Below are 72,089 nucleotides of genomic sequence, written 5' to 3'. Positions count from 1 at the left end.
TTGCGAATGAACCGAAAGGTCGAAGATATGAGCGAAACTGCGAATGAGTCAAAGGCTCCAAGGATTGACCTGGTAGCGAATGAACCAAAAGGTCGAGGATATGAGCGAGACTGCGAATGAGTCAAAGGCTCAATGAAATGGTGAGACAAACTTTCAATGGGATAATGAGACAGACTCTCGGTGGTACATGAAACAGATTCTCAAAAGATTGACCTGGTTGCGAATGAACTGAAAGGTCGAAGATATGAGCTTGACTGCGAATGAGTCAAAGGCTTAGAGGATCGACTCGGTTGCGAATGAACCGAAAAGTCGAAGATCTGAGCTGGACTGCGAATGAGTCAAAGGTTCAGAGGATCGACCTGGTTGCGAATGAACCGAAAAGTCGAGGATACCTTGATCAAGCAGAAGTCTATATGAGACAGTACAGGAATCAAAGGTATGCCGGGCCTGTGAAAAGGCTTTCACCAAAATAACAGTTAGAGGGACATGTGGAAAGGCTGTTCTCTAAACAAATTGCTAGGAGATACAAACAATAATTTTGCTTCTAGATGCGAAAATTTTGATCGATTCCACTGAGAGATTGATTGTCTCTTGCCGAGAACCATTGCGAGTGCGAGTTCCTTGCTAGGACTGGACTCGGATAACTTGCTGGGTTTTGGGTATTAACCTTTTTTTTTTTTCAAGAGAATTGTATTCTGCTGGGGTTGAAGACTGTGGGAGCAAATTCTAGACTCCGCTGGGGAAACTGATTTTCTTGGGAAGTTGACTCTTCAGGAGAGTGGACTCGTCTGAGGAGTTTAGAAGTTTGGTTCGAGATATACTCGTACATCTCTTATCTCAACTTACTGAAGACATTTGCACTGATTACCTTTTATGTGCTTGATATCTTTTATGACGCAAGTCATAAAAGATGCCCCTAGTGTGTCGTGATTCCATGACAAGAGTCTTAAGGAAACGGAACCAGGATAGGTAAGGGAAAATTGAATTTGTATGGTTTTTTTCTTTGAAATAGGAAGAACAATCTCTATAATGACTGGGTCTGAGAATTCCTTCTGCCACTGCTCACTGTTTGAAGCCTTGATGTCTCTGGCAGGTCTGAACAAGATGTCTCTTGCCTCTCTTTGATTCCTAAACCAGGATATTCTTTGAATTTTCTTCGCATTTTGGAAGGTGTACTCTCGCTCTTCCAGTGCCAGACAACTTTAGATCTTGAGAACTTTACACCATGAGAGAAAAATTGATAAGAATGAGGAATAGACTTCGAATGACTCGATCAAAGAAAATTTATACGATTCAAGGGACGACTCACTTTTGATTCACCCTTAGATCCAATGTATTATTTTTTTAGGGTAAGGCTAGCCACTCTCAGAGTAATTTCGAAAACCATGTCAAGAGGCATTAATTTCCTCCATCGGTATTTCCGTCATGGTTATTACCCCTCTTCGGATTGCTCAGTTTTAATGCCCCTAGTTTAGAAGGGTATCAAAGTAAGTCTCGCTGACACTACTCAGATTCTGGGATCCTGCCCTGTTTGAAGACTGCTTCTCCAACTCTTTGATTCTCTTTCTTTCAAGGAAGTCAAACTGATGTCTTCCAGGTTTTCAGTCTTGCAGACCGCTTGTCTTGATTCTTGCTTTGAGTTCTCCATAATCGAGGAACTCCTTCCATGTCTTATCAGCTCACTTTTTAGAAGTCTTGCTGCCGACTAGATTGTCTTCTTGAGTTTTTAATCTAGCAAACCGCTACCATTTCTTTGTATAAGCTAACTCTTTGACTTAGCAAATACATGAATCTCTTTTCTCTAGGCCGCCCTTTCAGGTTTTCAACCTAGTGGGTCTTCAGACTCTCATTCTTTTCTTTTCTTTCTGTTTTTGTTCTATTTGCCTTTAACCTTTGCTTGTTTCACCAGAAGGACTTTCCAGGTAAGCTTGGGTTCAAAAAGGTTGGATATCTAAAGTTCTAAGAATTTGGACCGAATCTGGTCTTGCCAGACTACCTACGTACCCCAAAAATGGAGGATCAGGTCCGCGTAGTTCGCTTTGGGGTTTAACAAAGAATGGTTTAGCTTTTTAGCTTCAAAATTTTGAAAGGGGGATGATTTAGCTTTTATCCCCAAGGTTTGACCGAACCTGAGTTGATCAGGTTGCCTACGTACCCCCAAAGTGTTGGGGATCAGGTCATGACGTAGTTCAGGTTGCTTATCTTTTATGACGAAAGTCATAAAAGATGCCCCTGGTTTATAATGTGTTTGAAAGAATTGTTTGGTTTTAACAGCTCAAAGGGCTCACAAAAGGATTTTTTTTTTAAACGTTGGGATTTTGGCTATAAAGGTTCAAACGTCCAAGGATGGCCTCCTGGTGCTTTGATGTACAAGCTTTTGAATGTTTAAGGTTCAACGGCTTTGAATATTTTTGTCGAGGAGTCTGGCGGTACTCTTGGGCAAGACTTCAACCACGATGCTCCATTTGAATTTGTGCGCTTCTCAAATATCTTGAATTTATGCTCAAGATTATACAGCTCTCGATAGTCTCCAAATGTTGGAGACAATTCTGATATTCAATCTATCTCATAGACTCCATCACTTGGGTCTTTGATTTTTCTAAAGAGTTGTCTTAGAAACACATTCCTTCTACTCTTTTTTTTTTGCTTTTAGACATTAACAATGTCCTTACTCTTGAATTATTCCACATCGGAACCTCATTGAAAACATGGAACTCAAGTGCACTTTTCAGGCTCGAATTGATGACTTCATTTTCTGAAAGTCTTCGCTAAATTTCTCATCAGCTCGACTGGATGTCTGATGTTTCACTCTCTTGAATTTTGCTTTACAACTGATATCTAAAGCCGATGGAGTCTTGCTTTGCACAAGGCGTTCACCCGGTTTATCCTTATAGGATCAAGCACGATTACCTCAAACCCCTATAAACAGGTTTATCAATTCCTCGCTTTCCTCGGGAGATAAAGTTTTTCCAATCCATCTTTCCCGAGTTTCGGATTTCGATACCACTATCAACAGCTTTGATTTCTTCTTTGAGTGGCTATGCTCGACGCTCTTCCTCTCGTTTGATCATGTTTCAGATCTCGAGGGGAATTTCTTCTGCATTCTCATCCGAGAAGGGTGTCTTTAGTTATTTTAAACATTAGATCAAGAGTGAATCATAAGAATACTGATAACATTGAAATCAAACTTTATTGAATTGAAAACTTTCAAGTACATCAATAGTTCTCAACACGTCTCAGTGGGCTATATATCAGACTTGACAGAAAATAAAACACTGACTCTAAATGAGAAAGACTGACAAACATGACACCTTTTTTTTTTTTTTTTTTTTTGACATTGACACTATCACTCACCAACTTTCAACACAAGAGTTGGTATACACTTGATAGAAGTCAAATCTTGAAACATGATACTTGGAACACCTCACTTGAAACAATGACACTTGGACATGGACAAGGACTAGGCACTGAAGTTCACAAGTAGCATGCCTTCCTCCATGATGTTGTCGGCTAGTGGTTTCGGTTCTGGTATAGGAATCTCGGAAGAGGCGGTCCCATGTAGTTCTGTCTACCTTGCCCAAACTGCCCTTGAAAACCAGCTGGTGGCATCATGCCCTCTGCCCTGACATTCTTTGGAGGCTCAAATTCTGACATCTTTCCTTTTCCTTTCGATTCATTTCCCTGCTCTGAGGTGGCATAAGCAAATGTGGTGGGACATTTGAAGGGTTGAATGGGTCTAACCGGTGCATAATTCGCGAAAGCATAGAGTTCAGGAAGAATGGATGAATCTCCATCTATCTCGTCCTGAATTTTATGTTTCAATGCCATGCACTTTTCTGTTGTATGACCAATACCTCCGTGGTACTCGCAATACTGATCTCTTCTCCAGTGTTTGGGGACCGGGTTAGGAAGAAGCTTCGGATCTAAAAGTGTCAAACGACCTTCACTGACCCATTTCTTCATGATAACTTCCTGAGAACATGGCAGCTGAGCGTATTCCCTCCTCAGTCTCTGACCCATCCTTTCTTCCACTTCTATTATTGGCTTCTTAAAGGGTTGACGATAGGGTCCAACATTCTTAACTTCACTGGGAACAATGACAGGCTTGGTCCCACTATGCAAATCAACATATCTGTCAAGAATTAAACTCTGAACTGATGCTTCTTCTGTCATAGTACCCATATCGGCAAACTGCTTAGGAGCTGAATCATATCCGGTGGACAGATATCGTATTTGAGTTTTCATCTCCCTCACTTCTTCAGTTAACATGGCCATCTGACCAAAAAGCTTAACCATCCAGTTTTCCATTCTGATGAGGGCCAACCTTTCAAATGATTCCTCCATTGGTCGAGAGTTTGATGAAACAAGTGGTGTTTCTGAGATAGGACGAATAAGGGATGCAGGATCCAATAATGGTTCATCCGTAGAGATAGCTCCTACCATCGGTAAAGGACCAACTGATCTTTGCACTGGTTTTCTGGTAGCACCGGGTTCTCCAACAACTACCTTACCATCTTTGATAAGTTTTAGGATCTTATGTTTCAAGGCTTGGCAACTGTTGGATGAATGTCCATGAACTCTATGATATTCACAGAAGTCTTGTTCATAAAAGTTGCTAGGAAGAGGATTTGGAGGAGGAGAAGGTTCAGGAAGTTCAATTTTACCCACTTCGACCAATTCTCTCAAAGCTTTTTCAAGATTCTTCGGCAATGGAGGAATTTCTTTATTTGGCTTCTGAATAGGCTTGTTTCTTTTCTGAGCCACCTTCTTGAAAGGTTGACGAGAGGTCTCCACATTGCTGACCTCTTTAGCTGCTACCATAGTCCTCTTTCCGTCTCTAACATCAGTTGAGGTCCTTGTCTTTAGTCCTTTGGCCAGTGCATCCTCTACTTGGGTTCCTGTCTTTATGAGATGATTGAAATCGAGAAAGTATTGGATAGCCATATGATGGTAGTACTGTGTAGACAGATTCTTAACCACAATCTTGATCTGGTCTTCATCGGACAATCTGTGGGTCATCTGAGCTGCTTTCCTTCTCCATCTTCGGATGAAGGAAGTGAAGGTTTCATTATGTCCCTGTTTCAACATTTTCAGATCCCTTTTGGTTATGTCTATTCCTTCTTCCATGGAAAACTGTTCCACGAACTTGTTGGCAATGTCTTCCAAAGTTCTGATCTCATCAGACTTTAGACTCAAAAACCATTTCTTTGCAGTTCCGACTAGAGATCGAGGGAATACAAGGGCAATCTGCTCTGGAGAAAGTCCATGCTGTTGCAAAATAGGAATTACAGACTTCAAATGGCTTGTGGGACACCCTGTTCCATCATACTTATCAAGATCAGGTACTGTGAACTTAGGAGGAAGAACAACACCTGGGGCTATCATGAAGTCAGACATGTTCAACTTCTTAGTGCCTTGGAACTTCATGCTTTCCATTTCTAGGGTTAGCTTATCCAACCTGTCTACAATCCCTTTGTTTTTATCAGCTCTCTCCAGATGAGGGTGACAATTCTCCTCTACATACTGCTCATCCTCGAAGTCATCCTCAACAGCGAACACTGTTGGTCTGCTCATCATAGGAGGTGGAGGAGGTATGACTGAAGGATGCTGGGGTGCATGCTCCTTAGAAGTAGAACTCTTATCATTTTTTAGACGGGCTATTTCTTCATTAATGGTGCCCAACTGCGCCAGAATAGCCTTCATAACCTCATTGGTGTCAAGGGTATTATTTCCATTCTCCGCCATGGGTTCAAGTATAGGTAGAATGGGAATACTACAAATGAGTGAAGCCAACAAGGTCAGACTCCTGCCATGGAATGGGCAAACACTATAGTTCAGCATAGGGTAATCGAATGAAAATGCCATATGTAAGCTAAGACAAAAGATGATACGAATATATCCTCCCATGGATAAAATCCGGCAGCATAACATCTATGCAAGGAGATGTGGTAAGATAAGCACATAGAGTTTGTCAACAAGTCTAAAGGATAACGACCAAACCCAAGGTATTTGCAGAAAATTCGGCAGCATAACAGCTATATAGAGAGGGTCTAAAGCTGCTAATCACAAAGGGTATGCCAAATAGGTTAAGATAAAGTAAGGCTCTCAGCAAGAACACACACTCGAATGAATGTCAGCAGGACAAACTCGCAATCAAACAAGTGGAACATAATCAGATCAGAATCAATCATAGGAGAAGGATACAATAGGCAACACTGAATTTTTCATCCATGATCAAAGATGATCAGTAGATCAGAAAGAAGACCACGGCAAGTGGCAGAAGTAGGTCATAGACCAGGTCTAAATCTTGAAGATGGATTGATAGAATTGATCGAATTAGATAAGGAAACCTCACTGAATAAGAAGGCCTTAATCTAATAATCAATAGATAGATATATATATATATATACATATATATCCTAACCAGGGGCACCAACCCTAGTCTAATCTAGAGGAGTCAAGGAAGTCTTGACTCAAGACAGACATGTGAGTGTACTAGGACTGCGTCTGTAGCCACATAAGGTGAACTACAATAATCTATGGATAGGACATGGCTCCTAAATCTAGGCTCCAACATGTGTAAGCAACACATGTTCATCCTTATATGAATGCAATATATATATAAGCACATGCAGATCCTAATTGGGTTTTACTAAATCAACAAATATATCCATATACATAATATATGTAAAATGAAAGTAGAGCTCCGGACTCAATATATCAGGTACTATGCATATGATCCATACTTTAAGTATATAACACAAGTACACCGAGTGTTATATACAGTATGCTTCATTGCTCACCGGCTGCTGTAAACACAAGTACACCGAGTGTTTACGACTGCAGCACTGGCGCATAGCTTGGTAACAGATACAACAGCACCATCTGGATAGTGATATCCCATGAGGCACGCATTATATCTATCCCATGGAGCTAATAATAAGAAAATCAATAAAAGAAAAAAAATAAAATCAAAATGATGTATGCTGTGCAGTGTGTGAATCCCTTGTTTTAAACACCTATCTGGTGCCCCTGGATTCTAAACGATTAAATTCCCATTTATAATGATTTTAGCCCAAAATTCTTCAAAATTAATAACAAATGGCATTTTAACAGAGTTAGGCAATATCTCAAAAGAAATCCCCAGCAGAGTCGCCAGCCTGTGGACCCCGATCCGAGAGAGGCGGCGGTGGGGGACGTGCCCCCACGCGCTAAGATCTCTATGGATCATCCACGTGAATGGAGAGCTCTACCAAGGAACTCTCGAAAGAATGTGCCTCTCACAGCTTGAGTGGCGTTAAAAGGTGAGATACCTCTCGATTCGGGGACTAGCCCAGATTCGAGGCGTACCTTAAACAAAGAAGAGTCGCCATCCAAGGAAAAGGCAAATGGGCCATGGATCCCATACTATGCTCTGTTGCAACGGATAACCAGAGATGTAAAAACAAGGTTCGTGCCTGGTTACGAATTCGGAAGGTCTAAAGAGCACCTCATCCGCCCAAGTGCAAGCACCTGGTCTCTTATGCCATTTATTTATTAATTTTGAAGAGTTTTAGGCGAAAGTCAAATGAAATGGGAATGAATATCTCCGAGAAGACGTCTATCTAATCATGCATGTCTCGGAGATGAATAATAAGCACACACAAAAGAAATGAAAGAGGTGTCACCTAGGAGTAGCTAGATTCTGAGTGACAAGCCTAAAAAGCTAAGTTATGAGTGTCATACCTAATTGGTGCCTGAGTCCTGGTGTGCAAACGCATGCATACTACAGCTAAAGGTATAAGATCTGTACATGAAAGTAAGAAAACACAGCAAAACACACAACACAATTCAATTCTATACATGACTGGACAAAATGAGTCCTAACTCTAACGTGACCTGACTCGGACCAAGATGGCCGTCCATCCTAGCTGCTCTACGTATCCCGGCCTCGGGAAGAATCGGAGTCAACGTAGTTCGATGCCCTATTCTAAACTACTATGCCTAACCATCTAGAACTGCTATCCTAGACTCGATTCCACTAGACTCGACTGATTTTTAAAGCTTTTTTGTACAATTGCTCAAGTTCAAGTGAATTGTGATTTTTAGGACTCTCTATGTGCCCTAACTAATGCAGGTTGTTTAGCCTTAAGCTAATGCAGGTGGGCCCTACATCCTATGTGTATCTAGGCTGTGCAACCTAAAGAAGACCAGGGCTGACTATATGCTTCATAGTCTAGCCATCGGTTCGACTAAATGTCTAACCGATCGACTTGAGGCCTCCTAACTCTACGGACACTCACACGACAGGACACACCACATCAACAAATCAGGACAGACGCCTAACTCTAAAAATACCCCAAACAGCTAAGACAGACTCCTAACTCTAGGAGAAAGATCTTTTTGAAAAGGTTTTGAATATTTTTTTATATTTTTTTGAATGTTTGAAATGTTTATTTTTGAAAGTTTGGCTGGACTTAGGATGTGAATCCCAAGCTGCACTACGTACCCTATTGAAAGGGATCAAGCCAACGTAGTTCGGAACTGATTTTCCTAACTACACTTAAATGACTCAAGATTTTTGTGATTTTTGGTTTTTCAGATATTTTTGATGTTTTTGACTCAACAGGACATAATCCTATCATCATAAGGGGAGGACTGACTCCTGACATCCCGCAAAGGTTGGACAGCATCCTATGCTTTGCGGGGGAAAAGAACAGAATCATAGCTCTGCAATGGTTGGACAGCATCCTATACCTTGCAAGGAACTGGATAAAAATCATATGACTAGAGGAGAGGTTGGAAAGAATCCTAACCCCTATGATGATAGGACAGACTCCTGAAAGACTGAAGGACTGACTCCTATGCTAAAGACTGACTAAAAAACAAATGACTCAAAGAGAGGTGCCAATGAGACATAGCATGTCTCCTAGAGAAGAGGAAATAAGAAGGGTATGGCGATACATAGCATGTCTCTTAAGGATGGACTTACTAATCAGACAAAGCTTGTCTCTAAAGGATACAACTTTCTCTGCCTGAGACATAGCCTGTCTCCTTGAGAGGGCTCTAGAGAACTCTTTCATTGCTCTTGCAATGAGAGAGGGAAACCTAATGTCTAGGGGATACACACATAAAAGACTAGTCCAGTCTTTTGAATAGAAGAGGGGAGTGCTACTTGGACTGAGCAAGTCTCCTAAGGATGGGCTTGGGCTAGCACCTTCATCGCCCTTGCAATGAAAGGGACTTTATGTTTAAGAGATGCACATCTAAAAGACTTGGGCAAGTCTTTTAAATAAGAGAGAGGAGTGCTACTTGGACTAAGCCAGTCTCCTAATAATGGGCTTGGGCTACTTACGGGTTCATCGCCCTCGGCAATGCACTTCATCCTCAACAGCTCGGCGTACAAATTCGGATACCTAATTGTAATTTCTGCCTACAAATGACAGCTCTTCTTCAACCTCCAATTGTAATGAATCTACCTTCGAAAGCAACGCCCGAATTTCGCATACGCAGCCTCAACCTCCACTGCAACAGTTTGCTTAGTCTCATTAGCCAAGGTCAGCTGCCTTCGCAGCAGTTCCATTAGCTGATCATGACTTTCAGTCAAAGCCATCTCCAATCCTGCTTTCACATCTTCAATCTTCTGTAGTTTCTCCTCCAACTCTACTGTTTTCTGACACATGGCTTCGAGCTCGGCTTTGATGGACTTTTGCCACTATCACGTTGGTCTGCAACAGCAATGGGCTTTTCATTCTTGAACTGATCAGACTCTGCGATTAGAGTAGATGCCCATGAATCCGAGCAGCTCGGCTCACACTCGTTCAACTCCGCACTGCCCATCTTGTGAATATCACTGTCAAGAGCAAACAACCGATCCCCACTATCGGATTGGCTAGCAGTAAGCGATTCCACCTATACAGATGAGGCAACAATGATCGAGCTTGTGATCATTAGCCAATGATACCTTCCGAGCTGAAACTCGTAGCCTACGGCACTCGGCTTCAAGCTTAGCTGCTTTCTTTATACTCTCCAGATGCTGTTTGCTAGCTGTTTCCGCAGCTTGTGTACTTAGCTCCCTATCCAAAGCCCTAATCTTGAGCTCCTCAGCTTGAACAAGAAACTCAAGCTTGAGAGAAGAATTCTCTCTCTCTAGAGCTTCGAGCTTCAGCCGGAGATCATGAACAACAGAAGAAGCGGCTTCAGCCTTTGCGGCTTCCAGCAGGCTATGGAGCTCAAGCTGGCACTCGAACTCAAACTTATCAAATTCCCATTCACAAGTCTTCTTGATGACAGCATTATGGATTTTCTACTCTTGCTCCTCTCTTGCTTGCCGGATTTCCCTCACACATTCCTTGAGAGCACCGTCCAGGTGACCAACTCGGTTTTCGAGGACCGAATTCTTCTGAGTTGCAGTTTCGAGCTGCTGCTTTAAAGTCTCCACTTCAGTTTCCGCCATTTCCCAGTCTGAAACAGCTTCTTCTGCAACTTTGGCATGTTGCTGCACCAAATCTTCTTTGGCTCTCTTGGGATTGAGTATGATTCAGAGATGCCCTTGATGTATCCTCCAAAATCAGATCATGGAGTTTCAGGTTCTAAATTATCTGCTTGCTCATTTTCCTTCTTCTTTTCTAAACAAGGCAGGAAGAAATCGAACCTCACTGCTGAACTCCTTCTCGGTCTTACTTGTAGCACTCAATTCTAGCTTAAGGCCTCAGAAGATGCACCCAATAAATCAAACCACTAGTTATAAGATGGAACATACCTGTTGAAAGAATCCAATGGACGAATGGGCTGTTACATGATGGAAAGTGACCACCTATTGTTTACCCACACATAGCTTATACGGCTGCTGTAAAGTATTCAAATAGTTTCATCTCACCTATAGCTTTATCACGTAACAGGTGAACAAGTAAAGTTTATACAACAACTAAAACATGGTAAAGCCAAAAGCAAGTTCAATAAGCCTAAACTGAAATGACACCCTTCTCATGCTACGTATGCAGCCAAAAGCAAGTTCAATAAGCCAATCTAATTATAGTTACACAAGACCAAGTGATCCACAAACTGTAATATGACTCTCAACACATTTTGAGTAGAATCTAAATTTACTGCTCCCATTTCCATGCTTAAACTAAAAGAGTAATCCATCAACCCTACAAGAAAACTCTCCTCCATTCTCCCTTCATAGAGACCACATTTAAGTTTATAATAACTATCAAAAGTTAATGAATTAATATAGAAAGGTCTGAACTTCCCTCTGTTCTAAATTTTTAAGAATCAAATCAATAAAAAGAAATTCTGTTGCTACAAGTAATGCTATTGAAGCAAAGATCTCTGTAAGAATCACTAAAATTCTAACCAAATTATTTCAAATTTATACAGACCGAAATTCGAACCAAATTATTTCAAATTTGCGAAGATTTCTGAAGAAATTGCCACAGCATTAGTTAGATTCACACAAGATCTATATTATATAAGCATTGAACCATCTGGAAGCTAAAGAAAGGGCATAAATCTGAAGCAAGGGCATAGATCTGAAGCAACAACCTAGCAATACAATTAAAATAAAATAAAATAAATGTTAAACATACTCACCTGAATCATCAATCACTTGAATCTTACTTTGTGCTAGCCGGAGCTTGATCAAAGTTTGGCCGGAACATGACCGGAGCAAACCGGAGAAGAAAAGGAATAAGAGCTAGGGTTTCGGTGGAAGAATACCTCAGATCTACGGTATAACAGCAAGCCCTAGGGTTATAGGTACGTAGAAGAGAGGGATAACAAATTGAAATTGACCGGCCGGAGCTCCGATTACTTCGCCGGAGAAGGTGATCGGAAGAAAGGGAAAATGAACCTTAGCTTTCTTTCTTTATCTCTTTTTCTCTTTTTCCTCTGAAGTCAGATCGGAGAAGAAGATGCCGGACGGAGATTTGCCGGAGTTAGGCCGGAATCCGGTTGGATCTTGGCCGAGAAGGAAAAGGGAGAGGGTTAGGGGATTTAGGGAAAATCTCTCTTGCTCTCTCTCTCTGTTAGGATGACGAATCGGAGCTCGACCGGAGCTTGAGCGGAGAAGAATCGGAAAAAAAAAAAACGATCGGAGGAGATGGATTGCAGATCCCCTTTCTTCCCTCTCTGGATTTTTCTCTTTTTTTTAAAGAAGGTTTAAATGCTATTTATTAAGGATTTTCAAAATCGATATTGGCACCCCATTGATGGGCGCACACAAAAAAAAATTAATGATAAAGCGCGCGGTTTTGCGCGTCCTATTCTAACATGGCTCAGCCCTCTCTAGGATAAGTTCACCATGACACCAACTCGATTCGTTCGCTAGGCAAACGCGCTCAGAATTCGACGAAATTTTACAGGGACCTTGGTGGGACCCTAACCTACCTTGGGACGAAATTTGGGACCCTAGTTGATTGATTTGGTTGGGTTTTGCATAAAATTGGAAGGTTAAGGGCACGGTCAAAATGGGGTGTCTACAGTTCCGTGGTAGAAAATGTGGTTCCCTAGTGGTTCTGAGGCATAAAATGTGGTTCGGTAGTGGTTCGAGGGTATAAAATATGGTTCCCTAGGGGTTCCGAGGTATAAAATGTGGTTCCATAGTGGTTCCGTGGTATAAAATGTGGTTCCGTAGTGGTTCCGGGGTATGAAATGTGGTTCTGTAGTGGTTCTGGGGTAGAAAATGTGGTTCCCTAATGTTTCCGGCGTATAAAATGTGGTTTCGTAATGGTTCCAGGGTATAAAATATGGTTCCCTAGTAGTTCCGGGGTATAAAATGTGGTTCCGTAGTGGTTCCGGAGTATAGAATGTGGTTCCGTAGTGGTTCCGATGTATAAAATGTGGTTCCCTAGTGGTCCCGGGGTATAAAATGTGGTTCCCTAGTGGTTCCGGGGTAAAAAATGTGGTTCCCTAGTGGTCCTGGAGTAGAAAATGTGGTTCCCTAGTGGTTCTGGAGTAGAAAATGTGGTTCCTTAGTGGTTCCGAGCTATAAAATGTGTTTTCCTAGTGGTTCCGGGGTAGAAAATGTGGTTCCCTAGTGGTTCCGAGGCATAAAATGTGGTTCGGTAGTGGTTCGAGGGTATAAAATGTGGTTCCCTAGTGGTTCCGAGGTATAAAATGTGGTTCCATAGTGGTTCCAAGGTATAAAATGTGGTTCCGTAATGGTTATGGGGTATAAAATGTGGTTCCGTAGTGGTTCTGAGGTATAAAATGTGGTTCCCTAGTGGTTCCGACGTATAAAATGTGGTTCTTTAGTGGTTCTGGGGTAGAAAATGTGGTTTCCTAGTGGTTCCGAGGTAAAAATGTGGTTCCCTAGTGGTTCCGAGGTATAAAATTGGTTCCCTAGTGGTTCCGGGGTAGAAAATGTGGTTCTCACGCAGGGCCCGTACGAGCTGGGTCGACCCGCGTGTCACCCGGATTTTTGCCGTATTTTTTAAGATGTTTTTGGGAAATGTTATCCGCACTACCATATTTTGATGAGGACACTCCTCACTTTATTAAAAGTACAGTATGGCCCGCACCATAGGATGATCCAAACCGTCAATTAGATGGGCCACAGCCTAAATAGGTTGTGCCCCAAAAAGCATTTCCATAGGTTTATCCTAACCCTCTGATTAGAATGTTAGAGGGTTGGTCCTAACCCTCTATAGATCGGAGGGTTAGGATCAACCTATGGAAATGATTTTTGGGACATAACCAATTTAGGCTGTGGCCCATCTAATTGACGCTTTGGATCATCCTATGGGGGCCATACCGTACTTTTAATTAAATGAGGAGTGCCCTCATAAAAATACAGTAGTGTGGATAACATTTTCCTTTTTTTGTATGGGAATTTGGTAGCCACCATTGCCGAGGCAACTTCTCGGCTTGTGGCCCATCCTTTGATGCAAAAATTGGCAGAAGTGATATGGGTGCAAAGGTGGCTAGCAAAAGCATAATTGCAAAAAATAGTAATCATTACTTCCAAAAAATAGTAATCATTACGGACTTGTGGCTGAAGTGCTAAGTTTTAAATGAAAAATTATGAAAAAATAGAAGCAAAGTATTAAAATTACGAAAAAAATACCAAAATAATGCACTAACATATGACAATTACCGAACTACAAAGTTTGACTGTCTTCCGCCGGAAGTCCGGACAAACCTTCGGACTTCTGAATGGAACCAATATTTTGGTTATGTATATTGGCTTCCATTCGGAAGTCCGAAGTTTTGTTCGGACTTCCGACGGAAGCCAGTAGAATAGGGATAATTCCAAAGATTTTTATTTTCAAATTGAGTAAAAATTCGAAGGATAATAGGGATATACATTGTGATCTTAGTGTCATGCAGGCAACCATAAATTGAAGCTTGATTTTGATGTTTTAGAATAAAAAAATGCAAAGAAAATGGATTTATCTTGAAAATGGGGAAAACAACAAAATTCAGTTTTAAGCTCAAAATTCATTTTCTTTGCATTTTGTAACACTCCTTCGATAAGTTTATCATGAATAAACCCTCATGATTACCAAACCCTGTTGTAAATGACAACCTTCAAAACCCTTCCATGGAGTTTTCCACGTTATAAAAGTCTTGAGGAAGAAGAAGGTGGTAGGTGAGAAGGTAATAAGTGCATAGGGATAAGTGCAAAAAGGTGGAGAGAAAAAAGAGGTAGGAGGGGTATATTTGTCCTAAAAGCCTTATTCTCTCAGTTGACAATACTTTTTTTATAAATTTCAAATCACTACCCTTTATGCACAATTTAGCATAAACTTTGCATTTTTTTAATCATTTGCCCTAGATATAATGCCAATGCCACATCGTCGATCCATGTGAATGAATCTCATTCGGTCTCTTTCTCTTCTCCGTCATGTTTTCCTTTTGTGCTTGTTTCCTTCCCTCCACTTTTGCATTGAAGAGGGCAGAGGAAACGCTTGTTATGGGCCCACTATATCATCTTCCTCTTTTTTTCTTTTCAAAATGACAGAAATATCCTTTGCTTTCTTGTATTGCATGATTTTATCCTTAGAACTTAGCCATTTTGTTGCGAGGGCAGTGATAAATCCACCCCCATATATCTTAAGTCACACCCATATAGGGCAGTGCTTAGAGACAGAGGAGAGAGAGATATGGGGGTTCGATTTAATATATTAGGGGTCGATTTATCACTGCCCTCTTGTTGGAATAGTTTTTGTTTTTTTAAATGGGTAAGCTGCGGTTAGGCAAGACCCCAACCAGATGTATTAGATTAATAAAAAATAAACATGAAGCTTGAAAAGCCAACTCCAAGAAGACAGAGCAATACAGAAACTCCCACATGTAGGGGGAGTAGAAGGAGCAAGAATTAAAACAAACTAACAAAGCTTAAATAACAAAAAGGGGAGTCAATCCAAAACACTGAAGCCAAAGCAAGCAATTCCCTACGAGGAAAGGCAGATTAACTCCCTGCGGCATCCAAAACCCCAAAATTTGCTTTAGGGGATAGTTTGGAGAGGGATGGCAGAATGCATGTTGGAGAAGGACGAAGGAGAAGTACCAGAGACTTTCCTTTTTTCTTTTTAACTGTTTGCCAAGAATCATCATCATCCATACTAGGAGTGGAAACATTTTCAAGGGCAGCGAAGCGATTAGCATTAAACTGGATTTGAAAAGGACTGCTGGGGCCACCACGATCCAATTTTGAGTCAGGGTAAGTATTTATGAAATTTTATATGTTTTGTGCACTTAAAGTCCAAAGTCCATTATTTTTCAAAAAGTATTTGGGGTCCACTTCATAGGATGATCCAGACTGTTCATTGGTTGGGTCACAACGTAAACAGGTTGCACCCTGTAAATTGTCTCCATAGGATGATCCTAACCATCCGATCTACAATGGGATTGCCCGTTATAGAAACCTTTATTGCTATGGAGATTATTTACGCAGTGCATCCTATTTAGGTTGTGGTATAACAAATGATCAGTTTGGGTTATCCTATGAAGTGGGACCCCACATACTTCACGCGCACACAACATATAAAATCTTGGTTAAATCACTAACATTCTTGGGCCATGCTATGTATGGGTGTAAAATAGTGGGTCTTACCCATAAGAACATGAGTTATGCCCCACAGCAAAGGTGTAAATTGTGGGCTCTCACTTAGGGGAGGTGGGTCCCACCTATCAAAACATGAAGTGTAAAATGGTGGTTGCCAACATGCTATAATAGCCATTCTCTGCCACCTTTGGACCCGCCCCTGGGAGAGAAAAGAGAAGAAGCTGACCAGCCATCTTTTTTGACTCGTTTTTTACTTCTCGCCCTTTTTTCCGTCAGCAAGAGAGTAGCAGATCCTCCTATATTTCCAGGTTTTAGAAACCTCAGGATGCATACAGCTGACCAGGATAGCATACAGCAGCTTGATCATGAACCCTCTTTTACACTGTTTTCAAACTAAAAACTTGGATTCTAAAATCCGCGTATCCAAACAGCCCCTTAGTGATTGAAACATGGAAATCTCTTTGCAATCAGAGACTGATAATCATAATCTTTCTATTGAAATTTCTAGGTGCGATAGTGTGTTCACAATGCCAAGGTAACGGAGTAAATTCTGTTGACCACTTTAATGGCCAGTTTAAAGCGGGTGGATTATGTTGGCTTTGCAGGTATATCCATCAACCATTTAAAGATGTGTGTATGTTATCTTTTCTCTTTATTACAAGTTTACAAAACTAAAACGGCCTTTGACTCCAATCCTAAGGTAGATAGCAACTAAAAACGCAAAGCTTGCGTATGTAAGTTGCTTGTACCAGTGCTAATTAACTCCTTAGATGCGTCCATTGCATTGCAAAGTTGACAGGTCACTCATTACTTATCACTGCCAAAGTTGTTTATGGCTCTACTTATCATTGCCGAACCACTAGCGAATCAATGAAGACTATTATTTTCTTTGTTAAAATACTTTTTTTTTTTGAAAAGCGACATATTTCATTAGTAATAGATTAGCAGTCGGGACCAGTAGTCCCAGCATGCTATTACACTTAATCAGGAATCCTAGGCATACCTAGGGCAATATAGGGTACATATGCTGAGAGAAGTTTACATTAACCACAATGCTTGAATTCTTCGAGTACATCTTACAGAGAGGTAATTACTTTCATTTCATCCTGTTGGGCTCCAGCCTTCACCAAAATATCTGCCACCTCATTCGCCGATCATCTTCGATGTTCAATTCTCGTGGATAGGACTCGCATTAGGTCCAGTATTTCAACCACTTGGTCCTGTAGCTTCTAGGATCCCTTCGAGGAACCAGATGCCCAACCCACTGCATTCGTAGAATCCCCTTCAATAATCAATGGACTTTGATTATTCACAAGTGCTCACCACTGTAGACACCCCATTTTGACCGTACCCTAAACCTTCCGTGTTTGAGCAAAAACCCAACCAAATCTAGGGCCTCAAATTTCACCCTAGGCTAGTTTAGGGTCCTAACTAGGTCCCCATAAAATTTCGTTAAAGTCCGAGCGCGTTTGCCTATTGAACAAGATGGGAGAGTGTCCGTAGTGTAAACCGCAGGAGGGGGATGAATCACCTCAAAATGGGCTGTCCATGGAAGATATAAAAGGGCAGATTATATGTCATTTTTTTTGGAACCCCTGTTCTTGCTCGGACTACCTTAAGAGCAAAATTGACTATGAAATGCATTAGAGGGGGTTGTCCTAAGTCAAAGAGGGGGGAGCATTAATATATCATTTCCCTTTAGTTACAAGGGATCGAAGTAGAGAAAAAAAAAAGAAAAGGAAAAAAAATTCGCAGAGAGAACAGAGAAAATCTGAAACCCTAGTTCCGTCCGAACCTTCTTCTCCGCTCAAGCTCCGGTCGAGCTCCGGCGAGCACCGATCTGAGAAATCGATAGAAAAGACAGAGTAAAATAGCAGATCTGAGAGAGAGAGAGAGAGAGAGAGAGAGAGAGAGAGAGAGAGAGAGAGAGAGAGATTTTGGGGTTCCGATGGAGTTTCTTCCTTTGTCCGAACATCGTCTCCATCATGTTAGTCGGAGCTCCGGTTAATTTCCGACGAAATCCCCTTCTCAGATGTTATGTTTCATAGTCTTCATTCCTTTCTTTTTTTCTTTTTTTTTTCTCTTTTGATTTCAAGTTTAAAACCCAAACATTTTGTTTCTTCTCCGATCGGGATCTGAGAGATTTCCGATCAATCAGGTCAATTTTTCCGACCGGATTTGCACTCCGATTATGTTTCTCCTTGCTGTTACCTCCATTTCTATCATCTTTTTCCCCATTTTTCTTCTCAAACCCTAACTCCCCGGCTGGTCATCCTTTCCGATATTCTCCGGCTAGGTCTACCGGAGCTCCGATCGATCTCCGGTTGAGCTTTTCTTCCTTCATTCACCAGCCTTTGATGCCGTTACTCCTTTCTTCCAAAATTTTAGACTCAAGCTCCCTTTAAAACCCTACATTTTTCATCATTTAAACCTTAACTCCCTTCTTCAATCGATTCCCACTCATTTTCCAGCTAAATTTCAGCTGAGTTCTGGAAAAAACCTAGACCTTGTTAAATCTCAGAGCTTTGGAGTTTCATCACTTTTAATCTGGAAAGAGGAGACCAAAAGATCAGATTTCTTCTTTAATTCAGGTAACATTCTTTCTCTCCTTTGTGTTAATTTAAGAGATTGTATTTTTTTTCCCACTTGAGTTGATTTTTGTAGTGGCTTCGGTTTGATTTATATTATAGAAATATTTTCATTTTTTTGTGAAATTGTGTTGTGGCTGAGATGTTTGGCTTTAGATTTGTTTAAAAATGTTACAAGTAGTTAAAGCAATGATGTGCAATTAAACGATTTCAATTTTTCGTGCTTGATGGATTGAGAATGACTAGTTTTGAAGCAGGTTTTTAGTTCATGATGAATGTGCTTAGGAACTCATTAAAGATGTTTATATTCTCATGCGTTATCGAATATTTTAGCTGGGAACAGGAGACCAAGCAAATCTGTGTGGATCCAATTTAATTCCAAAATCTCTTGATCCAGCCATGTCGAAAATTTGAAAAATTCTTGCTGTTTGGAAGCTATGAATGTTACAAGTATTTTGTTTTTAAGAAAAAATAAAAAAAATGACATGGAACCTCATATGTAGTGTTAAAATCTCAGAAACTCTTGTTTCAGCCCCTGTTTCTTGAATGAGTTAATGAGGTTTTTATATAGTCCTTGTTTTAGCTTCTGTTTCGATACCTATTTTGGATCAGCCCATGTCTCTTTATATGGCAATCTGTCCACACACTTTTGATATTGGCAGCCCATGTACCCTCATGATATTTACAGGCCCTGTTGTGTGAATTGTTTCTCATGAATATTCGTATGGTTTTTCATTCTGCTCAGTACAAATATTGTTCATAGTATTGAGGCTGTTGTGCTTCGTCTCCAAGAATGATATTGTGATAATTAGGGTATTAAATTTGTGTGAAAGAATATTTTTCTATGAGATGTGTATATACAAATGTGTACGTGTCTGTATATGTCCATGTATGTATATATGTGCCCTTCTCCCTTCAATGCAAGGGCGATGAAGGCGTTAGCCCAAGCCCATTCTTTTAGAGAGACTTACCTAGCCATGGTAGTACTCTTTTCATTCTCTTTCCTTATATAGAGAGTTTCTGGTCTTTTAGATATCATTCTTAGTTATTTGTCTTTCCTTGCATATCATATGCGACTGATTGGAGAGGACTGATTGTCATTTAAGCTTAAGAAAAAAGATTTTGCTGTAAAGTCACCGTCAGGTGTTGGCATCCATATCCTATCATCCTCACTAAATTGGGTACAGTACTTCGACTGCAGTAGTGAGAGAAGTCTCTGAAGATCAAGTTGTTAAAATACATATTATATATACTTTAATATAGAATTGGTATTGACATCCTAGATTTAGTCATTTGCACCATGCTAGTTGTCTTATTTGATTTGATTTTACTTTTTTACAAATTGGGCAAGCTAGCTTTATATTAGTGAGTAAGCATGGTTGAATTCAAAGCAAAAGGTGGCAGATTCGTCCCTTACTGTGGTTGGCTATATATTTTAGATTTCTGTTGTAAATTTCACCCATTGAGTCATTCGAGGCTTTGACTCGATTTGCTGTCAAGTCAGCTTGGCCAAGCTTTGGATTGCTTCAAAACCATATTCTCTCTTACTCTTTAAGGTCATTCAATTTCCTCAGGTTTCCCTTTTAAGATTTTGAATTTCCGTGGTTATTATTTAAATCCATCTTGTATGGTGCGTATCATCACATCTTTTCTCTCCATTATCTATTATGGTTCATAATTTAGGCTCTGTTCGTTTTAGATTGTTGCAACCGATTGTAGGCCCAAACCGTCGGAGTCCAACAATCACTTTGGCCCCACAATCGGTTGCAACAATCTAAAATGAACAGGGCCTTAGTGTTTTAATGCTGATTATTTTTGTCATCCGTGAATTTAGTATCTTATACCGTTTTACTTCCATTTCTAGACCAGCTAGTGCCTGATGTTCCCATGTATTGAGGTATTTTTTTTCTGACGAAATATTGTGGTATTTTTTATTTCAATTTTTCTGACAGGGGTAAAAGGGAGATCTTATGTGGGAACTGCAATGGTGCAGGCTTCATGGGAGGTTTTATGAGCACTGCTGATGCTTAGTCGGATTTCCCATCTGTTCATCAGTCTTCACGATCTAACAAGAGAGAAGACAGGGTTTAAATTGGTTTCAAGGTATGATTACTTTAGGTGTTTGTAAATGTATCTATAGACATTGCTTTTGACTTCAAGAATAATATATTTTTTTACTTCAAGATTAGATGCTACATCTTATTTCTTGAAATGATACAGTTCTAAAAAGCAACAAAGGAGGTTTTTTTTTTTTTGTGTGAGTTTTCATGATAGTTAAAGGTATCGACCAATGTACTATGCATTAATACCAATAGCTTGCCAACACAGTAACCTTTCTCTATAATCTCAAGGTCTGGGAATGCTTTTTTTGTTTGAATGGCAAATGAGAATTCTTATATACATAATCTGATTGCAGTGTAGCATAAAAGCCCTTCCATACATACCATGGTTTTCAAGTGATACAAGTACAGGACTGAAATAATTTTACTGTAACTCACAATAAATCTCAGGATTGATTGATTTCTTTTTTCTGCAAAAATTTTCCAACTTAATTCTTTGAAATCCAAACATTTCCGTAGTTCACAAATCTCAAGAAAGACAGAGACTGTAAGAGATAACTCTTAAACCGGGGAATCTTTAGGACAGGTTGGGAACATTGGTAATACTGAAAGAACACAGACCCAAGAAATGTTCAGAACACCACAAGAGTAGTGAAAGAAACTCAGTTTCAATATATAGATCTACTATCTGGTCAAGATTAGGGTTTAAGGAATTGAACATGATGTTTATCTATATATGCAGTGTAGACAACCATATAAATAAAAGAATCCAGCAAAAATAAAGTTCGGTCCGGCAAAATATCCTTCTATTGATGTCTTCACATCTCCACACAGAAGAGGGACTTAGGATTTCAACTTCAGACTTGTACTCATTGCTTAGGATTTCACCTTCGGACTCTGGTTTTCCTCATCCTCTCCTTCATCTAGCTCCCCATCATTTCCGATTTTTCGGCCTTAACTAGATGCAGTGGCGCTCTTTGTGCATTCATTGAAACAGTGGCGAGGTTGATCATGGCGGTGGCACATTATTTTGATTGAGTGATGTGACTTGAAACAACTACATTAGCCTTTGATTTTCCCCTGATTAGAGTTTGGCTGGTGACTAGGTTTAGATGTTGTGATACCCGGCCTCACCATAAGAAATTGTATTCCTCAGTAGGTGTCTTTATTAAAACTAGGCATACAATTCTAAAGCTTGAATGGGGGTGCCGGTATCAAAATTTAACTCAAGTATTATTAGGACTTTGAGGTGTGTCGTTATCAAAAGAGACTTTATTAGTATTTGGAATTTTTGTGGAAGGTTTCTAAATTTTAGGATTTAGATTGACTTCTCTGTGTTTGACGACAAAGCTATTTTGGAAGCCACCCTATTTTGGACGTTTGAAATTTGGTAAGGAGTCCCATTAAATATGGGAACGTATATTTTATTAGTAAAGTAAATTAGTAATATTTGGAATTCTAATTGGAGATTGAAAGAGATTCTCCATGCCCTAACCTTTAGGGAGGGTGTACGGTGAATTATCCTTGGGATACTTGGGCGTGAAATACATCACTAATATTTAGGATCCTATGGCCTTTGAACCTAATTTGTAGGAAAGAAATCAATCTTAGTTGGGGTTTTCTCTTTGGGTTGGACGTTTCCTTTTCCTTTAGGAGAGCTCGAAGTTTACTTAGTTGGAAGGTTTTCCCTATTGCTGTGTTCTTTTAAGTTTCCTTCCCCCTCTTTTCTGCGGAAAGTCCGCTTTGTTTCCGTGGAAAACCGTAAAAAGCGTGTTCTTTTAGTTTCTGCGGAAACTTTTTTTTTCCTACCTCATACATCGGAAACTCCCTCTTTCCGAGACTTTCACCCGACGATCGAAGCTCTCTCTCTCTCTTTTCTCGCTCAGACTCTCTCTCAAGACCTCCATTTTCGACGACTCTCTCTCTCTCCCTCGCAAGACCTCCATTGTCGACGACTATCACCTTCCGGTAATGTTCTAAATTTGAAGCGAATTCGGGTTTTATCTATTTAATTTTGAGTTTTTTTTTGTGGGATTTGATGAAACCTAGGTTTTTTTTTGGTTCGCCTATGGTTTGATTTTTGTTTAGAAGATTAATTATCTAGAATACTTTCGGATTGATATTTTTGTCAAATCCGTTTATTTCTAGGGTTTTTATTGTTTTTCTTGTTCTTATATTTTGTTAGGGTTTGTAATTTGGTGAATTTGCTGATTTAGTGTGTGGATTTGAGGAATTTGAGAGAGAAATTGTAGTTTGAGTGTTTAGATGGGTTTTGTGTGGGATTTTTGTATCTGAATTGGTGGATTTCAGCGAAAAATTGCAGTTTGTAAAGGGTTTGTGTTGTTTGATAATTTTGAATTCGGTTGGGAATTGAAGGATTATGATGTTTAATAGCGTATGAAGCATATGAACTGTTGATTTTAGGGATTTGGTCTATTTGTGGTTCTTGAGGGTTGGGGAATTGATGGGAATGGAAGGAAATTCAGTGGTTTTATGTTGAATTGTATGCGATTGGTAGGACTTATTTGAGTTGAGGATTGTTGTATGGTTTATCTGTCTGTGAATTCCTGTGGATGTTTGATACTGAAGCTATGTTATTTCATGACTTTTGAGGTTTGAAGATTATAAGCGGATTGACAATTTGATTGATTCAGTCAGCAAATCATTGTGCTTTTTTGGGATTTATTCTGTTGACATCAAACAATCGGGTCTCTGTCACTATTTTGGCAGGTTTTTTTTATTGGGACCAGCTTGGAATAACAGGATTCTGGAAAGGATCTAATCCTTCAAAGGGCTCTTTGGGTTTTCGGTTTTTGTTTTGAAGGGATTGAATTTATGTTTTTGAAGGGGATATGATATGTCTGTAGGCGTACAGGGACTGATTTATCGCATCCATTTACTGTATTAGAAGGTGGGTATAGTAAGGAAAATGGGTCTTCCATGGATGATGAAAATTCTGAGGCTTTGGGAAGTTTGAAGCAGAAAAATGGGAAACCTCGACGGCACCTCTCAGTTATTCGGCATTGCATGAGAAGCGTTCGTTTGGTTGCTGAAAGTGAATTGGTGAGTCGTTGATATTTTCCCTTGTGTAGAGTTTCATACCTTTTTTCATATTAGTTGTCATGTAATTGAACTGTTTTATTTGAAAATCTTGATATGCCACAACATTTTCTTTTCTGTTGGGGATTAAAAGCATGATTATGTTCTCCATTTTCTGAAATATACTGCGACTAACATTTTTGCCCCACATCTACCTGTAGGAATTGGTTATTGGTGGTATTGGTGCAAAATCACCATCAGATGGACAGTCTGGTTCTGGATTTTTACCGGTATTTCGTTCGGGTAGCTGTTCTGAGAGAGGACCAAAACAGTACGTGGAGGATGAACACATCTGTATAGATAATCTACTTGAACATCTTGGTGAATCTATGGATTTTCCATCTCCAGGGGCTTTCTATGGGGTGAGTGAGTTAGTTGTTGCTACTGAACTTGTGTAATTTAATCATCTTATAAAATTATGAGTACATGGTCTTTTTTCATTGTTTGGGTATATCTTTTTTTTAATCACCGTTGGTAATTATTTCTTTTCTAGTGAATGGGTTACCATGTCTTGTACTTTCAGTTTCTTTTCGATATTTGTCAACCGAGATAATGGGTGCCTCTCACATTCCATTATTCATGAAATTTATAGAGCTTATGAAAGGTGAAGTCCTCGGTCAGGTTGAAATTTGCTTGAGGATCGTATTAAATATATTTATTACCAAGATATGGTGAGGTAGTTCGCACATAGTATAAAGATAGACTTGTGGACATGGTTTATGTTGGTGATAAATATATGCAACACCTAATATTTAGTAGTTTATGCTGGCAGGTATATGGTGAGGTTCCCCACCTGTGTGGAGAAGGTCATTAAGAGTGCATTTGTGAAAGTGGATCATGCATTTGCTGATGCCCGCTCTCTAGACAATTCCTCTGGCACCACAGCACTGATTGCCCTTATTTTTGGAAGGTATGAGCCAGGATTTTATTATGAAATCTACCCATCTATTGTTAATTATAGCTGCTTAAAGTGGATATGATAATCATGATTGTTTCTTGTTGGTATTGTTTTATTTTGGGACAGTTGTACTTTAATCAATGTAAGCTGCCTTATTTTTTAAGGCCATGGATGCATGGATATTCACCATGATTCTTGGCAGAATGGATTGCTAAAACCTATACAGTCTTTACTACTATTTTTGACAACATTTTGCTTTAAGGAAGCGGGGTCGTTCTGGTTATGGTGGAAAACCAAGCATTTGCTTGAGAAGAAAGTAGTAATAGACCTATTATTTGTGATGAAGGCAGAGATTAACTTGTCTGCTTATTATCCATGATCTTCTGTGTCATGACTTTTGGGTAATTTCTCCTGATGTTCAGATTGTGGATCATGGGTAGGAACATCCTCTTGGCTTCTTTGCTAGTGAAATCCACGAGTGGAAGGACTGCTGCGATTTACGGGTACTATTTTTCCATATTTCAGCCCTTTTTAGCCATGTTTTAGCCTTTAGAACCCCTTTCTAAGCACCCATAGATAACTATACTAGCCTAGTTTAAGCCTCTTATCATTTTTCTAGTAATATTTGGGCCCTAGATGTTGATTTCCTTTGTGGACAGCAATATAACGACCAATAAAGTTGAATAGTTGAGCCTCAAGTCTTCTTCTTTTCGTGATATTTATGCTATTATATGCTTCCATGCTTAGTGTAGATTATTTTCCCACTCACGAGTTTTCTTTAAAGCTTACTGTTGAATCTTTAAGAGGCCATTAATCATCTTTTATTATTTTTTCATTGATTTTGGGTTTGTGTATGATTACACGAATGTGAATTTGGTTCCCATGAGCTCCTAAAAGTTCCTGTAGAAAGTTGCAGCCTCCGGGTTTACACCACTTTTCAATACAGTCCATAACAAATTCCTCTCCCGAGCCCGAACTGGTCCGTAGACCACACCGTAAGCATCCATGAAGAATTTGATACCTGATGGAGAAACTGAGTTGTAATTGTGTGATCCCCTCTTTACAGTTTTGTCATTGACAAGATACTCTCCTTCCATATAACTATGATTCCCCCTGCAGTTCCCCTAGCATCTTTGGCCGTCCAACTGTCTGTCTCTTCTCCCCAAGATTCCATTAATCAACGATTTTGATACTCCCGTTATTTTAGATTCGATAACGGCAATGACATCAGGATGTCTTAAGACATAAATGCTTGTCTGCCATTTGTTTTTGATCCGATCTCAGCCCCCTAACATTCCAAAAGATTAACTTCATTGATAAACACCACATAATTGCTCCATGTCCTTCCTCCTCATCGCAACTATTTCAGCTCCCTATACCCTCTGGTTTTTCCATTAGAAGCATATGGATTTGGTTGATCCCTTTCAACGATCTCCTTTAGCATGAAATGGGTACTGGAAATATCTTCTTCATACTGAATGCCCCGGAGCCCATAATCATCATGGCCACAAATTCATTCGCCATATTATTATCATTAGAACTTTCCCCTTTGTCTCCACAGTTTAAACAGGAAGTAATCTTATCACGAAGGTCTCTATCCAACGTATTAGAAGAAAACTCCATATTGAGAGGTATACAACCATTATCATTCATTACTTCATTCGTTTCAGCTGGAACAACTCCCTCGCTGTGCGAAACAAAATGTTTTGTGTGAATCACCGTGTTGCTCTACAATGCCAGATTGGATTTGGCTATGGTGACACCACGGATTCCGCCACCAGACAATCCTTCTGTTCCAAACTTAACCAATTTTCTCCATTTCAACTCCAGGTAGCCTTGAGCGATCTTGTCTCTTTCAATAAAATTTTCATTACGAACACCACCATTTTCGAAAGAAAGCTGCCACTTCCAACGCTTCACGAATGATTTTCTCCAGGTAGTTACGGTGAGACGGTGCCCAACCATTCCAGCACGATTTCCGGACGACCGATCCCGCTTCCGAAGAGTGACGGTGTTGCCCACCGAAGCAATGAATTTTCTTCTCTTGTTTTGATTATTGAATATTGTTTTCTCCTTTTTACGCGATGGCCATCTGTCACGCTTCATGTTCGGCGGTGACACCAAGTCCTTTGGATAGTTATCGACTGTTCGCATCCTCTGAGAATGCTCTAAAGGCTACATCGGGTTATGGATAACTCTAATAAAAGAGAAATAGCCAAATTATTTGGTTGAATTGTTCGAGAATGCCAAGTTGGGTCAATGCAGAGTTATAACCTTTTTGATGATTTTAAATAAACAAATCTGCTGAGAGAAATTATCACCTTTTCATTTCCTCAGCAGAGTCGCCAGCCTGTGGGTGCCAATTTTTTCCCTCCCGCGTAGGACTACAGGGGATCACCACATCGGGTTCTCAAGGGAGTGTATATTTGATCTGCGTTACTTGTGGACTCGGGATCGAAATCCTAACTTCACAAAAATGAGAAACTCAGAGTCACCACCTAGGTTAGGGTCTAGGACCCGTGCCTGTTCTTCCAATGAAATGAGTAGTGATACTCGAATTTCGTTGGAAGAACAGTAACCGAAGGGGTTCTTTTGCACTGGGCCTTGAACTTTATATTTTGCTTTGTTTGCTTAAGGCATGGTCCTTACAGATATCTTGGTAAGGGTTATGGTTACAATCGGGGAAGGTGTTAGGCACCCCTCTTGCCCGGACGAATCCGGTCTCTTAACTTAGATTGGCATTTTTTGAAGAATTTAAACCAGGATAACTTATCTTTTTATCCTTTACTTAAGTTATGCTAAATTTCAGGAGGCAAATAAAAGTGAATTTACAAGAAGACCGAAAATAAGCAGTAGTTATCCTGATCGATGTTGTAAGTTGTATACGGATCTCTGCAAATCTCGCAACTAACTCGCAATCAGGTTAACTTAAAACTAACGGAAAAAGACAGTGCATAACGTAAAAGAAAGACAAAGGGATTTATATCATAAGTTCTGAGGGTCAATTCAGACTGGAGATCTTATGGTGTCACCACCTCATACCTTACTTTGTAAAGGAAAGTACATAAAGCTTGTTAAATAAATGTAATTTTACTGAAAGCTGAGGCAGACTTGGGCAGCGTAACTGCGCTTGTTGAGAAGAGGCGGGCTCCGATGTTGCAGAGTAATCGGCGGCTTAACGGCGCCGTGTTGACTAAGGAACTTTGGGTTTGCCATGATTTTGGCAGAACGACGCTATTTAGATAATAGGGCCTTCGAGTTCTCCGAAATTCGGCAGCGCAACGACACTGTGTTGGCAAAGGGGCTTTAGGTTTGCCGAGATTTCGGCAGAACAACGATGCTATTATTGAGAAATAGCTCGTGTTTCTGCGAAATCCGGCAGAACAACGACGTTGTTTGAAGGATGTCGCTCCGAACCTTCAGAATTTCGGCAGAATGCCAACGTCCGGTGTGAGCTACCTAGAGTTACTCTACAAGCAGACTAGGGTTTTTGGCTATAAAAAGGGGGTATGTGGGGCGTTGTAGACACCCCATTTTGACCGAACCCTAATAAGCGTCGTTAGGGTAGAAACCTTATTAAACTAGTGTTTTAATGTCCCAAATTTGTTCCTAGAATAGGTTAAGGTCTCATTTAGGTCCCCGTAAATTTTCGTCCGAATCCGTCTCGGTTCGCCTAGCAAGCGGACGATGTTTGTAGAGTAGTGTAGTGTAGGAATAAGGGTGGCGATTCAGCCAGAAGCGGGGGTGTGCAGGAATTTAGAAAACCAGTTCAAATTTTCTGTAATGGGTTGTCCAGGCAGAAGCAGGGGTATGCGGATTGGTGTGTAGCATAATTAGGGGGTGTATTATCCTGAAGCAGGGCAATTTCGTAATTTGCAAAGATGCTTTTCTTCCCCTCCAAGTCACCATTAAGGCCTAAGCTAGGTTAGTGAGAGCTTTAGGACTAGAATTAGCGAGAGGGGAATCCTATGTAGATTAGGCTTCCTTTGATCCCAGCCCTAAAACAAAAGCTGATTTGAAGGGCTAGGATCAAGGGGAGGGAGATATTTTCCATAAAATTTTCCCCCTCCGCCATTGCCCGAGGCCCCCCCCTGTAAGTTAGGAGATGTACAAAATGCATTGATGGGGGCTGTCCAAAGGAGAGGAAGGGGGCAGAATATATCATCTTTTTCTGGACCATTTCTTTCCTGGGCCCCCCTGTTGAGAAAGGAGTAGTCATAAATATGCATAGAGGGTGGTTGTCCTGGGGAAAGGGGGTCGAATTTATTATTACCCTCACCTAACGAATTAGGGCTACAGGAGGATTTTCTTTTTTTCGTTGGAAGCAGAGAACAAAAAAAAGAAAAACTAGCGAGAGAGGGAAAACGCAGAGAGAAAAAGAGAGAGAGAGGAGGAAGAAGAAGAGGGAGGAAACCACCTCCATACCCATTTCCCTAAAAATCCAAACCCATCTTCCCCATCCCCTTGATCCACCACCATCAAATCCATTCTCCTTCCTTTTCTTCTTTTATTCCCAAAACCCCACCATTATCCCCTCCATCTTCTTCTCCGGCCCCATTTTCCGCCGGAATCCGGCAAGCTCTCTTCCATTTTTTCGCACCCGCATCTCTCCATCAACCACCCATACCAGCCAAGCCACCATCCCCATCTTCAACCCTCTATCTGTGGAGATCCACCTCAAAACCCATTTCTTTCTTCTTGCGGAGAGAAGCAAAAGGGGTTTTTCCCATTTTTGTTAGAAAACAGAAAGAAGGAGAAATCGAGAGAGAGGAAGAGGAGGAGCCGCCATCCACCGCCTTCAATCTCAGCCATCCATTTCCACCTTCACCCTCTTTAAAACCACCACCATCTTCTTCCTCTTCATTTATTTTTTTTCCCTACAAACCCACCTCCATTTTTTATTTTAATCTCCTCTGCTACGACCCCACCCCATCTCCGGCCGGAATCCGGCCATCCACCATGGAATCCGGCCAAAAACCCCAATAAATCCGATCACCACCATCTTCTTTCTTTTACAACCACCAACTAAACCCATTCCTCATCCCATTAAACCCATTTCTATTCCCATTTGTATTTCAATCTATACTTCAATCGGCCTCTTCATTACCTGTCGGGTAAGCTTATTGCCTTTTAATTCAAATAGAAATCAAGGTTATTTTGCTAATTAGTGGGTTTAAAAATACTTCTGTTAGTTTCCATTCTTAAATATGCTAGTTTAGAGATTTGGATTGCTCCTATATTTCCCATTTTCTAACTAGACTAGCTTATGTGTTTGAATTGCCCCTATTGTTTTCATTTGCAAATCCTGCTAATTTGAGATTCCGAACCGTTCTTGTTGCTTATTGTTTTGGTATTTCGTTATAAATGGTTGATTCCTATTTTTCTGTCTATCCCTCTTGGGTGCCAAAGGTGTGTCCAAAGCAGGAAGTATACAGGGGATTGTGGTTTTGGTATGATGTTTGGATGATGTCAGGACTTGCAATTCATGTTTAAAGAATCGAACAGGGAGGGAAATTAGGTCCCTTAATTCGGTTTCAGTTCAGTGCCTAACACAAGCCATTATCCCTAAAAGGAAGCCTTAGAGCCTTTTCTTTCCTCAGTTGTTTGCGCCCTGAGATTGTACAAGTCTTCTTTCGTTCGCTGGTCTGGTTAACTCTTGCCTAAATATGGCTTAGTTCCCTATGTTTAGTTTTGTGGATTCTTTCGGAGCCTTTACAAACCACATATCTGTCGGTGGCGATGCATTTATGAAGGTATGGTGGTAGGGGTGTCCTCTCGAAATTTGGTATTTGAATGTGATCTAGTGAGGTTTTTTTTTGTTTCAGCTCTGATGTTCGAGCTAGAGTGAAGGGCGATGAAGGCGCTAGCCCAAGCCTACCCTTAGAGGACTTGCTCAGTCCAAGTTAGCGTTCCCCTCATTTGTATAGTAGACTTGCTTAGTCTTTTAGATGCCTCTTAGATATTAGTAGCCTCATTCATTGATAGGGCGATGAAGGCGATAGCCCAAGCCCATCTTTAGGGGACTCGCTCAATCCAAATAGCGCTCCCCTCTTTTGTTTAGTAGGCCTACCCAACCTTTTGGATTTCTTTTAACCATTTTTTTTAAAAGAACCCTTCTCTGGGCAATGATAAGGTTACTTGGAGCCCGTCTTTGTGTTTTGTGGCTCACCGTTTTTTGCACTTGAATCTGCACAAGTTGATGCCCCATGTTATGCACCAAAATTTATAAAAATCAGAAATATCATTGCATGCATTTGTATAATTTGTTGAAAAGTTAAGATTCTTCTTTTATGTTAAGTTTTAAGTTAGGTTCTGAAGATGAATGGACTGTTCAGGTGAGACTATTTTGAAAGCTTATCATACTTATTTTTTATTTAAATAAATTGTTTAATTGAAGAAGGAAATCAGATGACTACTCTATTCGATGTTATCGACATGAGTAATGTTTGATTTCAAGGCGGTTTGTAGAAATATTATGTGTATGAAATCAGATGATTACTTTGGCATCATCTGATTTCGTTGGAGTCCCCGTATTGGGGTTTGTGGTTGGCTTTGAAGTGTTTAATATCATTTTTTTATTTCATTAGGCTACCCAGCGGCTGGTCTGGGCTAATTAATTTTATTTTAAATAATTGTTTAATTGAAGAAGGAAATAAGATGATTTGCACTATTCGATGTCCTTGACACGAATATCGTCTGATTTCAAGGCGGTTTGTAGAAATATTATACGTGTAGGAAATCAGATGATTACTTTGGCATCATCTGATTTCATTGGAGTCCCCGTATTGGGGTTTGTGGTTGGCTTTGAGGTGTTTGATATTGTTTTTACTTCATTAGGCTACCTAGCGGCTGGTCTGGGCTAATTAATGTTGTTTATCATGCTATGATTGCTATTATTACAGGTTGTGTACTCTTTAGTTATAAGTCTTTCTTTGCTTAGTACTTGATTTGTTTATATAAGAATTGAATGGAAATTTGAGATTGCCTAGTAGCTCTTTTCTGCTCTCTTGGTGGACTAACGCAGTCTTCTAGACTTCTTTCGATACTAGAACCTGTACTAGGAGGCATATTCTGTCTCATTAGGAAATCCTCCTTTGGAGGCAAGCCTCATTTTTTTAGCTTAACCCATAGGAGGCATGCCTTGCCTCATTTAGAGAGCCTTTGAATCATTCGTTTGTGTGGTGATGTTATCGGGGGAGTCTTTGACTCATTTGATCTTTATTGATGTTATTAGGGAGTCATCTGTCTTGGCTTTGTAAGTAATTAGCCTTTAGAAGGCCTGCTTGGCCTCATTTGTAGAATCCTCTCTGAGGTTGTACCTCAATTTGTACCTCTGTTATTTAGAGACCAATTTGGTCAATTAGTTGTCTTAGCCTTGCTTACCCCTTGCAAGGGCAATGATAAGGTTACTTGGAGCCCATCTTTGTGTGTTTGGGAGACCCGCCCGGTCTCATTCTCTCGCTAGTTCTCCTCTTTGTGCGTCGTTTGGTTTTTGGGAGAACACCCTACTCGGCTTGGCTTCATACTCCTACCCTTATGGGGTACTGGGCGCACATTTGTTGCACCCTAGGGCTAAGTAGCTGTCCGGCCCGGCTGGGTGTTTTACCTCTGCCAAATGTGCAAATTCTTGTTCCTTTTCTTTTAGGGAGTCTCTGACTCATTTATACTTTAGTTAGTGTTAGTGGAGTCTTTGACTCATGTTCCTTTTCTTTTAGGGAGTCTCTGACTCATTTATCCTTTAGTTGGTGTTAGTGGAGTCTTTGACTCGTGTTTCTTTTTCTTTTAGAGAGTCTTTGACTCATCTATCCTTTAGTTGGTGTTAGTGGAGTCTTTGACTCGTGTTTCCTTCTCTTTTAGAGAGTCTTTGACTCATCTATCCTTTAGTTGGTATTAGTGGAGTCTTTGACTCATCTATCCTTTAGTTGGTTACGCCGTAAAAGGCGGGTGCTCTGTAAGAACATGCTTTCGATGCCGAAAAGGTAGGTGCTGTGTAAAAACTGGCTTTCCGGTTTGTAAACAAAAACGGCTTTCAGAAATCATTTTCTTCTGAAAACGCCCTAAAGAGAGATTGAGGAAAACTGAACTGGTGCTCTAGGACTCGTCATAAGGTTCTTTCTCGCGGCACCTATCATTAGTACTGGCTTGACAAAATTGGGTGTCTACATCATCCTCTGAATTTCATCCTATACGTTACAGCCTCCCTGCACGCCCACGGTCCAGTTGAGTGCTTTCACATACATCCTTTGCATTTTAGCCTCGTCGCGCGGCCATGGCCCGACTGAGTGCTTTACACGCATCCCCTATGTTACAGCCTTCTTGAGTGCCCATGGCCCGATTGAGCGCTTTGCACATATCCTGCAGCCTTCCTGCGTGCCAATGGCCCGGTTGAGCACTTTGCACACATCCTCTACGTTACAGCCTCCCCACGTGCTCATGGCTCAGCTGAGTGCTTTACAAGTATCTTCCGCTACAGCCACCCCGCATACCCATGTAGCATCGGATACTATTTTGCTTTCGGATACAAGGTCGCTTCGGATACTATGTCGCCTTCGGGTACAAAGTTGCCTCGTATACAATGTTGCCTCGGATATAAAGTCGCCCCGGATACAATGTTGCCCTTCGACTACAATGTCGCTTCGGATACTATGTTTCCTCCGGATATAATGTCGCCTCGGATACTATTTTACTTTCGGATACAAGGTCGCTTCAGATACAATGTCGCCTCGGATACAATGTTGTCTCGGATATAAAGTTGCCTTCTGCTACAATGTCACTACGGATATTATGTTGCCTTCGGATATAATGTCGCATCAGATACTATTTTGTTTTTGGATACAATGTCGCTTCGGATACTATGTCGCCTCAGATACAATGTTGCCTCGGATATAAAGTCGCCTCAGATACAATGTCGCCTCGGATACTATGTCGCCTTCGGCTACAATGTCGCTTCGGATACTATGTTGCCTTCGTATATAATGTTGCCTCGGATACAATGTAGCCTCGGATACTATTTTGCTATTGTAGCATCGGATACTATTTTGCTTTCGGATACAAGGTCGCTTCGGATACTACGTCGCCTTCAGATCCAATGTAGCCTTGGATACAATGTTGCCTTTGATATAAAGTAGCCTCGGATACAATGTAGCCTCGGATACTATGTTGCCTTCGGCTATAATGTCGCTTCGGATACTATGTTGCCTTCGGATATAATGTCGCCTCGGAAACAATGTAGCATCGGATACTATTTTGCTTTAGGATACAAGATCGCTTTGGATACTATTTCGCCTTCAGATACAATGTTGCCTCGGATACTATGTCGCCTTCGGCTACAATGTCGCTTCGGATACTATGTTGCCTTCGTATATAATGTTGCCTCGGATACAATGTAGCCTCGGATACTATTTTGCTATTGTATCCTCGGATACTATTTTGCTTTCGGATACAAGGTCGCTTCGGATACTACGTCGCCTTCAGATCCAATGTAGCCTTGGATACAATGTTGCCTTTGATATAAAGTAGCCTCGGATACAATGTAGCCTCAGATACTATGTTGCCTTCGGCTATAATGTCGCTTCGGATACTATGTTGCCTTCGGATATAATGTCGCCTCGGAAACAATGTAGCATCGGATACTATTTTGCTTTAGGATACAAGATCGCTTTGGATACTATTCCGCCTTCGGATACATTGTCCCCTCGAATGCAATGTTGCCTCGGATATAAAGTCGCCTCGGATACAATGTTGCCCTTCGACTACAATGTCGCTTCAAATATAATGTCGCCTCGGATACAATGTAGCCTCGGATACAATGTAGCCTCGGATACTATTTTGCTTTCGGACCCAAGGTCGCTTCGGATACAATGTCGCCTTTGGATACAATGTCGCCTCGGATACTATGTTGCCTTTGGCTACAATGTCGCTTCGGATACTATAATGCCTTCGGATATAATGTCGCTTAGGATTCAATGTTGCCTTCAGATATAATGTTGCCTTCGGATATAAAGTCGCCTTCGGATACAATGTTGCCTCGGATACATTGTAGCCTCGGATACTATGTTACCCTCGGCTACAATGTCACTTCGGATACTATGTTGCCTTCTGATATAATGTCGACTCGGATACTATTTTGCTTTCGGATAGAAGGTCGCTTCAGATATTTTGTCGCCTTCGGATACAATGTCGCCCCGGATACAATGTTTTCCCAAATATAAAGTCGCATCGGATACAATGTTGCCCTTCGGCTACAATGTCGCTTCGGATACTATGTTGCCTTCGGATATAATGTCGCCTCGGATACAATGTAGCCTCAGATATTTTGCTTTCGGATCTAATGTCTCTTCGGATATTATGTTGCCTCAGATACAATGTTGCCTCAGATATAAAGTCGACTCGGATACAATGTAGTCTCGGATACTATGTTGCCTTTGGCTACAATGTCGCTTCGGATACTATGTTGCCTTCGGATATATTGTCGCATTGGATACAATATAGCCTCCGATACTATTTTCTTTCGGATACAACGTCGCTTCAGATATTATGTCACCTTCTGGTACACTGTTGCCTCGGATACAATGTTGCCTCGGTTATAAAGTCGCCTAGGATACAATGTTGCCTTCGGCTACAATGTCGCTTCGGATAATTTGTTGCCTTTGGATATAATGTCGCATCGGATACAATGTAGTCTCATATACTATTTTGCTTTCGGATACAAAGTCGCTTTGGATACAATGTTGTCGCGGATAAAATGTTGCCTCGAATATAAAGTCGCCTTGGATACAATGTTGCCCTTCGGCTTCAATGTCGCTTCGGATACTATGTTTCCTTTGGATATAATGTTGCCTCATATACAATGTAGCCTCAGATACTATTTTACTTTCGGATACAAGGTCCCTTCGGATACAATGTCGCCATCGGATACAATGTTGCCTTCGATATAAAGTCGCCTCGAATACAGTGTAGGCTCGGGTACCATGTTGCCTTCGGTTATAATGTCGCTTCGGATACTATGTTGCCTTCATATATAATATCGCTTCGGATACAATGTAGCCTCAGATACTATTTTCCTTTCGGATACAAGGTCGCTTCGGATGCTATGTTGCCTTCGGATACAATGATGCCTCGGATACAATGTTTTCTCGGATATAAAGTCGCCTCGGATACAATGTAGCCTCGGATACTATGTTGCCTTCTGCTACAATGTTGCATCGGATACTATGTTGCCTTCGGATATAATGTTGCCTTGGAAACAATGTAGCATTGGATACTATTTTGCTTTCGGATACAAGGTCGCTTCGGATACTATGTCTCCTTCGGATACAACGTCGCCTCAGATACAATGTTGCCTCGGATGTAAAGTTGCCTCGGAGACAATGTTGCCCTTCCGCTACAATGTCTCTTCGGATATTATGTTGCCTTCGGATATAATGTCGCCTCGGATATAATATAGCCTCGGGTACTATTTTATTTTCGGATACAAGGTCGCTTTAGATACAATGTCGTAATCGGATACAATGTCACCTCGGATACAATGTTGCCTCGGATATAAAGTCGCATCGGATACAATGTAGCCTCGGATACTATGTTGCCTTCGGCTACAATGTCGCTTCGGATACTATGTTGCCTTCGGATATAATCTCGCCTCTGATACAATGTGGCCACGGATACTATTTTGCTTTCGTATACAAGGGCTCTTCGAATACTATGTCTCCGTCGGATACAATGTCACCTCGGATACAATATTTCCTCATATATAGAGTCTCCTCAGATACAATGTTGCCCTTCAGCTACAATGTCGCTTCGAATACTATTTTGCCTTCGGATATAATGTCGCCTCAAATACAATGTAGCATCATATACTATTTTACTTTCAGATACAAGGTAGCTTAGGATACTATGTCTCTGTCGGATACAATGTCACCTCGGTTACAATGTTGTCTCGGTTATGAGGTCGCCTTGGATACAGTGTATCATGGATACTATGTTGCCGTCGGCTAGAATGTCGCTTCGGATACTATGTTGCCTTCGGATATAATGTCGCCTAGGATGCAATGTAGCCGGATACTATTTTCTTTCAGATATAAGGTCGTTTCGGATACTTTGTCGCCTTCTGATACAATATTGCTGTCGGATACAATGTCGCCTCGGATATAATGTCGGTTCTGATATAAAGTCGCCTCGGAGACAATGTAGCCTCAGATACTATGTTCTCTTCGGCTACAATGTCGCTTCGGATACTATGTTGCCTTCAGATATAATGTCGCCTTAGATACTATTTTCTTTCGGATACATGATAGCTTCGCATACTATTACGCCTCAGATACAATGTTGCCTCGGATATAATGTCCCCTCGGATACAATGTAGCCTCGGGTACTATATTGCTTTCGGATACAATGTTGCCATCGGATACAATGTCACCTCTGATACAATGTTGCGTCGGATATATAGTCACCTCCGATACAATGTAGCCTCGGATACCATGTTGCCTTCGGCTATAATGTCGCTTTGGATACTATGTTGCCTACGGATATATTGTTGCCTTGGATACAATTTAACCTGAGATACTATTTTGCTTATGGATACATGGTCGCTTCGGATACAATGTCGCCTTGGATACAATGTTGCCTCATATATATAACTCGCCTTGGATACAATGTTGCCCTTTGGCTAAAATGTGGCTTCAGATACTATGTTGCCTTTGCATATAATGTAGCCTCGGATACATTTTTGCTTTCGGATACTATGTCCCCTCGGATACAATGTTGCATCGGATATAAAGTCGACTCGGCTACAATGTTGCTTCGGATACTATGTTGGCTTCGACTACAATGTCACTTCGGATACTATGTTGCCTTTTGATATAATGTCGCCTCGGATACAATGTAGCCCCGGATAATATTTCGTTCGGATACAAGGTCGCTTCGATTACAATGTTGCTTCGGATACTATGTTCTCTTAGGATATAATGTCGATTTGCATATAATGTAGCCACAAATACTTTTTTGATTTCGGATATATTGTCGCTTCAGATACTTTGTCTCCGTCGTTTACAATGTTGCCTAGGATATAAAGTCGTCTACGGATACAAAGTCGCCTCGGATAGAATGTTGCCCTTCTGCTAATATGTCGCTTCGGATACTATGTTGCCTTCGGATATAATGTCGCGTCGGATACAATGTAGCCTTAGATACTGTTAGGCTTTAGGATACTAGGTCGCTTCGGATACAATATCGCCAACGAATACAATGTTGCCTCGCATATAAAGTCGCCTCGGATGTAAAGTCGCCTCGGATACAATGCAGGCTTAGATACTATGTTGCCTTCGGTTATAATGTCGCTTCGGATACTATGTTGCCTTCAAATATAATGTCGCCTCGGATACAATGTAGCCTCAAATACTGTTTTGCTCTCGGATATGAGGTCGCTTCGGATACTGTCGCCTTCGGATACATTGTCGCCTCAAATACAATGTTGGCTAGGATTTAAAGTCTCCTCGGATACAATGGTGCATCCGATACTATGTTACCTTCGGCTACAATGTCGCTTCGGATAGTATGTTACCTTCGGATATAATGTCGCCTCAGATATAATGTAGCCTCGGATACTATTTTGCTTTCAGATATAAGGTCGCTTCGGATACTATGTCGCCTACATATACAATGTTGCCAGGGCACAATTTTGGCTCGGATATATAGTCGCCTTGGATACAATGTAGCATTAGATACTATGTTGCTTTCAGTTACAATGTCGAAGCAGATACTATGTTGCCCTCAGATATAATATCGCCTCGATTACAATGTAGCCTCGGATAATATTTTCTTTAGGGCACAAGGTCGCTTCGGATACTATGTCGCCTGGGATACAATGTCGCATCGAATATAAAATCGCCTTGGATACAATGTACCCTCGGATACTATGTTGCCTTCGGTTACATTGTTGCTTCGGATACTATTTTGCTTTCGGATATAATGGCGTCTCGGATACAATGTAGCCTCAGATATTTTGCTTTCGAATACAAGGTCGCTTCGGATACTATGTCCCCTTCGGATACAATGTCGCCTCAAATACAATGTTGTCTAGGATTTAAAGTCGTCTCGGATACAGTGGTGCCTCAGATACTATGTTACCTTCAGCTACAATGTCGCTTTGGATACGACGTTACCTTCAGATATAATGTCGCCTCAGATACAATCTAGCCTCGAATACTATTTTGCTTTCGGATATAAGGTCGCTTCGGATACTATGTCGCCTACGAATGCAATGTAGCCTGGGTACAATGTTTGCTCGGATATAAAGTCGCCTCGGATACAATGTAGCCCCATATACTATGTTGCTTTTTGCTACAATGTCGCATCGAAAATTACGTTGCGTTCGGATATAATATCGCCTCGGTTACAATGTAGCCTCGGATAATATTTGTTTTCTTGTACTAGGTCGCTTCGGATACTACGTCTCATTCGGATACAATGTCGCCTCGATTATAAAGTTGCTTTGGATATAATGTAGCCTCGAATTCTATGTTGTCTTCGGCTACAATGTCGCGTCGGATACTTTGTTGCCTTCGGATATAATGTTGCCTTGAATACAGTGTAGCTTCGGATACTATTTTGCTTTCGGATACAAGGTTGCTTTAGATACTATGTCGCCTTCGGGTACATTGTCGCCTCAGATAAAATGTTGCCTCGGAAAGATGGCCGCCTTGGATACAATGTTGCCCTTCTGCTACAATGTCGTTTCAGATACTATGTTGCCTTCGGATATAATGTCGCCTCGGATACAATGTAGCCTGAGATACTATTTTGCTTTTGGAAACAAGGCCGCTTCGGATACAATGTCGCCATCGGATACAATGTTGCCATCGGCTACAATTTCCCCTCTAATACTATGTTGCATTCGGATATAATCTTGCCCCGGATACAATGTTGCCTCTGATATAAATTCGCCTGGGATATAATGTTGCCGTTCGGCTACAATGTCTTTTCGGAAATTATGTTGCTTTCGGATATAATGTCGTCTCGGATACAATGTCGTCTCGGGTTCAATGTTGTCCGGGATATGCAGTCGCCTCAGATATAATGATGCCTCGGATACTATGTTGCCTTCGGCCGCAATCATGCTTCGCTATGTTGCCTTCGGATATAATGTCCCGTTAGATACATTGTAGCCTCAGATACTATTTTGCTTTCGGATCGAAGGTCGCTTCGGATACAATGCTGGCTCGGATATAAAGTTGCCTCGGATACAATGTAGCCACGGATACTATGTTCCCTTCGGCTACAATGTCTCGTCGGATATTATGTTGCCTTTGGATGTAATGTCGCCTCGGTTACAATTTAGCCTCGGATACAATGTTGCCTGTGATATAAAGTCGCCTCTGATACAATGTTGCCCTCAGGCTACAATGTCGCTATGGATACTATGTTGCCTTCGGATATAATGTCGTTTCTGATACAAAGTAGCCTCGGATACTGTTTTTCTTTCGGGTATATGGTAGCTACAGATACTATGTCGCCGTCGGATACAATGTCTCCTCGGATACAATGTTGCGTCGGATATAAAGTTGCCTCGGATACAAGATACAATGATGCCCTTTGGCTACAATGTGGCTTCGGATACTATGTTGCCTTTGCATATAATGTACCCTCAGATACTTTTTTGCTTTCGGATACTATGTCGCCTCGGATACATTGTTGCATCGGATATAAAGTCGACTCGGCTACAATGTTGCTTCGGATACTATGTTGGCTTCGACTACAATGTCACTTCGGATACTATGTTGCCTTCTGATATAATGTCGCCTCGGATACAATGTAGCCCCGGATAATATTTTGTTCGGATACAAGGTCGCTTCGATTACAATATCGCCTTCGGATATAATGTCGCCTCGGATTTAAAATCGCCTCGGAGACTATGTAGGCTCGGATACTATATTGCCTTATGCTACAATGTCGCTTTGGATACTTGTTGCCTTCAGATATAAACTTGCCTCTGATACTATTTTACTTTCGGATACAAGGTCGCTTCGGATACTATGTCGCCTCGGATATAAAGTCGCATCGGATACAATGTTGCCTCGGAGACTATGTTGCCTTCGGCTACAATGTCGCTTTGGTTACTATGTTGCATTCGGATATAATGTTGCCTCGGATACAATGTAGCCTCGTATACTATTTTGCTTTCGGATACAAAGTCGCTTCGGATACTATGTCGCCTTCGTATACAATGTCGCATCGAATACAATGTCGCCCTTCGGCTACAATGTCGCTTCGGATACTAAGTTTCCTTCGGATATAGACCAGCTTCGGATACTCTGTAGCCTCAGATACTATTTTGCTTTCTGATACTATTTCGCCGTCGGATACAATGTCGCCTCAGATACAATTTTCCCTCGGATATAAAGTCGCCTCGGATACAATGTGGCCTCAGATACTATGTTGGCTTCGGCTACAATGTCGTTTCGGATACTATGTTGCCTTTGGATATAATCTCGCCTCGGATACAATGTAGCCTCGGATACAAGGTCGCTTCGGATACTATGTCGCCTTTGGATTCAATGTCGCCTCGAATAGAATGTTGCGTCGGATATAAAGTCGCCTCGGATTTAATGTAGCCTCGGATACTCTGTTACTGTCGGCTACAATGTCGCCTCGGATACTATGTTGCCTTCGGATATATTGTTGCCTCAGATACTATTTTGCTGTCGGATATAAGGTCCCTTCGGATACTATGTCGCCTTCGGATATAATGTCGCCTCGGATACATTGTTGCCTCGGATACAATGTAGTCTCAGATACTTTGATGCCTTCGGCTACGATGTAGGTTCGGGTACTATATTGCCTTCGGATATAATGTCACCTTGGATACAATGTAGCCTCGGATAATATTTTGCTTTTGGATAGAAGGTCGCCTTCAGATGATATGTAGCCTTCGGATACAATGTCACCCCGGGTAGAATGTTGCCTCGGATACAATGTTGCCCTTCCGCTACAATGTCGCTTCGGGTACTATGGTGCCTTTGGACATAATGTCGGCTCGGATACAATGTAGCCTCAGATACTATTTTTCTTTCGGATACAAGGTCGCTTCGGAAACATAGTTGCCATTGGATACAATGTCGCTTCGGATATAACGTTGCCTCGGATATGGAGTCGCCTCGGATACAATTTAGCTTCGGATACTATGTTGCCTTCTGCTACAATGTCGTTTCGGATACTTTGTTTCCTTCGGATATTTTGTTGCCTAGGATACAATGTAGGCTCGGATACTATTTTGCTTTTGGATACATGGTCGCTTCGGATACTATGTGGCCTTCGGATACAATGTCGCTTCAAGTTCATTATTAGAGGTAACTCCAAAGGAATCAAAGAAGGTAATTTTTTGCTGATAAATCCACTTGATTTTGGTTATTTTTTTATGATCGGCAACAATACCTTTGTGATGTGATGGAATATGGTTGTGATGTTATTTGGAATTTGAAGTAGTTTTCTTGAGTTGTGATGATTTTTTTTTTGGTGCTGTGATGCTTGCCTGAAAATGTATGGATGAGATTTTGTTCAAAATTGATGCAAATTTCATATGATTTGTGATAACTTTCGATCTGATGATGCTTTCGCTTAGAACTTTTGCAACTATGCATAATCTGTGGCTATTATCCCCTGGTACGTATTTGATGAGATATGAACTTTTGCAACTATGCATTAAAGCCATCTGGTCCAGGAGCCTTGTCCCCATCAGCGGATAGAACAGCATTTTCGATCTCTTCACTTGTGACATCTCTAGTAAGAAGCTCAGATTCGTCATTAGAGATGAACCGGATTGGGTCAGGTGGTTCTAGCTTAGTATCTTTGCCATTGTTCAGAATGTTTTGGAAGTGTCCGATGAGAATCTCAGATATTTCTTTTGGCAAAATTTTCAACTCCCCCTCTTCATTTTTGATCGCACTGATGTTGTCTACACTATGCCTGGCTTTAATAGCAGAATATAAAATTTTGGTGTTAGAGTCTCTCAATTGTAACCAATTGTGTCTTGATTTCTGCCAAGCTAGCATTTCCTCTAGTTTGAGCACATTTATGAACTCTTCTCTCAACTTGTTTTCTTGCTCAATGCACTGGGGGTCTGAGGGATTGGAGACTAGCTTTTCCTGAGCTTTTTCTAATTCTTGCCTCACAATGGGAGCTTTGATATCAATTCTTCCGAAAACTTTCAGATTCCATACTCTAATATGCTTCTTTACTTCTCTCAGTTTGAGGACTAGTCTGTACATGGGATTCCCCCTGAATTTGGTAGCCCAGGCTTTCTCAACTATGGGATGAAGCGACATGTCCTCAAGCCACATATTCATGAACTTGAAGGGCTTGGGCTCAAGACTACTTTGATCCTTGAGGTGCATAATGATGGGGCTATGGTCTGAGATATCAGGAGAGAGATATTCAGCAAAAGAGCACGGAAAGAATGAATCCACAGATCATTTACAGTAGCTCCATCAAGGCGAGCAAACATTTTCTCTTCAGAAGCAGATCTGTTGTTCGAGGAGAATGGGCTGCCAATTGATCTAAGGTCAGTAAGAGAGCAGCTTGCAATGCAATTATTGAAGTCTTCCATATCCATAGCTTTTGGCATTGCACCATTGATTCGATCACTAGGATATCTAACAGAGTTGAAGTCCCCGACAACCGTCCAAGGAAGCTGAATCGATACGGCAAATTGCTCTAGCTCCCCCCACATATTTCTTCTATCCACCCCGTAGTTATGACCATATACTGCTGTCAGGAAGAAGGATTGAGCAGTTTGAATGACAGTGAATTCTGAATGAATCAGCTAGCTGGTTTCTTTGATGATATTGAGCTGAATTCTATCAGGTTCCCAAATAATCCAGACCCTGCCTTTAATTACACTCAAGTAGTTGCCATATGAGCTCCAGTTTTCTTGAATTTCATTTGAGTACTCCTTGAATTTATTTACTTTGGCCTTGGTCTCCATGAGGCAACAAATTGGGATCCTGGTTTTTCTGATGAGATTGGAGATTTCGGATCTTTTGGAGCTAGAGTAGAGCCCCCTAATGTTCCAAGCCCCTATTATTTTCATTTGGAATTGGATAGAGGTGGGTTTGGGCTCCCATTGGAGCAAACACTTGGGTCTCAGAATCACTGCTCCTTTGGTTATCTTCATCGTTATCCTGCGTGATTTTCTTTGGAGAGGTGCGAATTTCAGTCTGATTTACTGTAGTCCCCGGCATGTTCTTGACATCAGAATCTTGACCTGAATTGTCGGGTATGTGAGGAGCTTTGGGATGGTCTGCCTCCGTAGTCCCCATCATTGTCTCCTGAGGATCAGCCATGGTATAGTTTGTATTAATTGTACCTGCTGACTCTTTATTAGCTTCCTTTCTATCTTCTGCTTCTACATTTTCCAGGGCACTGAAAGCATTTGCCAATGTTAGTCCCTTTAGTTTTGGCACTTCAGCAACTTTCTGAGTTCTATTTTGGTTCATTTCAGCAATGATCTCTTTGTTGAATTGCTCCTTTTCTTCTTCCCACTTGCTCTGCTGATTTGGAGTTTGAGACTTATTCAGCTTTGGAACCCATTCCTGCCTTTTCCTAGTATCAACAAGTGCCTTTGAGGTTAGGGGGCAGTTTCTAAGAGCATGACTGAAATCCATAAATGTGGTAGGTAGAGAGAATTATATGTAATGCTTTGGATGAAAAGCTGCTATTACCTTATGGTGATGTACCTACCATTTCACATTATTGATTCTGATAAGATGGGAGACACCCACATTCTATCTCTTGTACACTTTTAGCTTGATTTCACTTATTTTGTTTGTGGTAGCTACAACCAAGATGCTCTTGTAATCCATTACCAGACCATACATGTTTTAATTTCCATTCGGATTCATGTGACATGAGCAACCTTTGTTTAAGATAGAGTTGTCACTTGAAGAGTAACACCCTCTTGAGATATTTGATTCATCAAATGTTGATCTTTTAATTTTATGTTTTATCTTTGTCGGTGTGGCTTTATACTCATTTGGGCAAAGTGGCTTCCTGATGAGTTTAACCTGTCTTCGTTGAATACCATAATATTAATTGTAGTATGAAATGTACTCAATTCTCTGAGTGACTGTGATTCTTTGCATATAATAGTTGTATACCACCACGGATTGTTATGAAGATTCAGCCTGTTCAGTTCATTTTCTCTTGAATTCTAATGTTGAACATTTTTCTTTTATGAAGGTAAAATTGGTACAAATGTCAAATGTTGATAAAATTATTTGGTAGAGTTTAAAAATTCATTGGAACCATTTTGATGCATCTCAAAATTCATTGATTGGATAGCCTCAATTGCTTTAAAAGATTTTATTCTTGGCACGCGAGAATTGAAATGAAATTTGTGAGCTGCTAGTCATGTAGATTGAAATGTGTTTAGAATAGGAACAAGGTAATGATTACATCCACATTTTGATTTTTTAGTGTAAAGTATTACTTTATTAATGTTGTTGGCTAAACTGTTTACACCTATACTTTTTGCTAACCTGTTTGTGGGGGTATTACCATTTTAAAGTGGTGTCGATGAACTTAAGCCCATATTGTTCAATTAGGATGATGATGTAGTTCCATTGATTTATGTCTTACACAAATGGAGTTCATTGATTAATCATGTCAAAATGACACTTTAGATTAGATGCATTCAATTAGCTTAATTCCTTGGTAAAGAGAGTGACATCAAATTAACTGTTTTTATGTTGGTTATGAGATTTCATTGTGTTGCTTGATTCCATTAATCATATATCTGATATTTGTTGTCTTGAATACTAATTTTGAAGCTTGGATTGCTATTTCAAGGTAATCTGTCTTAAAAAAAAAGGAAGAGAAGAGATAGAAATTGTTTTGGAGTTGTATTATGTATGGGTAACTGAAGTATAGTTGTTATTCTTTAGTGAATCACATTGTGTATTTTGCTGCTTGATATGTTTCATTTATATAATAAGTGGTTGAACTAGACTATGGAGGGGTCTTTGGGCTGTCTGTATTGACAGAAGGAATGCGTTTTTGAGCAAACAATGGGCTTATCAAATGGAAATTGCATTTTTTTTAGGTTTTTAAATGAGTATTTAAGAAATTGAGAGTTACATTTGAATTTTTTTAAAATTTTTTTAAGGTTATCATAAGCATTCTGTTTAAAAAATTTATTGCATAATTTTTTTAATATTGATCTTGGATAGGACCAAGAAGGCGTTTTTAGTTGTATTATGATTCTAAAATCAGGTAAAGAAATTACAACTGATTATTGTAATTGTTCATTGAGATTATTTATCCCTGTATCATTGTTTAAGGTTTGTTTGTTCTATCATGATTTCCAAATGGATCATAATTGTCAATACATTAGAATTTTATTGTCTGATATCATATTGTTTACTCGCAAATTTCAGTATGACCGAATTAAATTAGGAGTTGCACTTTTTTTGGTCAAGGTTCTTTTTCATTCATTTTGTCTAGGTTATAATTGTGTTAACTGGTGTTAGAGGGAGTCCTTTTTTTTTAGTAAAGTATTGGTAAATGTTTGACTATTTGACGTATTCCTTTTTTTTAGAGATACAGAGTCTTATTAGTTAAAAAAACTGGTTTTTTAACATGTACTGAATGAATCAAGTTTAATGGTTCATTAATGAGTAAAATCAATGAAGAAAATTACAGATAATTTGGGTATTTATTTTTTTATCTGGAATCGAAAGTGAATTATGGACAACAAAAAGAAAAATTTCAACAGGCGTAGTATCATATTTTTGTGGACACATGTCATTTGTGCTTTTCCTTTTCATATATTTGCTATGCAATAAGCATTTTAGGTGAATTATGAATTTGAATGTTTGCAACTATAGAGTATGTTTTCATACTAGGATTTATTTTGAACCCTGGATTACATAATGGTTGGTGCAACAGTACAAGGCATTAGATTAGAATTCAACTTAACTTTTGGCTCTGACTTTTAGATTTAAATAAATACTGATATGTCTGTATGCTTAAATGAGTTAATAATTTCAATAGTTGGTTGAAAGTAATGTTTGATATAATCAATATAGGAGAAGGATGTGATAACATGTACAACTAATTTGATATGAACATATGTGCTTACAAAGATTTTTTTTTAATACATATGGTGTGCACGTATTATACTTTGAATGGGCTTATTTGATAGGAGGGGTTATAAAACCCTGTTTATATTGCATTAAGAGTAAAAATTATATAGATAGTTGGCTATATCTTTGTTTAAGTGCATGTATGGATATTCTAGTATATCATTTTAATGATAATATCGATTTATTTGTGTCGTTTTGTTAGAGTTTTATTTTCTTGGGATCATATCATACACCTTGGGGCACTAGTTCATTTCTTTAGGATTTCCCCTTTAGGCTATACAGATTATGTCCTTTAGTGTTGATACTCCGCCGGGCTGTAGATCCTGGGATATGGTTATATAGGTTCCCTTTAGCTGAAAGGGTGAAAATATCTTTGAAAATCCAAAAGCATTGAAAAATTTTAAAAGAACAAAAAATTAAAAACTTGAAAAAAACTAAAAATGTATTTTGGAAAAGCTGTTTTCGAACTACGTTGGCTTGATCCTCTTCCACGGGGTACGTAGGCAGCTTGGGCCCTCCCAAGTCCAGTCAAACCTTGTAAATAAAATTTTCAAACCATTTAAAAAACTTTTTCAACGAAGTCTTCAAATCTCTCAGACAAAATAAAACATTTTCAGCTTATTTTCAAAGCTAATAAGACGATTTAAAAAATCTAAGGAAAAATAGTTTTCGACCAACAAACAGAAAGAGAAAGATGTTGTCGACGACACTCTGAAGTCAACGCTCTTATGAGAGTTGATTTCATTGGACACAGGCTGTAGGTAAGGACAATTGATCTCTCGAGCCTATAAGCCCCTTTTCTTCCGCAAACCATTTTTATTAATTCTTTGATTCTTTGATTGGTTTGTTGAGATGACCAGCTTCGGATACTCTGTCGCCTTCGGATACAATGCCACATTCGGATACAATGTAGCCTCTGATAAAATGTTGCCTCGGATATAATGTTGCCCTTCGGCTACAATGTCGCATCGGATACTATGTTTCCTTCGGTTACATTGTCGCTTCGGATACTATGTTTCCTTCGGATACTATGTTGCCTTCGGATATACCGTCTCCACGGATACAATGTAGCCTCGGATGTTATTTAGCTTTCGGATACAAGGTCGCTTCGGATTCTATGTCGCATTCGGATACAATGTCGCCTCAGATAAAATGTTGCCTCGGATATGAAGTCGCCTCGTATATAATGGTGCCTCGGATACTATGTTGTCTTCGGCCGGAATGTCGCTTCGCTATGTTGGCTTCCGATATAATGTCCCATCAGATACATTGTAGCCTCAGATAGTATTTTGCTTTTGGATACAAGGTCGCTTCAGATACTATGTCTCCTACGGATACAATGTTGCCTAGATACAATGTTGGCCTGGATATAAAGTTGCCTTGGATACAATATAGCCACAGATACTATGTTCCCTTCGGCTACAATGTCGCATCGGATATTATGTTGCCTTCGGATGTAATGTCTCCTTGGTTAAAATGTAGCCTCGGATACAATGTTGCCTCTGATATAAAGTCGCCTCGGATACAATGTTGCCCTCTGGCTACAATGTCGCTTCGGATACTATGTTGCCTTCGGATATAATGTCGTTTTGGATACAAAGTAGCCTCGGATACAATGTTGCCCTTCGGCTACAATGTTGCCCTTCGGCTACAATGTCTCTTCGGAAACTATGTTGCCTTCGGATATAATGTCATCTCGGATACAATGTAGCGTAGGGTACTATTTTGCTTTCGGATACGAGGTCGCTTTGGATATAATGTCGCCATCCGATACAATGTCGCCTCGGGTACATTGTCGCCTCGGATATAAAGTCGCCTTGAATATAATGTAGACTCGGATACCCTGTTGCCTTCTGCTACAATGTCGCTTCGGATATTATGTTGCTTCCGGATATAAAGTCGCCTCGGATATAATGTACTCTCGGATACTATTTTACTTTCGGATACATGGTCGCCTCGGATACCATGTCGCCTTCAGATATAATGTCACCTCGGATACAATATAGCCTCGCATATAAAGTCGCATCGGATATAAGGTCGCCTCGGATACAATGCAGCCTCAGATACTATGTTGCCTTCGGTTACAATGTCGCTTCAGATACTATGTTGCCTTCGGATATAATTTCTCCTGGGATACATTGTAGCCTCGGATACTGTTTTTCTCTCCCATATAGGTCACTTCGGTTACTGTCGTCTCAAATACAATGTTGGCTAGGATTTAAAGTCGCCTCAGATACAATGGTGCATCCGATACTATGTTAACTTCGGCTACAATGTTGCTTTGGATACTATGTTACTTTTAGATATAAGGTCGCCTCAGATATAATGTAGCCTCGCATACTATTTTGATTTCGGATACTATTTTAGCCTCGGATATAATGTAGTCACGGATTCTATGTCGCCTACAAATACAATGTTGCCTGGGTACAATTTTGGCTCGGATATATAGTCGCCTCAGATACAATGTAGCCTCAGATACTATGTTGCTTTCGGCTACAATGTCGCACCGGATACTATGTTGCCCTCGGATATAATATCGCCTTGGTTACAATCTAGGGCACAAGGTCGCTTCGGATACTAAGTCGCCTCGGATATAATGTCGCATCGAATATAAAGTCGCCTTCGATACAATGTTCCCTCGGATACTATATTGCCTTCGGTTACATTGTCGCTTCAGATACTATGTTGCATTCGGATATAATGTCGCCTCGGATACAATGTAGCCTCAGATATTTTGCTTTCGAATACAAGGTCGCTTCGGATACTATTTCGCCTTCGGATACAATGTCGCCTCAAATACAATGTTGTCTAGGATTTAAAGTCACCTCGGATACAATGTAACCTCATATACTATGTTACCTTCGGCTACAATGTCGCTTTAGATACGACGTTACCTTGGGATATAATGTCGCCTCAGATACAATCTAGCCTCGGATAATATTTTGCTTTCGGATATAAGGTCGCTTCGGATACTATGTCGCCTACGAATGCAATGTCGCCTGGGTACAATGTTTGCTCGGATATAAAGTCGCCTTGGATACAATGTAGCCTCAGATAATATGTTGCTTTCTGCTACAATGTCGCCTCGGTTACAATATAGCCTCGGATAATATTTGTTTTCGTGTACTAGGTCGCTTCGGATACTATGTCGCCTTCGGATACAATGTCGCCTAAGAGACAATGTTGTCTTGAATGGAAAGTTGCTTTGGATATAATGTAGCCTCAGATTCTATGTTGTCTTCGGTTACATTGTTGCGTCAGATTGTTTGTTGCCTTCGGATATAATGTTGCCTTGAATACAATGTAGCTTCGAATACTATTTTGCTTTCGGATACAAGGTTGCTTTAGAAACTATGTCGCCTTCGGATACATTGTCACCTCGGATAAAATGTTGCCTCGGAAAGCAGGACACCTTAAATACAATGTTGCCCTTCTGCTACAATGTCGCTTTGGATACTATGTTGCCTACGGATATAATGTCGCCTCGGATACAATGTAGCCTGAGATACTATTTTGCTTTCGGAAACAAGGTCGCTTCCGATACAATGTCGCCTAGGATATAATGTTGCCTCGGATATAATGTTGCCTCGGATATAATATAGCCTCGGATACTATGTTGGATACTATGTTTCCCTCGGCTACAATTTGGCTTCTAATACTATGTTGCATTCGGATATAATCTCGCATCGGATATAATGTTGCCTCTGATATAAAGTCGCATCGGATACAATGTTGCCCTCCGGCTATAATGTCGCTTCGGATAATATGTTGCCTTAGGATATAATGTCGCTTCGGATACAAACTAGCCTCGGATATTGTTTTTCTTTTGAATATAAGGTCGCTTCGGATACTATGTCGCCGTCGGATACAATGTCTCCTCGGATACAATGTTGCGTCGAATATAAAGTTGCCTCGGATACAATGTCGCTTCGGATACTATGTTGCCTTCGGATATAATGTCGACTCGGATACAATGTAGCCGTGGATACTATTTTGCATTCAGATACATGGTCGCCGCGGATATTACGTCGCCTTCGGATACAATGTCGCTCCGAATACAATGTTGCCTCAGATATAAAGTCGCCTCGGATACACAATTACCCTTCGGCTATAATGTCTCTTTGGATACTATGTCGCCTTCGGATATAATGTTGCTTCGGATACTATGTTGTCTTAGGATATAATGTCGATTTGCATATAATGTAGCCACAAATACTTTTTTGATTTCGGATATATTGTCGCTTCAGATACTTTGTCTCCGTCGTTTACAATGTTGCCTAGGATATAAAGTCGTCTACGGATACAATGTTGCCTCGGATATAAAGTCGCCTCGGATACAATGTTGCCCTTCTGCTAATATGTCGCTTCAGATACTATGTTGCCTTCGGATATAATGTCGTGTCGGATACAATGTAGCCTTAGATACTGTTAGGCTTTAGGATACTAGGTCGCTTCGGATACAATATCGCCAACGAATACAATGTTGCCTCAAATATAAAGTCGCCTCGGATACAATGCAGGCTTAGATACTATGTTGCCTTCGGTTATAATGTCGCTTCGGATACTATGTGGCCTTCAAATATAATGTCGCCTCAGATACAATGTAGCCTCAAATACTGTTTTGCTCTCGGACATGAGGTCGCTTCGGATACTGTCGCCTTCCGATACATTGTCGCCTCAAATACAATGTTGGCTAGGATTTAAAGTCTCCTCGGATACAATGGTGCATCTGATACTATGTTACCTTCGGCTACAATGTCGCTTCGGATACTATGTTACTTTCGGATATAATGTCGCGTCAGATATAATGTTGCCTCGGATACTATTTTGCTTTCGGATATAAGGTCGCTTCGGATACTATGTCGCCTACAGATACAATGTTGCCTGGGCACAATTTTGGTTCGGATATAAGGTCGCCTTGGATACAATGTAGCATTAGATACTATGTTGCTTTCGGCTACAATGTCTCTTCGGATACTATGTTGCCTTCGGATATAATGTCGCCTCGGTTACAATGTAGCCTCGGATAATATTTGTTTTCTTGTACTAGGTCGCTTCGGATACTGTCTCATTCGGATACAATGTCGCCACAGAGACAATGTTGCCTCGAATATAAAGTTGCTTTGGATATAATGTAGCCTCGAATTCTATTTTGTCTTCGGCTACAATGTCGCGTCGGATACTTTGTTGCCTTCGGAGATAATGTTGCCTTGAAAACAATGTAGCTTCGGATACTATTTTGCTTTCGGGTACAAGGTTGCTTTAGATACTATGTCACCTTCGGATACATTAGTCGCCTCAGATAAAATGTTGCCTCGGAAAGCAGGCTGCCTTCCATACAATGTTGCCCTTCCGCTACAATGTCGCTTCGGATACTATGTTGCCTTCGGATATAATGTCGCCTTGGATACAATGTAGCCTGAGATACTATTTTGCTTTCGGAAACAAGGTCGCTTCGGATACAATGTCGCCATCGGATACAATGTTGCCGCGGATATAAAGTCGCCTCGGATACTATGATGCCAAGCGACAACAATGTCGCTTCGAATACTATGTTGCCTTCGGATATAAAGTCGCCTCGGATAGATTGTAGCCTCGGCTATTATTTTTCTTTTGCATAGAAGGTCGCCTTCAGATGTTATGTTGGCTTAGGATAGAAGGTCGCCCCGGATACAATGTTGCCCTTCAGCTACAATGTTGCTTCGGATACTATGTTGTCTTAGGATATAATGTCGATTTGCATATAATCTAGCCTCAGATACTTTTTTGCTTTCGGATATATAGTCGCTACGGATACTTTGTCTCCGTCGTTTACAATGTTGCCTAGGATATAAAGTCGTCTCGGATACAATGTTGCCTCGGATATTATGTTGTCTTCGGCTACAATGTCGCTTCGGATACTATGTTGCCTTCGGATATAATGTTGCCTCGGATACTATTTTGTTTTCGGATACAAGGGCGCTTCGGATACATTCTCGCCCCAGTTAAAATGTAGCCTCGGATACAATGTTGCCTCTGATATAAAGTCGCCTCGGATACAATGTTGCCCTCCGGCTACAATTTCGCTTCTAATACTATGTTGCATTCGGATATAATCTTGCCCCGGATACAATGTTGCCTCTGATATAAATTTGCCTGGGATCAAATGTTGCTGTTCGGCTACAATGTCTCTTCGGAAACTATGTTGCCTTCGGATATATTGTCGTCTCGAATACAATGTCGTCTCGGGTACATTGTTGTCTCGGATATGCAGTCGCCTCGGATATAATGGTGCCTCGGATACTATGTTGCCTTCGGCCGCAATGTCGCTTCGCTATGTTGGCTTCGGATATAATGTCCCATTAGATACATTGTAGCCTCAGATACTATTTTGCTTTCGGATTGAAGGACGCTTCGGATACTATGTCTCCTACAGATACAATGTTGCCTAGATACAATGTTGGCTCGGATATAAAGTTGCCTCGAATACAATGTAGCCACGGATACTATGGTCCCTTCGGCTACAATGTCTCATTGGATATTATGTTGGCTTCGGATGTAATGTTGCCTCGGTTACAATGTAGCCTCGGATATAATGTTGCCTCTGATATAAAGTCGCCTCTGATACAATGTTGCCCTCCGGCTACAATGTCGCTTTGGATACTATGTTGCCTTCGGATATAATGTCGTTTCGGATACTATTTTTCTTTCGGATATAAGGTCGCTTCGGACACTATGTCGCCGTCGGATAAAATGTCTCCTCGGTTACAATGTTGCCTCGGATACAATGTAGCTTCGGCTACAATGTCGCTTCGGATACTATGTTGCCTTCGGATATAATGTCGCCTCGGATACAATGTAGCCGTGGATACCTTTTTGCATTCGGATACAAGGTCGCCCCGGATACTACGTCGCCTTCGGATAAAATGTTGCCCCGAATACAATGTTGCCTCAGATATAAAGTCATATTGGATACAAAGTTGCCTTTTAGCTACAATGTCTCTTCGGATACTATGTTGCCTTCGGATATAATGTCTCCACGGAAACTATTTTCTTTCAAATACAAGGTCGGTTCGGATACTATGTCGCCTCGGATAGAATGTTGCCTCGGATATAAAGTCGCCTCGGATACAGTGGTGCCTCGGATACTATGTTACCTTCAGCTACAATGTCGCGTTGGATACGACGTTACCTTCAGATATAATGTCGCCTCAGATACAATCTAGCCTCGAATACTATTTTGCTTTCGGATATAAGGTCGCTTCGGATACTATGTCGCCTACGAATGCAATGTCGCCTGGGTACAATGTTTGCTCGGATATAAAGTCGCCTCGGATACAATCTAGCCCCAGATACTATGTTGCTTTCTCCTACAATGTCGCATCGAAAATAATGTTGCGTTCGGATATAATATCGCCTCGGATAATATTTGTTTTCTTGTACTAGGTCGCTTCCGATCCTATGTCTCATTCGGATACAATGTCGCCACAGAGACAATGTTGCCTCGAATATAAAGTTGCTTTGGATATAATGTAGCCTCGAATTATATTTTGTCTTCGGCTACAATGTCGCGTCGGATACTTTATTGCCTTCGGAGATAATGTTGCCTTGAATACAATGTAGCTTCGGATACTATTTTGCTTTCGGGTACAAGGTTGCTTTAGATACTATGTCGCCTTCGGATACATTAGTCGCCTCAGATAAAATGTTGCCTCGGAAAGCAGGCTGCCTTCCATACAATGTTGCCCTTCCGCTACAATGTCGCTTCGGATACTATGTTGCCTTCGGATATAATGTCGCCTCGGATACAATGTAGCCTGAGATACTATTTTGCTTTCGGAAACAAGGTCGCTTCGGATACAATGTCGCCATCGGATACAATGTCGCCTAGGGTATAATGTTGCCTCGGATATAAAGTCGCGTCAAATACAATGTAGCCTCGGATACTATGTTTCCTTCGGCTACAATTTCGCCTCTTATACTATGTTGCATTCGGATATAATCTTTCCCCGGATACAATGTTGCCTGGGATATAATGTTGCTGTTCGGCTACAATGTCTCTTCGGAAACTATGTTACCTTCAGATATAATGTCGCCTCGGATACAATGTTGCCGCGGATATAAAGTCGCCTCGGATACTATGATGCCAAGCGACAACAATGTCGCTTCGAATACTATGTTGCCTTCGGATATAAAGTCGCCTCGGATAGATTGTAGCCTCGGCTATTCTTTTTCTTTTGCATAGAAGGTCGCCTTCAGATGTTATGTTGGCTTAGGATAGAAAGTCGCGCCGGATACAATGTTGCCCTTCAGCTACAATGTGGCTTCGGATACTATGTTGTCTTAGGATATAATGTCGATTTGCATATAATCTAGCCTCAGATACTTTTTTGCTTTCGGATATATAGTCGCTACGGATACTGTCTCCGTCGTTTACAATGTTGCCTAGGATATAAAGTCGTCTCGGATACAATGTTGCCTCGGATATTATGTTGTCTTCGGCTACAATGTCGCTTCGGATACTATGTTGCCTTCGGATATAATGTTACCTCGGATACTATTTTGTTTTCGGATACAAGGGCGCTTCGGATACATTCTCGCCCCAGTTAAAATGTAGCCTCGGATACAATGTTGCCTCTGATATAAAGTCGCCTCGGATACAATGTTGCCCTCCGGCTACAATTTCGCTTCTAATACTATGTTGCATTCGGATATAATCTTGCCCCGGATACAATGTTGCCTCTGATATAAATTTGCCTGGGATCAAATGTTGCTGTTCGGCTACAATGTCTCTTCGGAAACTATGTTGCCTTCGGATATATTGTCGTCTCGAATACAATGTCGTCTCGGGTACATTGTTGTCTCGGATATGCAGTCGCCTCGGATATAATGGTGCCTCGGATACTATGTTGCCTTCGGCCGCAATGTCGCTTCGCTATGTTGGCTTCGGATATAATGTCCCATTAGATACATTGTAGCCTCAGATACTATTTTGCTTTCGGATTGAAGGACGCTTCGGATACTATGTCTCCTACAGATACAATGTTGCCTAGATACAATGTTGGCTCGGATATAAAGTTGCCTCGAATACAATGTAGCCACGGATACTATGGTCCCTTCGGCTACAATGTCTCATTGGATATTATGTTGGCTTCGGATGTAATGTTGCCTCGGTTACAATGTAGCCTCGGATATAATGTTGCCTCTGATATAAAGTCGCCTCTGATACAATGTTGCCCTCCGGCTACAATGTCGCTTTGGATACTATGTTGCCTTCGGATATAATGTCGTTTCGGATACTATTTTTCTTTCGGATATAAGGTCGCTTCGGACACTATGTCGCCGTCGGATAAAATGTCTCCTCGGTTACAATGTTGCCTCGGATACAATGTAGCTTCGGCTACAATGTCGCTTCGGATACTATGTTGCCTTCGGATATAATGTCGCCTCGGATACAATGTAGCCGTGGATACCTTTTTGCATTCGGATACAAGGTCGCCCCGGATACTACGTCGCCTTCGGATAAAATGTTGCCCCGAATACAATGTTGCCTCAGATATAAAGTCATATTGGATACAAAGTTGCCTTTTAGCTACAATGTCTCTTCGGATACTATGTTGCCTTCGGATATAATGTCTCCACGGAAACTATTTTCTTTCAAATACAAGGTCGGTTCGGATACTATGTCGCCTCGGATAGAATGTTGCCTCGGATATAAAGTCGCCTCGGATACAGTGGTGACTCGGATACTATGTTACCTTCAGCTACAATGTCGCGTTGGATACGACGTTACCTTCAGATATAATGTCGCCTCAGATACAATCTAGCCTCGAATACTATTTTGCTTTCGGATATAAGGTCGCTTCGGATACTATGTCGCCTACGAATGCAATGTCGCCTGGGTACAATGTTTGCTCGGATATAAAGTCGCCTCGGATACAATCTAGCCCCAGATACTATGTTGCTTTCTCCTACAATGTCGCATCGAAAATAATGTTGCGTTCGGATATAATATCGCCTCGGATAATATTTGTTTTCTTGTACTAGGTCGCTTCCGATCCTATGTCTCATTCGGATACAATGTCGCCACAGAGACAATGTTGCCTCGAATATAAAGTTGCTTTGGATATAATGTAGCCTCGAATTATATTTTGTCTTCGGCTACAATGTCGCGTCGGATACTTTATTGCCTTCGGAGATAATGTTGCCTTGAATACAATGTAGCTTCGGATACTATTTTGCTTTCGGGTACAAGGTTGCTTTAGATACTATGTCGCCTTCGGATACATTAGTCGCCTCAGATAAAATGTTGCCTCGGAAAGCAGGCTGCCTTCCATACAATGTTGCCCTTCCGCTACAATGTCGCTTCGGATACTATGTTGCCTTCGGATATAATGTCGCCTCGGATACAATGTAGCCTGAGATACTATTTTGCTTTCGGAAACAAGGTCGCTTCGGATACAATGTCGCCATCGGATACAATGTCGCCTAGGGTATAATGTTGCCTCGGATATAAAGTCGCGTCAAATACAATGTAGCCTCGGATACTATGTTTCCTTCGGCTACAATTTCGCCTCTTATACTATGTTGCATTCGGATATAATCTTTCCCCGGATACAATGTTGCCTGGGATATAATGTTGCTGTTCGGCTACAATGTCTCTTCGGAAACTATGTTACCTTCAGATATAATGTCGCCTCGGATACAATGTTGCCGCGGATATAAAGTCGCCTCGGATACTATGATGCCAAGCGACAACAATGTCGCTTCGAATACTATGTTGCCTTCGGATATAAAGTCGCCTCGGATAGATTGTAGCCTCGGCTATTCTTTTTCTTTTGCATAGAAGGTCGCCTTCAGATGTTATGTTGGCTTAGGATAGAAAGTCGCGCCGGATACAATGTTGCCCTTCAGCTACAATGTGGCTTCGGATACTATGTTGTCTTAGGATATAATGTCGATTTGCATATAATCTAGCCTCAGATACTTTTTTGCTTTCGGATATATAGTCGCTACGGATACTGTCTCCGTCGTTTACAATGTTGCCTAGGATATAAAGTCGTCTCGGATACAATGTTGCCTCGGATATTATGTTGTCTTCGGCTACAATGTCGCTTCGGATACTATGTTGCCTTCGGATATAATGTTGCCTCGGATACTATTTTGTTTTCTGCTTGAAGGGCGCTTCGGATACTATGTCGCCTTTGGATACAATGTCGCCCCGGATACAATATTGCCTCGGATATAAAGTCGCCTCGGATACAATGTTGCCCTTCGGCCACAATATCGCTTTGGATACTATGTTGCCTTCGGATATAATGTCGTTTCGGATACAATGTAGCATTGGATACTATTTTACTTTCAGATATAATGTCGCCGTCGGATACAATGTCGTGGTCGGATACAATGTCGCCTCGGACACAATGTTGCCTCAGAGATAAAGTTGCCCCGGGTACTGTTAGGCTTTAGGATACTAGGTCGCTTCGGATACAATATCGCCAACGAACACAATGTCGCCTCGGATACAATGTCGCCCCGGGTACAATATTGCCTCGGATATAAAGTCGCCTCGGATACAATGTTGCCCTTCGGCCACAATGTCGCTTTGGATACTATGTTGCCTTCGGATATAATGTCGTTTCGGATACAATATAGCATTGGATACTATTTTACTTTCGGATATAATGTCGCGTCGGATACAATGTAGCCTTAGATACTGTTAGGCTTTAGGATACTAGGTCGCTTCGGATATAATATCGCCATCGAATACAATGTTGCCTCAAATATAAAGTCGCCTCGGATACAATGCAGGCTTAGATACTATGTTGCCTTCAGTTATAATGTCGCTTCGGATACTATGTTGCCTTGAAATATAATGTCGCCTCGGATACAATGTAGCCGGATACAATGTAGCCTCAGATACTGTTTTGCTCTCGGAGATGAGGTCGCTTCGTATACTGTCGCCTTCGGATACATTGTCGCCTCAAATATAATGTTGGCTAGGATTTAAAGTCTCCTCGGATACAATGGTGCATCCGATACTATGTTACCTTCGGCTACAATGTCGCTTCGGATACTATGTTGCCTTCGGATATAATGTCGCCTCGGATACAATGTAGCGTCGGATACTATTTTTCTTTCAAATACAAGGTCGCTTCGGATACTATGTCACCGTCGGATACAATGTCGCCCTCGAATACAATGTCGCCTAGGATATAATGTTGCCTCGGATATAATATAGCCTTAGATACTATGTTGGATACTATGTTTCCCTCGGCTACAATTTGGCTTCTAATACTATGTTGCATTCGGATATAATCTCGCATCGGATACAATGTTGCCTCTGATATAAAGTCGCATCGGAAAGAATGTTGCCCTCCGGCTATAATGTCGCTTCGGATAATATGTTGCCTTAGGATATAATGTCGTTTCAGATACAAAGTAGCCTCGGATATTGTTTTTCTTTCGAATATAAGGTCGTTTCGGATACTATGTCGCCGTCGAATACAATGTCTCCTCGGATACAATGTTGCGTCGGATATAAAGTTGCCTCGGATACAATGTAGCTTCAGCTACAATGTCGCTTCGGATGCAATGTTGCCTTCGGATATAATGTCGACTCGGATGCAATGTAGCTCCGAATACAATGTTGCCTCAGATATAAAGTCGCCTCGGATACACAATTACCCTTCGGCTACAATTTCTCTTTGGATAATATGTCGCCTTCGGATATAATGTTGCTTCGGATACTATGTTGTCTTAGGCTATAATGTCGATTTGCATATAATGTAGCCACAAATACTTTTTTGATTTCGGATATATTGTCGCTTTAGATACTTTTTCTCTGTCGTTTACAATGTTGCCTAGGATATAAAGTCGTCTACGGATACAATGTTGCCTCGGATATAAAGTCGCCTCGGATACAATGTTGCCCTTCTGCTAATATGTCGCTTCGGATACTATGTTGCCTTCGGATATAATGTCGTGTCGGATACAATGTAGCCTTAAATACTGTTACGCTTTAGGATACTAGGTCGCTTCGGATACAATATCGCCAACGAATACAATGTTGCCTCAAATATAAAGTCGCATCGAATACAATGCAGGCTTAGATACTATGTTGCCTTCGGTTATAATGTCGCTTCGGATACTATGTGGCCTTCAAATATAATGTCGCCTCAGATACAATGTAGCCTCAAATACAGTTTTGCTCTCGGACATGAGGTCGCTTCGGATACTGTCGCCTTCCGATACATTGTCGCCTCAAATACAATGTTCGCTAGGATTTAAAGTCTCCTCGGATACAATGGTGCATCCGATACTATGTTACCTTCGCCTCAAATATAATCTTGCCTCGGATATAAGGTCGCTTCAGATATTATGTCGCCTACAGATACAATGTTGCCTGGGCGCAATTTTGGGTCGGATATATAGTCACCTTGGATACAATGTAGCATTAGATACTATGTTGCTTTCGGCTACAATGTCGAATCAGATAGTATGTTGCCCTCAGATATAATATCGCCTCGATTACAATGTAGCCTCGGATAATATTTTCTTTAGGGCACAAGTTCGCTTCGGATACTATGTCGCCTCAGATACAATGTCGCATCGAATATAAAATCGCCTTGGATACAATGTACCCTCGGATACTATGTTGCCTTCGGTTACATTGTTGCGTCGGATACTATGTTGCTTTCGGATATAATGTCGCCTCGGATACAATGTAGCCTCAGATATTTTGCTTTCGAATACAAGGTCGCTTCGGATAATATGTCCCCTTCGGATACAATGTCGCCTTCGGATACAATGTAGCCGTGGATACTATTTTGCATTCGGATACAAGGTCGTCGCGGATACTACGTCGTCTTCGAATACAATGTCGCCCCGGATACTATGTTGGCTCGAATACAATGTAGCCACGGATACTATTTCCCTTCGGCTACAATGTCTCATTGGATATTATGTTGCCTTCGGATGTAATGTTGTCTCATTGGATATTATGTTGCCTTCGGATGTAATGTTGCCTCGGTTACAATGTAGCCTCGGATTTAATGTTGCCTCTGATATAAAGTCGCCTCTGATACAATGTTGCCCTCCGGCTACAATGTCGCTTCGGATACTATGTTGCCTTCGGATATAATGTCGTTTCGGATACTATTTTTCTTTCGGATACTATGTCGCCGACGGATAAAATGTCTCCTCGGTTACAATGTTGCCTCGGATACAATGTCGCCACAGAGACAATGTTGCCTCGAATATAAAGTTGCTTTGGATATAATGTAGCCTCGAATTCTATTTTGTCTTCGGCTACAATGTCGCGTCGGATACTTTGTTGCCTTCGGAGATAATGTTGCCTTGAATACAATGTAGCTTCGGATACTATTTTGCTTTCGGGTACAAGGTTGCTTTAGATACTATGTCGCCTTCGGATACATTAGTCGCCTCAGATAAAATGTTGCCTCGGAAAGCAGGCTGCCTTCCATACAATGTTGCCCTTCCGCTACAATGTCGCTTCGGATACTATGTTGCCTTCGGATATAATGTCGCCTCGGATACAATGTAGCCTAAGATACTATTTTGCTTTCGGAAACATGGTCGCTTCGGATACAATGTCGCCATCGGATACAATGTCGCCTAGGGTATAATGTTGCATAGGATATAAAGTCGCGTCAAATACAATGTAGCCTCGGATACTATGTTTCCTTCGGCTACAATTTCGCCTCTTATACTATGTTGCATTCGGATATAATCTTTCCCCGGATACAATGTTGCCTGGGATATAATGTTGCTGTTCGGCTACAATGCCTCTTCGGAAACTATGTTACCTTCAGATATAATGTCGCCTCGGATACAATGTTGCCGCGGATATAAAGTCGCCTCGGATACTATGATGCCAAGCGACAACAATGTCGCTTCGAATACTATGTTGCCTTCGGATATAAAGCCGCCTCGGATAGATTGTAGCCTCGGCTATTATTTTTCTTTTGCATAGAAGGTCGCCTTCAGATGTTATGTTGGCTTAGGATAGAAGGTCGCCCCGGATACAATGTTGCCCTTCAGCTACAATGTTGCTTCGGATACTATGTTGTCTTAGGATATAATGTCGATTTGCATATAATCTAGCCTCAGATACTGTTTTGCTTTCGGATATATAGTCGCTACGGATACTTTGTCTCCGTCGTTTACAATGTTGCCTAGGATATAAAGTCGTCTCGGATAAAATGTTGCCTCGGATATTATGTTGTCTTCGGTTACAATGTCGCTTCGGATACTATGTTGCCTTCGGATATAATGTTGCCTCGGATACTATTTTGTTTTCTGATACAAGGGCGCTTCGGATACTATGTCGCCTTTGGATACAATGTCGCCCCAGATATAAAGTTGCCTCGGATACAATGTTGCCCTTCGGCCACAATGTCGCTTTGGATACTATGTTGCCTTCGGATATAATGTCGTTTCGGATACAATGTAGGATTGGATACTAGTTTACTTTCAGATATAATGTCGCCGTCGGATACAATGTCGCCTCGGAGATAAAGTCGCCTCGGATAGTATGTTGTCTTCGACTACAATATCGGTTCGGATACAATGTAGCCTTAGATACTGTTAGGCTTTAGGATACTAGGTCGCTTCGGATACAATATCGCCAACGGATACAATGTCGCCTTGGATACAATGTCGCCCCGGATACAATATTGCCTCGGATATAAAGTCGCCTCGTATAAATGTTGCCCTTCGGCCACAATGCCGCTTTGGATACTATGTTGCCTTCGGATATAATGTCGCGTCGGATACAATGTAGCCTTAGATACTGTTAGGCTTTAGGATACTAGGTCGCTTCGGATACAATATCGCCAACGAATACGATGTTGCCTCATATAAAGTCGTCTCAGATACAATGCAGGCTTAGATACTATGTTGCCTTCAGTTATAATGTCGCTTCGGATACTATGTTGCCTTCAAATATAATGTCGCCTCGGATACAATGTTGCCGCGGATATAAAGTCGCCTGGGATACTATGATGCCAAGCGACAACAATGTCGCTTCGAATACTATGTTGCCTTCGGATATAAAGTCGCCTCGGATAGATTGTAGCCTTGGCTATTATTTTTCTTTTGCATAGAAGGTCTCCTTCAGATGTTATGTTGGCTTCGGATAGAAAGTCGCCCCGGATACAATGTTGCCCTTCAGCTACAATGTCGCTTCGGATACTATGTTGTCTTAGGATATAATGTCGATTTGCATAGAATCTAGCCTCAGATACTTTTTTGCTTTCAGATATATAGTCGCTACGGGTACTTTGTCTCCGTCGTTTACAATGTTGCCTAGGATATAAAGTCGTCTCGGATACAATGTTGCCTCGGATATTATGTTGTCTTCGGCTACAATGTCGCTTCGGATACTATATTGCCTCAGATACTATTTTGTTTTCTAATACAAGGGCGCTTCGGATACTATGTCGCCTTTGGATACAATGTCGCCCCGGATACAATATTGCCTCGGATACAATGTTGCCCTTCGGCCACAATGTCGCTTTGGATACTATGTTGCCTTCGGATATAATGTCGTTTCGGATACAATGTAGCATTGGATACTATTTTACTTTCGGATATAAGGTCGCCGTCGGATACAATGTCGTGGTCGGATACAATGTCGCCTCGGACACAATGTTGCCTCGGAGATAAAGTCGCCTCGGATACTATGTTGTCTTCGACTACAATATCGGTTCGGATACTATGTTGCCATCGGATATAATATCGCCTCGGATACAATGTAGCCTCATATACTATTTTGTTTTCGGATTCAAGGTCGCTTTGGATACTATCCTGTCTTCGGATTCGTTCTCGCCCCGGTTAAAATGTTGCATATAAAGTCGCCTTGGATACGATGTAGCCTCGGATAATATGTTGCCTTCGGTTATAATGTCGCTTGGGATACTATGTTTCCTTCGGATATACTGTCGCCTCGGATACAATGTTCCCTCGGATATAATGTCGCCTCGGATACTATGATGCCTTCGGCAACAATGTCGCTTCAGATACTATGTTGCCTTCAGATATAAAGTAGCCTCGGATAGATTGTAGCATCAGATATTATTTTTCTTTTGCATAGAAGGTTGCCTTCTGATGTTATGTTGCCTTCGGATAGAAGGTCGCCCCGGATACAATGTTGCCAAAGATACATTGTTGCCCTTCAGCTACAATGTTGCTTCGGATACTGTGTTGTCTTAGGATATAATGTCGATTTGCATATAATGTAGCCTCAAATACTTTTTTGATTCCGGATATATTGTCGCTTCAGATACTTTGTCTCCGTCGTTTACAATGTTGCCTAGGATATAAAGTCGTCTCGGATACAATGTTGCCTCGGATATTATGTTGTCTTAGGCTACAATGTCTCTTCAGATACTATGTTGCCTTCGGATATAATGTTGCCTCGGATACTATTTTGTTTTCCGATACAAGGGCGCTTCAGATACTTGTCGCCTTTGGATACAATGTCGCCTCGGATACAATATTGCCTCGGATATAAAGTCGCCTCGGATACAATGTTGCCCTTCGGCTACAATGTCGCTTCGGATATAATGTCGTTTCGGATACAATGTGGCATCGGATACAAGGTCGTTGTGGATACCATGCTGCCTTCGGATACAATCTCGCCTCGGTTACATTGTCGCCTAGGATATAAAGTCGCCTTGAATATAATGTAGAATCGGATACCATGTTGCCTTCGCCTACAATGTCGCTTCGGATATTATGTTGCCTTCGTATATATTGTCCCCTCGGAGATAATGTAGTCTCGGATACTATTTTACTTTCGGATACAATGTCGCCTCGGATACCATGTTGCCTTTGGATATAATGTCATCTCGTATAAAATGTTACCTTAGCCCTTAGATATAAAGTTGCCTTGGATACATTGTTGCCTTTCTGGTACAATGTTGCCTCACATACTAGGTTGCCTTCGGATATAAGTCGCCTTGGATACAATGTAGGCTCGGATACTATTTTGTTTTCGGGGACAAGGTCGCTTCGGAATCTATGTATTCTTCGGATACAATGTCGTCTCGGATATAAAAATCGCCTCGGATACAATGTTGCCCTTCTGCTAATATGTTGCTTCGGATACTATGTTGCCTTCGGATATAATGTCGTGTCCGATACAATGTAGCCTCAGATACTGTTAGGCTTTAGGATACTAGGTCGCTTCGGATACAATATCGCCAACGAATACAATGTTGCCTCGCATATAAAGTCGCCTCGGATGTAAAGTCGCCTCGGATACAATGCAGGCTTAGATACTATGTTGCCTTCGGTTATAAAGTCGCTTCGGATACTATGTTGCGTTCAAATATAATGTCGCCTCAGATACTGTTTTGCTCTCAGATATGAGGTCGCTTCGGATACTGTCGCCTTCAGATACATTGTCCCCTCAAATACAATGTTGGCTAGGATTTAAAGTCTCCTCGGATACAATGGTGCATCCGATACTATGTTACCTTCGGCTACAATGTCTCTTCGGATATAATGCCGCCTCAGATATAATGTAGCCTCGGATACTATTTTGCTTTCGGATATAAGGTCGCGTCGGATTCTATGTCGCCTACAGATACAATGTTGCCTGGATGCAATTTTGGCTCGGATATATAGTCGCCTTGGATACAATGTAGCATTAGGTACTATGTTGCTTTCGGCTACAATGTCGAATCAGATACTATGTTGCCCTCAGATATAATAACGCCTCGATTACAATGTAGCCTCGGATAATATTTTCTTTAGGGCACAAGGTCGCTTCAGATACTATGTCGCCTCGGATACAATGTCGCATCGAATATAAAATCGCCATGGATACAATGTACTCTCGGATACTATGTTGCCTTCGGTTACATTGTTGCTTCGGATATAATGTCGCCTCGGATACGCTGTAGCCTCAGATATTTTGCTTTCGAATACAAGGTCGCTTCGGATACTATGTCCCCTTCGGATACAATGTCGCCTCAAATACAATGTTGTCTAGGATTTAAAGTCGCCTCGAATTCATTGGTGCCTCGGATACTATGTTACCTTCAGCTACAATGTCGCTTTGGATACGACGTTACCTTCAGATATAATGTCGCCTCAGATACAATCTAGCCTCGAATACTATTTTGCTTTCGGATATAAGGTCGCTTCGGATACTATGTCGCCTACGAATGCAATGTCGCCTGGGTACAATGTTTGCTCGGATATAAAGTCGCCTCGGATACAATGTAGTCGCAGATACTATGTTGCTTTCTGCTACAATGTCGCATCGAAAATTATGTTGCGTTCGGATATAATATCGCCTCGGTTACAATGTAGCCTCGGATAATATTTGTTTTCTTGTACTAGGTCGCTTCGGATACTATGTCTCATTCGGATACAATGTCGCCTCAGAGACAATGTTGCCTCGAATATAATGTAGCCTCGGATTCTATGTTGTCTTCGGCTAGAATGTCGCGTCAGATACTTTGTTGCCTTCGGATATAATGTTGCCTTGAATACAGTGTAGCTTCGGTTACTATTTTGCTTTCGGATACATGGTTGCTTTAGATACTATGTCGCCTTCGGATACATTGTCGCCTCAGATAAAATGTTGCCTCGGAAAGCAGGCCGCCTTGCATACAATGTTGCCCTTCCGCTACAATGTCGCTTCGGATACCTTGTTGCCTTCGGATATAATTTCGCCTCGGATACAATGTAGCTTGAGATACTATTTTGCTTTCGGAAACAAGGTCGCTTCGGATACAATGTCGCCTTGGGTATAATGTTGCCTCGGATATAAAGTCGCGTCGAATACAATATAGCCTCGGATACTATGTTTCCTTCGGCTACAATTTCGCTTCTAATACTTTGTTGCATTCGGGTATAATCTTGCCTCAGATACAGTGTTACCTCTGATATAAATTCGCCTCGGATACAATGTTGCCCTTCGGCTACAATGTCTCTTCGGAAACTATGTTGCCTTCAGATATAATGTCATCTCGGATACAATGTCGCCTCGGGTACAATGTTCCTCGGATATGAAGTCGCCTCGGATATAATGTTGCCTCGGATACTATGTCGCCCTCGGTCGCAATGTCGCTTCGCTATGTTGGCTTCGGATATAATGTCCCATTAGATACATTGTAGCCTCATATACTATTTTGCTTTCGGATCTAGGGTCGCTTCGGATACTATGTCTCCTACTGATACAATGTTCCCTAGATACAATGTTGGCTTGGATATAAAGTTGCCTCGGATACATTGTAACCACGGTTACTATGTTCCCTTCGGCTACAATGTCTCATCGGATATTATGTTGCCTTCGGATGTTATGTCGCCTCGGTTACAATGTTGCCTCTAATATAAAGTCGCCTCTGATACAATGTTGCCCTTTGGCTACAATGTCGCTTCGGATACTATGTTGCCTTCGGATACAAAGTAGCCTCAGATACTGTTTTTCTTTCGGATTTAAGGTCGCTTCGGATACTATGTCGCCGTCGGATACAATGTCTCCCCGCATACAATGTTGCGTTGGATATAAAGTTGCTTCGGATACAATGTAGCTTCGGCTACAATGTCGCTTCGGATACTATGTTGCCTTCGGATATAATGTCGCCTCGGATACAATGTAGCCATGGATACTATTTTGCATTTGGATACAAGGTCGCCCCGGATACTACGTAGTCTTCGGATACAATGTTGCCTCAGATATAAAGTCATCTCGGATACAAAGTTGCCTTTCAGCTACAATGTCTCTTCGGATACCATGTTACCTTCGGATATAATGTCGTCTCGGATACAATGTAGCGTCAGATACTATTTTTCTTTCAAATACAAGGTCGCTTCAGATACTATGTCGCACTCGGATACAATGTCGCTCGGATTGAATGTTGCTTAGGATATAAAGTCGCCTTGGATACAATGTAGCCTCGGATACTTTGTTACCGTCGGCTACAATATGTTGTATTCGGGATATAATGTCTTCTCTGATACAATGTAGCCGGTTACTATTTTTTTCTGGATACAAGTTGCTTCCGATATTGTCGCCTTTGGATGCAATGTCGCCTCAGATACCATGTTGCCTCGGATATAAAGTCGCCTCGAATATAATGTCGCCTCAGACTCTGTTGCCTTTGGCTACATTATCTTTTCGGATACTATGTTGCCTTCGGATATAAAGTCGCCTCGGATACTATTTTGTTTTCGGTTACAAGGTCGCTTCGGATTCTATGTCGTTTCCGGATAGAATGTCACCTCGCCTCGGATATAAAGTCGCCTCGGATACAATGTTGCCCTTCTGCTACAATGTCGTTTCGGATACTACGTTGCCTTCGGTTATAATGTCGTGTCGGATAAAATGTAGCGTCGGATACTATTTTGCTTTCACCAACGGATACAATGTTTCCTCGCATATAAAGTCGCCTTGGATACGATGTAGCCTTGGAGAATATGTTGCCTCCGGTTATAATGTCGCTTGGGATACTAGGTTTCCTTCGGATATAATGTCGCCTCGGATACAATGTTGCCTCCGATACTATGATGCCTTCGGCAACAATGTCGCTTCGGATACTATGTTGCCTTCGGATATAAAGTCGCCTCGGATAGGTTGTAGCCTCGGCTATTATTTTTCTTTTGCATAGAAGGTCGCCTTCAGATGTTATGTTGGCTTCGGATAGAAGGTAGCCCCGGATACAATGTTGCCCTTCAGCTACAATGTCGCTTCAGATACTCTGTTGTCTTAGGGTATAATGTCGATTTGCATATAATCTACCCTCAGATAATTTTTTGCTTTCGGAAATATAGTCGCTTCGGATACTTTGTCTCCGTCGTTTACAATGTTGCCTAGGATATAAAGTCGTCTCGGGTACAATGTTGCCTCGGATATTATGTTGTCTTCGGCTACAATGTCGCTTCAGATACTATGTTTCCTTTGGATACAAGGGCGCTTCGGATACTATGTCGCCCCGGATACAATATTGCCGTGGATATAAAGTCGCCTCGGATACAATGTTGCCCTTCGGCCACAATGTCGCTTCGGATACTATGTTGCCTTCGGATATAATGTCGTTTCAAATACTATTTTACTTTCGGATATAAGGTCGTCGTCGGATACAATGTAGCCTCGGGTACTATTTTGCTTTCGGACACAAGGTCGCATCCGATACAATGTCGCCTCGGTAATGTTGTCGCCTCGGATATAAAGTCGCCTTGAATATAATGTAGACTCGTATACCATGTTGCCTTCGGCTACAATGTCGCTTCGGATATTATGTTGCCTTCGGATATAAAGTCGCCTCAGATATAATGTAGTCTCGGATACTATTTTACTTTCGGATACAAGGTCGCTGCGGACACCATGTCGCCTTCAGATATAATGTCACCTCGGATACAATATTGCCTCGCATATAAAGTCGCATCGGATATAAGGTCGCCTCGGATACATTGCAGCCTCAGATACTATGTTGCCTTCAGTTACAATGTCGCTTCAGATACTATGTAGCCTCGGATACTGTTTTTCTCTTCGATATAAGGTCGCTTCGGTTGCTGTCGCCTTCGGATACAATGTCGCCTCCAATACATTGTTGGCTAGGATTTAAAGTCGCCTCGGATACAATGGTGCATCCGATACTATGTTAACTTCGGCTACAATGTTGCTTTGGATACTATGTTATCTTCAGATATATTGTCGCCTCAGATATAATGTAGCCTCGCATACTATTTTGCTTTCGGATACTATTTTGCTTTCGGATACTATTTTCGCCTCGGATATAATGTAGTCTCGGATATTATGTCGCCTACAAATACAATGTTGCCTGGGTCAATTTTGGCTAGGATATATAGTCGCCTCAGTTACAATGTAGCCTCAGATACTATGTTGCTTTCGGCTACAATGTCCCATCAGATATAATATCGCCTCTGTTACAATCTAGCCTCGGATAATATTTTCTTTAGGGCACAAGGTCGCTTCGGATACTAAGTCGCCTTGGATACAATGTCGCATCGAATATAAAGTCGCCTTCGATACAATGTAGCCTCTGATATTATGTTGCCTTCGGTTACATTGTCGCTTCAGATACTATGTTGCATTCGGATATAATGTCGCCTCGGATACAATGTAGCCTTGGATATTTTGCTTTCGAATACAAGGTGGCTTCGGATACAATGTCACCTCAAATACAATGTTGTCTAGGATTTAAAGTCACCTCGGATACAATGGTGCGTTGGATACTACGTTACCTTCGGCTACAATGTCGCTTTAGATACGACGTTACCTTCGGATAAAATTTCGCCTCAGATACAATCTAGCCTCGGATACTATTTTGCTTTCGGATATAAGGTCGCTTCGGATACTATGTCGCCTACGAATGCAATGTCGCCTGGGTACAATGTTTGCTCGGATATAAAGTCGCCTTGGATACAATGTAGCCTCAGATACTATGTTGCTTTCTGCTACAATGTCGCATCGAAAATTATGTTGCGTTCGGATATAATATCGCCTCGGTTACAATGTAGCCTCGGATAATACTTGTTTTCGTGTACTAGGTCGCTTCAGATACTATGTCGCCTTCGGATGCAATGTCGCCTCAGAGACAATGTTGCCTTGAATATAAAGTTGCTTTGGATATAATATAGCCTCGGATTCTATGTTGTCTTCGGCTACAAATGTCGCGTCGGATACTTTGTTGCCTTCAAATATAATGTTGCCTTGAATACAGTGTAGCTTCGGATACTATTTTGCTTTCGGATACAAGGTTGCTTTAGAAACTATGTCGCCTTCGGATACACATTGTCACCTCGGAAAGCAGGCCGCCTTGCATACAATGTTGCCCTTCCGCTACAATGTCGCTTTGGATACTATATTGCCTACGGATATAATGTCGCCTCGGATACAATGTAGCCTGAGATACTATTTTGCTTTCGGAAACTAGGTCGCTTCGGATACAATGTCGCCTAGGATATAATGTTGCCTCGGATATAAAGTCGCGTCGAATACAATATAGCCTCGGGTACTATGTTAGATACTATGTTTCCCTCGGCTATAGTTTGGCTACTAATACCATGTTGCATTCGGATATAATCTCGCCCCGGATACAATGTTGCCTCTGATATAAATTCGCCTCGAGTACAATGTTGCCCTTCGGCTACAATGTCTCTTCAGAAACTATGTTGCCTTCGGATATAATGTCGTTTCGGATACAAAGTCGCCTCGGGTACAATGTTCCTCGGATGTGAAGTCGCCTCGGATATAATGGTGCCTCGGATACTATGTTGCCCTGGGTCGCAATGTCGCTTCGCTATGTTGGCTTCGGATATAATGTCCCATCAGATACATTGTAGCCTGAGATACTATTTTGCTTTTGGATACAAGGTTGTTCGGATACTATGTCTCCTATGGACAAAATGTTGCCTGGATACAATGTTGGCTCGGATATAAAGTTGCCTCGGATACAATGTTGCCTCTGATATAAAGTCGCATCGGATACAATGTTGCCCTCCGGCTACAATGTCGCTTCGGATAATATGTTGCCTTAGGATATAATGTCGTTTCGGATACAAAGTAGCCTCAGATACTGTTTTCTTTCCGATATAAGGTCGCTTCGGATACTATGTCGCCGTCGGATACAATGTCTCGTATACAATGTTGCGTCGGATATAAAGTTGCCTCGGATACAATATATCTTCAGCTACATTGTCGCTTCGGATACTATGTTGCCTTCGGATATAATGTCGACTCGGATACAATGTAGCCGTGGATACTATTTTGCATTCAGATACGAGATCGCCACGGATATTACGTCGCCTTCGGATACAATGTCGCTGCGGATACAATGTTGCCTCAGATATAAAGTTGCCTCGGATACACAATTACACTTCGGCTACAATGTCTCTTTGGATACTATGTTGCCTTCGGATATAATGTCGCCTCGGATACAATGTAGCGTCGGATACGATTTTCTTTTCAGGTACAAGGTCGCTTCGAATACTATGTCGCCGTCGGATGCAATGTCCCCTCAGATAGACTGTTGCCTCGGATATAAAGTCACCTCGGATACAATGTAGCCTAGGATATTTTATTACCGTCGGCTTCAATATGTTGTATTAAGGATATAATGTCTCCTCAGATACAATGTAGCCGAATACTATTTTTTTTCGGATACAAGTCGCTCAGATACTATGTTGCCTTTGGATGCAATGTTGCCTCGGATACAATGTTGGCTCGGATATAAAGTCCCCTCGAATACAATGTCGCCTCGGATACTATGTTGCCTTCGGCTACGTTGTCTTTTCGGATACTATGTTGCCTTCGGATATAAAGTCGCCTCGGATACTATT

General features: G+C 41.2%; 1 protein-coding gene and 1 pseudogene across 4 annotated transcripts; one reads left to right on the top strand and one right to left on the bottom strand.

Moving 5' to 3' along the window:
* Positions 1 to 8,617: 8,617 nt before the first annotated feature.
* LOC143880664 (filament-like plant protein pseudogene) lies at positions 8,618 to 11,583 on the bottom strand (annotated as a pseudogene).
* Positions 11,584 to 17,722: 6,139 nt separating this feature from the next.
* LOC143882267 (putative protein phosphatase 2C 27) lies at positions 17,723 to 25,334 on the top strand. 4 transcript variants are annotated; one of them, XR_013252159.1, is made up of 6 exons: positions 17,723 to 18,582; positions 20,532 to 20,682; positions 23,370 to 23,702; positions 23,900 to 24,100; positions 24,511 to 24,648; positions 25,059 to 25,334. XR_013252159.1 is itself a non-coding variant. In XM_077385770.1 (5 exons), the coding sequence occupies exons 3-5, from the start codon at positions 24,096 to 24,098 to the stop codon at positions 25,180 to 25,182; spliced, it is 267 nt and encodes an 88-aa protein (XP_077241885.1). In that variant the 5' UTR covers positions 17,723 to 18,582; positions 20,532 to 20,682; positions 23,900 to 24,095; the 3' UTR covers positions 25,183 to 25,334. The 4 variants fall into 4 exon arrangements, 3 of the variants coding, with proteins under 3 accessions (XP_077241885.1, XP_077241883.1, XP_077241884.1); XM_077385770.1 differs by lacking the exon at positions 23,370 to 23,702; XM_077385768.1 differs by lacking the exon at positions 25,059 to 25,334 and having other exon boundaries at positions 24,511 to 24,812.
* Positions 25,335 to 72,089: the final 46,755 nt, after the last annotated feature.

Source organism: Tasmannia lanceolata, unplaced genomic scaffold (genome assembly GCF_043159265.1).
Source record: "Tasmannia lanceolata isolate RefF3 unplaced genomic scaffold, GAP_Taslan_0.1 ptg000007l, whole genome shotgun sequence".
Taxonomy (NCBI): domain Eukaryota; kingdom Viridiplantae; phylum Streptophyta; class Magnoliopsida; order Canellales; family Winteraceae; genus Tasmannia; species Tasmannia lanceolata.
This window is presented reverse-complemented; position numbering and strand designations above follow the sequence as displayed.

What these genes read in the sequence shown, in the direction of transcription:
- LOC143882267 (XM_077385768.1), top strand. Translation starts at nt 23,580, where the DNA reads ATGGATGATGAAAATTCTGAGGCTTTGGGAAGTTTGAAGCAGAAAAAT. An exon ending in TGGTTGCTGAAAGTGAATTG is followed by an intron (nt 23,703 to 23,899) that starts GTGAGTCGTTGA and finishes ATCTACCTGTAG; the next exon opens with GAATTGGTTATTGGTGGTAT. An exon ending in CTCCAGGGGCTTTCTATGGG is followed by an intron (nt 24,101 to 24,510) that starts GTGAGTGAGTTA and finishes TTATGCTGGCAG; the next exon opens with GTATATGGTGAGGTTCCCCA.